General features: G+C 35.0%; 1 protein-coding gene across 1 annotated transcript; it reads right to left on the reverse strand.

Annotated features, from left to right (window-relative positions):
• Positions 1-1,747: 1,747 nt before the first annotated feature.
• On the reverse strand, positions 1,748-50,091 carry LOC126810426 (endothelin-converting enzyme 1). Its single transcript, XM_050535485.2, has 14 exons — positions 49,346-50,091; positions 38,936-39,013; positions 30,211-30,328; positions 26,428-26,535; positions 25,167-25,321; positions 23,118-23,234; positions 22,318-22,440; positions 16,272-17,019; positions 8,980-9,096; positions 7,977-8,107; positions 6,530-6,595; positions 4,807-4,902; positions 4,416-4,501; positions 1,748-3,233 (listed from the first exon to the last, which is right to left on the reverse strand). Exons 1-14 carry the CDS (start codon positions 49,745-49,747, stop codon positions 3,134-3,136), a joined length of 2,445 nt encoding a protein of 814 aa, XP_050391442.1. The 5' UTR covers positions 49,748-50,091; the 3' UTR covers positions 1,748-3,133.
• Between the last annotated feature and the right edge of the window lie 21,998 nt (positions 50,092-72,089).

Here is a 72,089-nt window from a genome sequence, read left to right on the forward strand (position 1 = left end):
TTTCTATCTTTTATTGTTTTACTCATAATCACATATTTTTATTTTGTACAGGCGCCACAGAGCAGCTTTACAAGTTGGATTTTGGCAATATGGCAATATATAAGTCCAATGAGAGAGAGAGGGGAGGGGGGTAACGTATGGTTCAATTTTATTTCAATAATTGGCTTGCGCGTGGGGGTCTTTAGCAGTGGGAGGAAACCGGGGGACCCGGAGAAACTCCAAGACTCATTCACAGACCTTATGATGCAACGTGCACGCGTTAACCATTCGGCCACCCAACCCCGTTAAGTTCAATAAATTATTATTATTATATAATTTTTCCTCCACTCCCTAGAATATTCAGTCTACATTTCTGGTGTACAAATTGCTCATTCTTGATGACCACTAACCTACTGTATAATTATAGCTGATACAAAAATAACTGTCATATAAGGAAGCGATATTTATAAGCAGTTTGCTTGTTATCGTTAACCTTTCGAACTTTGGATCCTATTAGATCATTTGCAATTTCCATGAATAAAATATAGTTTAAAGCACCAATTGCGACATTGGCGCCATTATCAGAGACATAACACAGTCTTAACGAACAACTGATGATAAAGGTTAGTTAAGAGCTGTGGCTATGCCAAGATTATCGAGGTTCCGAATCTGTCATATGTTGGAACGAAAAAAAATAACAACGCGGACGGCTTCACGCCTATATAGGACACATGACACTGTTAAATGTAAGTCTGGTTTTTTTATTTTAAACTTTCTTTTCCACTCTTTTGTATGGTGATATTTGTTGACGTTTTGGTAGAATCGAATTTCTGCAAAGAACATACTTAAGAGGTTGGTTACGTTGAAATATAGGGGCGGGGTTGGGGCGGTGTGGGGTCGTATGTGTATCTCAAGATTTCCATGACGAACCTAATACATTCTTTTGAGCAAGCGGTTGCTATATATTGCTCCATCTGTGGTGGAAAGCAAATTTGATGAAAGTAAGAATTGCCCAAAGAGACGGGAATTAACAATAGAGTCAATTGGAAAATTATTGGTGTACTGTCTGATGGGACAGGGTTTTGACTAATATGCCTTAGTTTTGAAGATATAAAAAGAAACTTGTCAGATATCGTTATGCAAGATATATTGACTATAAAAAAAACTCTAAAAAGTCAAATTGTAAAATAAAATCAGTTGGTAGGAAAAATGCGATTCTACGATTTACCGGATTTACCGGACCGCTTGGGTTAAATCTAAAAAGGGGAATAACTCGTATAGTATCACGAAGCACAGGATTAGTAATGCCCTCGTCATTGACTACAATATTAAATCCATCACATTTCTTGACCTATACAATTTTGTTTTTAACATTCCGATGTTCTCAGTCTTTATGACCACAACGAGCCCAACATGTCACAGTCATCTGATACAAATATTGAAGAATGTTTTGCTAGGCATGATCAGTTCATGGCGATTGCACTAATTTATGCCCATTTGCTTCCTGATCCTTCCGGCTCAAAATTCAAAAATATTCAGTACAACTTGACAGAAAATTGAATTTTTCAAACACCCTTCTTCGATTTTAGACCTTAAAGTCACAAAACAATGGGAATGCAAAATGGGAGAGGGGTGGGGAGAAGAGGGGATTGCTATAGATAATCGCCCTACATGAGATCAGGGGAGAAATATTGAATAGTCTTAATCCAGAACAGTCTTAGATAAATGTACACTACAAACAGACTACACGGAATCTTAAAAACGGATTTTATTTTCAGATAGAAGCTGTACATATACATTTACAAATTATTAAATGTATTGATTTCAAAATAAGAATCTTTGTTCCCTGTTGCTCACAAAAAGGTCTAGTCTATATTTAGATCTAGATTAAAATAATATTTATTATTAATTCTCTATATACACAGAATCTTATCTACATCTTCTAGTATTACCTGTATTTTTATTGCACAGTTTAAGTAATCAACATAAACATACATAGTTCCGGTATACCAACAAAGGAATGAAATTTCTCGGGGATTTTCCACTCTTGCACCCTTTATATATAATCCAGCAATTGAAAGGAGCAATTCAATAACATCTTATATTGTGAGCTGAAAGGGCGTAGAAACACAAGCTAGTAGTAATCCGGTTGTACTCATTAGTTTCTATAGCTACTGAAAGGTTCTCAACTATTTTATTACTTCTTTTGCAAAATACAAGCATTACATAATAGCTTATTCAAAAGCGCACTTTAAAAACCTTTCTTAGATAAATTCTTGGTATTCTCTTTGACTAAAACATTAAATAAATTCCAAATCCCAATGCGTTTATTGATCGATATTAAAATATGAGTACTCAATCAACCAAATATTAAAAAGCATAAAATATATTGTTAGAATAACAGAAATTTCCATACAGAAATATTGGAATTATTTGGAATTGATTTAAAGGTTTCTTTCCATCTACATTTCACGCGACAGCATTGTAGCATTCCGAAAAAGATTAGCATGCTATATTTAGACTAGCTGATATGGCTGTCACAGTATTGATATCCCCCAGCGATTCTATGATGTATTTATACTTCATATATATGCATATACAAGCTAACCTTTTAGTACGTAGAAGAGGTTTATCTTAATAAACGTTCTATTCCAGAATCGCTCAAATCCCTTATTGTTAAGATAACTAAGAAGTTCACCACATATTGATGTGTATTTCTGTAACAACCATATTCAATACTTTTATAAATGTTCTTCTTAATTAATATGCATTATGATGTTATTGAAACCGTGATATATTTTTTTTGGAAAGAGCCTCTTTATTCGTTCATTTCCACGAGGCAGGGCTGAGTGCTTGCTCATCGTTTTTTGCACAATGGCAATCGACTTATTGGCATATATCCATTTGGAGGGCATGTTTGTTATTTTATTGGTTGGTGCTCGACTGCCTGGAAGTGAAACTTAAAATTTCAAGACATTCGGAACTATAAGACTTTATTGTCCCACTTTGGCCCTGTCGCTTGATAATTTCGCCAGTAACAATCACGATGTAGTTGGCGTAATGCGACCGGATTCAGTGAGACTCGGTTCCCCTGGAGCTCTTCTTAATGACGATTAAGTGTTAATCATGTCTGTAAAACTGTTAAGGAGTGTCTTTACACAGTCGGACATTTACGTCGTGGGTTCATAGGGCTGTCAGCTGGGCACTGGAAAGCTCGAGCAAAAGGTGCAAAGTTCATAACTGCACCATTTATTCTGGAAATAGATATAAAAAGAAAATAACAGAGGAAGCATTATATCGTCCAATTGTATTCTTTGGTGTCAGACCACTTTTCTTTTTAAACATTTGTTGTATATTTATTTAACGGGAGCGAGTTCAGAATGTTCATCACTTTTATTTCTAATCTAAACCTTTCCTACAATACAGGTATAGATGGTCGTTGATATATTCTAGTATCTAGCCATTTAATTGTGTTCATTCATTGCGTTATATAGTTTTGTACTCTAAAACATAATTCACACTTTCCTGGTATTGGCCACGGTTTACCCAGGTTCTCCCGGGGCCATTTTGGCGGAAAAGCGGTAGTCCGCGGTTTGATTCTATAGTGCCACTACAGTTTATACTACTGTGTTGCCACCGCAGGTCAGTACTACTATGATTAATACCACAGTTGATCACGGTAGACCACGGTACATCCCTTGTTACGGATCCGCACGGTTGATCCCTGTTTGGTCACCGTTGGTTGTCGAATACCGAGAAAATGCGACTGGGGCTTTATAGATCCAGGCCAGACAGATGGACTTATCCTGTTTTGTAAATGATATTACTCATTTAGGACAAAAATCGAAAAAGCGTCCATGTACAATTCTATTGAAATGTGTAAAAATCAAGTGAATTTTGATTGTTTAAACTCAATATCGCTACGTCAAATGAAAGTGTTTCAATGATTATGCGTTTATATTGGGCAATCCAAATGTTTATTATGATATTAGACGGCTTTGATTCCAAATGCTCGATGTCAACGGAAATGAAATGAAAAGAAATGAAATGGGGTTTAACGTCCTACTGTTCTGTTCCGAACTGGGCTAATGAAGACGGGGATACGCCATACCGTGTGCTATGGGGGAAATTTTGCCCTGATTAGCCACCGTGGGTCCCTCGATGTCAACTGAACCGTGGATACACTATAACTGGTGGACGAATAAACTACCGTCAGAGAATGGGGCAGATTTCGACAGACTGGGGATATCTCCTGCGATTGTATCCAACGGCAATAGCGCCCCGGATATGTTAAGTATTTTAAATCCTGAAATGAAATAGGGTATAAAGTCTTAATGTTTTGCATCGACTGGGCCAAGGATGACGGGCATACGCCATGCAGTGTCCGTCCTTATCTTAAACCCCTTGAGAGTGTATTATCCAATGAATATAGTTACCTGTATTTACTCGGAGGTAAAGGGTTACTAGAATCCTGTATATAATGATCTAATATACCTCTTTTATTGACCTTTTCACACATTGTCTGAAAGTTAAGAAATACATTCAAAGAACGAAAGGATTGTCTATATTTAAACAAAACTGTGACATTTTATCAATATGGTATGCATGTATAATACAGGGGAAGTATAAAAATGCCTCCGTATGTAATATAGGTTTTAGATCTTCCTCATAATAATGTATCAATAAATGACAATTTGAAAGAAAAAATTAAAAATTCATTAAGCATTCGGAATGCCAAAACAGTGTAATTGTAAAATTAGTTTTATTATACTAATGATAATCTGGAAAGAAAGAATGGAACAAAAATATTCTATTCACTATACAAACCTGGGCAAACAAAACAAAAAACAATTGATTTTGATTATATGGTAATCCTGGTATTGTTATCACATCACGCTTTCCATTATTATATCTTAACCACGCCTGAAATATATATATTAAACATACTGATTAAAAAATCATTATTAAAGATGAATTATATAAGGAGCTAAATCTGCCTACTGCAGTCTTTTTTGACTTCAAATATTATATAAATTATTATTTTAGACAATTCAACTTTCTAGAGCATCCCATCGAATGGCCGACATATTGAGTCGTTTCGACAATGTCTGCCATATCTTCGTTAATGGTTAAAATGGAAAATAGAGACGTTGTATATCGTAGCAATGTTACTTGACAATCGAGACTAGATACGCTACTATTATTATTATCATAAATCGAGAGTAGTAGACATAATGGAGTAAGGCTACTAATTAAAACCCAATTGACTTTAATGTTATGTTTCCATAACTGAGCAACTCATTGCAGTCTTTTCGTCACAATGTTGAAGATCGTTGAGAATTTCGATTTCTTTTGCTAGGCGTAGCGAGGTAACATAGGAGTGAAAATGTTATTTTTCATAAGGAATTTCCCGAAATGAAGTGTGTTTACCTCCTGGTGCGGTTGTTCAACGCTCCTTTAACTTATAATGACTCGTTAACATGGTTTTAACTTTAACATGTCGTTAACTTGCCATTATATTTAACGAAGTGTTGGGCTCCGTTATCTCTTTAACAATGGCATTAGTTTGCTGTCAGTCGACGTATACCCTTAGCAAAAAGGTTCTACAGATTACCAGTAAAGTTTTCTATAGAATTCTATAAAACATTCTAAAGAGTTGGTGGTGTGGGGGGCTATCCCATTTTCTATAGGACAAACGACATGTTAGCAAGACAACGATCCGTTAGAGTTTTGAACAACCGGTCCCAGATCTTTTCTCGTCACAATCTTAATTCGTGAAAACCTTACATAAAAATAAAATTTCAAACCCTTTGCATATCAATTGTTGACTAAAAAAAATAAATAACAATGCAAAAAGGGAGGAAATGAAGGATGGAAGGATTTCTCACAAAATAATTAGTGGTGTGAAACGTGATGGAGGCAGACCACCATTAAATTTCACCATCTCGGTACCAACGAATTGTAGTTCGTCTATTTATAGCAATTCTCTCTCTCTCTTTTCTCCCCTTTTGCATGCCCATTTTTGGTCTAGAATGGACGAAGAGGGTTTGAATTAACATTTTCTGCCAGGTTTTGGTAAATATTCATGATTTTGAGGCGGAAGGATAACGGGATTGTCAGGTTGGCTACGGCGATATGTACGACAACTAGTTACATGTTTTTAGTATGCTTCTACAAGTTTGTGTATCTCAAAATTTTGGTGGTCAACCTCATACAAATTTTAGTGCAAAGACATGACCATTTGTTCCTCTGTCTGTAGTGAAAAGCATTCAGCCCAACGAAAATTTGGGGAAAAGTTGGAGGTGGGCAAAGAGGCCAGAATTAACATTGAAGTCAATGGGGAAATTAATGGTGGTCTGCATCCTGATAGGCAAGAAATAAAGATGGTTGTCTCCCCTTTACTTCCGATCTTCGATTTTGTTAAAACGAGAACAGAAGCGCTACTATTAACCTAATGTGACAGCTCATGGCAGCAAGATAAACTTAAACCCAAACCATGTAATTAAAGTAATGTAATGAAGAAAGTAGCCAATGATGTAACTGAACCCACCTCGTATGTTAATTTCAGTGACAGATGATCTTTCCAACTTTCATTCTTGATATGATCTCCCCGTACCTAGAACATTGAAAACAGTTGATTTAAAATCTAGAAATCCAAACCAAACTTCTTATTGTCATGAGGTAATTGATGTACGACTACGACAAATACTTTTTAAGGTTACTATTTTCAACCACTAAGCTGTTTTAAGATGCCAAATGAGCATAATACACCATACTATATATTGCTGGTGCTCAAGATTATAAATACACTAACACGAAACATCTTGAATGTAAATAAAAGAGACCAGATGCCGACGTAGACCTATCAAACACGCTCAAATGTCAAATTTCAGTGTGTACTGCTTGCGTGTTACTAAATGAATGAATAAAATGGAGGTTAATGTCCTATGTTTCTGCACCAGCCGGGCTAATGAATTGCAACCATCAGGGGTTCTTTTACGTGATCTCGGGACGTTCCATCTGAACGAACAAACGCTGCCCTTGCAAGCCCCCCCCCCCCCACACCCACCGTCCTTCTCCACTGACAGGGTAAAACCACGCCGGAAAAAGGTAATGAAAGTGAACATTACTTGCAAACACCTTTATCACAAACTGTTGTGTTTACAGTGGTGTACTGTAAGATGTCTAGTATACAACTCAAGTCCATGGCCGTGCCCTAGCCAGTCGCAATTAAGAATACACTTTGATATGTGGATAGGAGATGGCATTGTGAGATTTCAATGTTGCAATAACAGCTGCCAAATATGAGTAAAGCCAAACATCTGAGTATTCGAGACAATTTTATTGTATTACGGCAGGCATAAACATACCCACGATTATCCAGGCAATATTTATTTTCATACGCTGCTGGTGTAAGCAGTATAACGTTTGATTATTATTTATTTTGCCGATAACTATCGAAAGGGGTAATAAATTAAAACCATATATACGGGATGAAATAATATACACATTTTCTTAAATTATTTTCAACATACTATCTGAAATCAACACTGAAATTCCCAAATGCACCAAATTCGGCAATGGCCCTTGAAGATATAAGGATAAAACAATTTCAAATGCCATCGTCGACAGTCTTATGAAATACCCGTTAATCAATCTCGATATTTTCATTTCTACATAAATATATGTAGTCATGACATTTAACTCCCAAAATATTCATAAAGTAATAGGTATTATCAGAGAAAAATGATGTAACATGAACTCAATTCATGTTCCATTTATTATTGAGTCGACAACAAATTCCATCATAACATGGGCCTAGAGACCTCAGTCTACTATGCAATCAAATGATTACAAATTGAGAACAGCTTTCCCCGAGGCTTAGTAATTCTTGGTTTTTCTTGACAACAACAGAATGGGATAACTGGGTGAGAAGATACGTCGATATAAAAATAGCGTTTAGGTCGAACGACTTGTTAAACAGAAAACCACATTACCTTGTAAGTTTGTGTTCCCTCTGTCAATAACTGGAAGTTACTATAAACACTGGCTAAACACTGAAGTTTTAATGCTAGATTTAAAACAGCGCTATGATCTAATAAATCCTGACCATAATGGTTCAACACAACTTAAACGAAAAATAAAAAGGTTATAAAACCAACAGTGTGGAGGGTTTGGAATGGTGTTTAGTAATGAGTTGATTTATGTTGTATGAAATGAGAAAATAGCAATTTTACTTGCATGTTAGGTTAACAAGGTTTATGCTCCCTCTTCTCTTTAGAAGCTATTAAGTGCATCCATCATTTCAAAGTTCATTTGTTTTTTCTTCTCGAATTAACTACATACTCTGTGCCATTCATGCAAAAAGTTCACGAGATTAGGTCAACTTGATAAACTTATTAACCGAAATGAATAAAAATATTTTTCTATAAAATGTTCATAAAAATTGAAAGTGATTGAATGCAAACAGTTGGTGGTTTTACATTTGAACCAAAAACCAAAAGTTTCGACATCTTTTGTAAATTAACGATGCAAAAGTTATCCAATATCTGAATGTCAATGTACTGAAAAAAGAATTTCATTTCAATTTTTTTCATTTGATCTGCTCAGTTTAAAAAGAATTAACCAGTTGCAAACTCAACCGCTTGAGTCCTAATCTACAACCCGATATTAGCATTAGACCCATGTAAGACATCCCCATGCAAAGTTTAATATACAAATAAATGAACGTTCTCTTTCTAAATTCTACCTAATCTTAAACCCATATTTTCTAGACGCTACTGTTGAATTTATGTACATATGTAATGCCAACTATAAGACGATATCCATCATTGATTTTACAAAATATGGGTCTATTTACAGAAAATGGAAATATTTATAGACAATATGCAACACAATGTCACATCAGATTGAATAAAAAGAACAAATGTGTCGGTTTGTTTTTGCAGATAATAACAATTGAGATCTATTCTTTATTCTATATTAAATAGCTTTACTCACCATCTAAATCTAATTTTTCGGTCATCTGTCGAGCTAAAAAAGATCCCATAGACCCAAAGTGTACATTAATTGGTAAGGACAAGGGATACGATATAGGACCGCTCACACCTCGACCATCTGAAATTATAATTAATAAACATTTGTAGTTTTAAAAAGAAAGGATTTACAAAAAAAAGATCGAAAACTCGAGGAGTTAAGCCAAGAAACGGCTGTTCATCCTGAAAGAAAATATCCGTTAGGAAAGAAATGGCAAGGATGGGGATGGAGTTTAACATCTCCTCAACACAGTAATTATAATTCATAAACATTTGTAGTTTTAAAAAGAGAGGATTTCCCAAAAAAAACTCGAGGAGTTAAATCAACAAACGGCTTTTTCATCCCGAAGGAAAATATCCGTTAGGAAAGAAATGGCCAGGATGGGGATTGAGTTTAACGTCTCCTCAACACAGTAATTCGTTCATTCTGAGACTAAAATATTGTTATTTCTTCTATGGTTAGTTGTGCAATTTTGCCCAGACATTGGAAATTCGAACGACAAGGCAACATTTCCCTTTTCGGGCTATACTCCTGTAAAATCGGAACCGGGACACTCCTACCAGTGTTCTTACCGCTGGAAACTGTGGCCCACGACGCAAACGTCTAAAATAAGTAAATACACCATGTCAGTTAGAACAATAGAACAGATATCGTTTGTGAACTACCATTTTGTTGAACCCATTTCTGTTAAACAGTAAACAAGGGGGTGGGAATAATATAATATACCATATAGGGAAATAAACTCAATAACAATCTGTCGTGCCTCGTTCTAAAACATTAAGTCTATTAAAACCTAATTTTATGGCAAGGTTTTAGGGCTTTTGTGTGATTTTACTTTTACCACAGATTTCCATAAGATATTGGACTTGTAAAGAAAATGACAAAAGTTCGGCTATTGATAAATATTTATGGTCTGTGATGGTTTTTTTACCACAAGAGTTCCACAAGATATTTGATTTTTCAAAAATATCTTCTCAGATATGTGTGGTACTAGGTACTACCTCCTAAAACATGATGACCAAGGGCAGAGGGAGTCAGATAGGTACTACCTCCTAAAACATGATGACCAATGGCAGAGGGTGTCAGAATATGATGAACACCATGGTTTGGTAACATACGAATATTAATGAACATAAATATCATTTAATCAAATAGTCTAAACATTACATACGTAACAAATACGTGTCTAGTTATGATTAAGTTGTAAGTGATTAATGATGGTGGTAAAACTAAATATACCACTCTCGGATTTTAGTAAACATGTTGACGAGAATTTTCCTCCCACCTTCCTGTTTTTGGTTCTGTTTACGGATACATATGAATCAATAGATCATTACTATCAGACTGATTCATTAGTATCACGAGAGTCACGTTTGTATGAAACTCCCCATTAGCTTGCACACCTACAATATTCCTTATATAAAAACTTTGTTTACTGCGTTATTTGTAAATATATAACATCATATTCTGAACAGTTCTTAATAAGTGCGGTCTGCAATAATTGACTATTTCGTGCAGGTTTACTTGTAAATATGCGCCCACCACAAATCATCTAACGTACGCTTGATGTCAATATCATGTTTAAAGAAGATCGGAGATTAACTAGTAACATGGAAACTAAATATTGGGTATCAATGTTCTCGCATGGTTCCTGTCAGCGAACATACAATACAAGAGCTTGATTACCGATAAACATCTCAATTAGAATGGAGTCGTGACCTTCTCCACAACTGTCTCGTTTAACTTTATATAATATGTCCAATTTAAAAGTTCTGATAATATGTCCAAATCAAAAATTCAAATAATATATCTATTTAAAAGTTCAGTCAATATGTCTAATTTAAAAATTCAAATATTTCTAATTGAAAAGATATTTTCAAATTTTACAATTCTTATTTTATGTCTCAAACTAAATGAAATGGGGCTTAACGTCCCACTTTTCTGCAACGACTCGGCTAATGAAGTTGGATGTCCCCCATACAGTGAGATATGAGGGAAATTTGTCCCGGCTAAACACGCTAGGGCCTACTCTTATTTTCGATTATCTCGGTCTTTTATACGTGCACTACAACATGTACACAGGACCCCGATTTCTCGACCCACCCGAACGACCAGACGCTGTACCTGGCCAGGTCCTCCGTTCTGCACCACTGACAATGTGCCGTCTCGGTCAACACTGGTTAGTAAGCCAGAGCCTTACTTAACGTGTCACTGTATTGTTTGAGGGTATAAAAAAAACCATTTAATTGATTCCAGATCCGGATGGATGTGTAATACAATTGAATTGGTGGGGAGTTCATTTCTAAATGGTATTTTCTCCCCAGGAAGTCAGATAATCTGACATTTGATAAAGTAAACAAAATAATTTTTCAATTAGCAAAGTTCTAACGATTTAATTCATTGGTGGCAAACAACATTTATAATTGCTTCTCTTCGTTCTTGAATTTCAATTAAAATTCATTCCTTTTTCTAGGTTTACATTCCTAAGCCAGACATTATGAAGTTGTAAAGGAACAAATATTCCACCCATATCCTATACAATCAAGTTTAATCATAGTTATATTTTTTGTAATTATTCATTAAGACGTCAAATTAAAGCGAGAGAGTAACAGCCGTTTCCCTGCAGATATAAGCAAATACTTAGATTCAATTTGAACCTCCAGAGGCAATCTGTAAATATGTGTTTTAGAGATGATTTATTTAGCTACAAATTGTTCTTTAGAAAATAATGATGAAAATAAGAAAATGAGAGAATGTAAATATTTACATTGACCAGTAAATAGATAGGCCTCAACGCCATATTGATTTCATGCTTAATTCAATAAAAGGGGACGGAAGACGATATATAGGAAAGGAACCCGTTATAAACAACTCAACAAATTGAGTTAGCAATACACCCTATAAAACGACATTTTTCATTCCATCTGATTGCTAACTTGTCATCTTTATGAAAACCATACACAAAAGCCAGACAGTCATTTTGTAAGTTGAAAGACGGTGGATATCTCATAGGAGAGATTTACACGGAAATCATATCTGGTAATGGCGGATAGGGAAATGAATAACGTGCTGTATAGAGTTGGTAACTATAAGACATTTACTCGATTAGACCAACTAATAAAACCAAGCAACTAGAATTGTTTCCCCCCCTTTCCGACTGGGTAAACCTAGTTCGGACATGATCTAGTTCTAAATCAATACGCCATATCAAACTACAGTCAGAATCGGTTTGAACCCAGTGTCAATAAGTAAGTGTAGAATCAGTGTAGTGTGAGAGTTGTCGTTTCCTGGGATGGCGCTCTCACGTCTCCAAATCTGATCCGGGGTAACCAACGTCCTGATCCGACTGTTACGACCCTGTTGGCGATTGTAGCAGACAAATTGGTTTTAATGAAACAGAAAACAGGGTCATATTAACTGTCGGTTAATGGAAATCTAAAGTCTAATGGTATATCGACGATTTACAGCTTTCTTGAAGACATTGATTGTTTACTCGCCGAATATCTTCTGACGGCTATAAGAGTTTTAATGTTTGTTTTACTAAAGTTTCCAAATTTGTGTTGATTTGATTAGCTTTTCTGGTAACCTACTCATATCTCAGATCAATTTAATTACACGAACATAGAAGGCCAGGATAATAACAAGATGTTTATGGTGTCCTTAATAGAAGTCTATATAAGGACGTGAAGAAGACTGGGTCAATGGTTTAATTCTAGTTGTAGAACCTGAATCATTCAAACTTCAAACAGAATGAGATTAGGAAGTTAGCATCAATCTAAATTATTGACAACTTTTATTATTATGTTAATATTTTACAATAATTGACCTAAATGTAGTATATTATTATTTTATCAAAGAGAAATCGATCTACATTCCGAACGAAAGAAGTACACAAATGTCTGATTAGATACTGTTTAGATATATTTTACGATACTTGATAAGTTCTATAACTGAGCAACATGACATAAGATCAAAATAAAATCTGATGTAATTAAAAATGAAGTGAAATGGAGCTGAACGGCTAACATTTCTGTACTCACGGGGCTAAATGAAAACGGGGCATACGCCTTAGAGTGTGCTATAAGCAAATTTTTGCCCCATTTGCAACTGTCCGTAGATCGTTAACGCTCTGCCATTGGTTATAAAGAGTTTCAAGTATTCCTCTCATCTGAACGTCTAGGTCTAGGCAATTTTCCCTCGTCAGACAGGGGATCACGTGGCTAGGTGGGTAAGACGCTGGCTCGCTAGCCTGGAGGTCGGGTGTTCGATCCCTGCATTGGCCGAGAAAGTTGATCCAGATTTTCCGGCGTGGTTTCCCCTTGTCAGTGATGCAGGACGGAGGGCCTGACAAGAACAGCTGTCTAGTCGTTCGGATGATACGAAAGACCGGAGTCCCGGGTACATATTGGCGTGCACGTAAAAGATCCCTAGGCAGTTGGAATTTGATATAAGAGTAGGCCGTAGCGCCGCTGCCCGGGCAAAATTTCCCTCATAGCACACTGTATGGTGTATGCCCGTCTTCATTAGCCCAGTTTAGGAACAGAACAGTAGGACGTTAAACCCCATTTTATTTCATTTCATTTCCCTTGTCAGACTATCCTCTCCGCACCGCTGGAAAGGGAGACACCAGACAGCAAATTCCCGGGGAACTTCCCCAACGAGCTACTGTGGCTCCCAGTATAGGTACGTTTTCATCGAAATATCAAGAAGTTAATCATTGACGTTGTGTGGCTTGTACATAATGTATATGCTGAAGACATGAAAATGAAATCAAATGTTTTTTGATGACCTATCTAATGGAAATGGACATACGCCACGTAGCGTGCTAGGGTGGATATTTTGCCCGGGCAGCGGCCAGTGCCTTATTCACTTGGCTATCGAGGCTCCCCAGATAAATAGTGACTTGACAGAAAATCTGCGTCAACAAAAACGATCTATTGTGTATGATCTCAATATTATCTAGGAGATGAGGTGATCTCAGCAGTTTAAGTGTTCTCCGAACTTCCGCAACTGGTCAACAGAAATTAGATTTATATGAATGCGTATTGGGTTATATACAACATCGCGTAGGCTATATACTACACCAATGTGTATGTGAAAATCACAGTCAGAACGACATTTTCAGAATATAAATGAATCAAAGATAGAGGGAACAACGTGAAGGTCAGTCGCAATGACAGTCGGTACGAGAACGTGGATCAGTGAGTATAAATAACTAACTCAATAACCAGGAGGTTCCGGGTTCGATCCAAGTTGAAGACGAGCAAGTTAATCAGGATTTTCCAGTCATGTTTCTTCTTGTTGGTGGTGCAAGAAAGTGTCTAGCCCTTTAGATGTGACAAAAACACGAGGTCCACTCATATACTCGTTGGACACGTACAAGAAACCTTGACAACTGTATCGATAAAGCATAGGCGTAAATGCCGCTGACCGGGTAAAATTGCCCTCTTAGTTCACTGCAATCGTAATGAGCATAACCACGGGCATTAAGAGAAGTACAAATACATCATGGCGCTGGTATGCTTGAATAGCAATATCAGGTAATGAGTGTATAGTTATTGATATTATGTAACAAATAGTCATTGTATTACAATTTTGTTTTATTTCTCAAGCCGTCTTATTAATTTTATTCTATTTCACTATCTTAATTAGTATTGATGCCCTTGATTTGTTTGTTCTATATAATACTACTATTTCTCATTAACCCCGTTTCGATATCATCTAAATACTAAAATGGTTTATTCTTATTCACACACACGGCTTCCTGTTATCTTTCAATACTGTATCAATTGCTTGGTACTATATAAACTCATTTAAACAGCAAATTGACGAATTTCATTATACTTGTTAATCGAATGTTTGCTGATGACATTTTCCAAGATGATGAATAACCCAATAGTTTCGCGGTTTGTACGAGATGGTCGGAATAAGACACAACAATTTATTCTGTTCGACGTTCGAGTTTTGGAGAAACATTTTGTTTTAGGGGCCATTTTCTATGAAACAAGTGAGATATTGATATTTTAATCTGTTATAAATAAGAGAGATAGTGAAGTCATATTCAAAGGGAAATAGTTGTTGGTATAAGTCTTAATTAATGTTATGTTTTGATTGTTAAATTGTTTTACTCATGGGTGTACTATAAATGTAAGGTTGTTATTCATTATTGATCATTGCTTGATAAAGATACCTGTAAGAGTACTGAAACGTTGCATGTAATAAACCAAGAAGTAGTAAATCCATAAAGTTGTTTTATTATGAATAGGATAAGTAGTTTTAATGTTAACTTCTTTTACAGATTTTAAGCCTTTCGTGTAAAGATTTTAAGCCTTTCTTTTAAATATTTCAAACCTATATTACTTTATATAACTCTCTTTTATTTTAGTTTGTGATTTATTTTTAATGATTTGTGATTCTTGCTTTTGTTTTTATACATATTTGTTTTAAAACGCTCCCGATCACTTTAGTTAATACGTGCACCATATTAAAGATGTTAATAAACCCGCACATTAGCCTATCTTAAAGATGGGTTCCCAGAAAAGTATTTATCGGGTGGTAATTTCCAATAAAACTATGGCAATTTTGGTATATATGGAAAGTAGAGATATCCAATCTTACTAGAAAAATACTGGATTCCCCGAAAAACACTCATGGAGCGTATACAGGACAAAAACGTATGGGTTCCCCTAATCAACAGCCCGACGATTAAAAACTTCCAAGAGAGGTAAGTCACGTGACGTAAACATGACCTGGTTTGATCGAATTTTAATAGCAGGGCATTCCTTCGCAATTACAATGTTTGAGAAGGATTTGGAGCATAATTATGACAAATTAATTAGTTTGAATATGTTTTTGGTCCATATATGCCATTAAATCACCCAGTTTGTACGCGGGAACCCATCTTTAAGATACAGCAGTGGTGGCTAAAATTATGGCCAACATTGTATCGCTCTAGTTTCATACAAAGCTGTTCTAGCAATGCGTGAAATTTGGAAGCGTTCTGTTTTTTAATCCACCAAGGATGCTAATCGAACAGTTATAAAAGTATAATTTAAGAGAGAGTGGTAAAAAATGGTAATTTGGCATGCCAGTGAAATCGCCTTAGAATGAGTGATATTTTCCTACGAATTATTCTTCACCTCAAACCTACAATTCATCTAAAATAAATCAAGCGTTCAAATATTGGAAATCTGGTTACATTAAAATGACATTCATCAAAGCTTCAATCAATTATTCATTTATTTAAAGATACTTACACAAACATCCCACGAATTGGGCGACGGATGCCACATTGAGGGGATTAACGCTGGGTTTCTTGTGACCGTGTAAATATTGGATATTTTGGTGTGTAATCAGATTGATAATATTGATGGTGAATGATTGATCGGTGAAGAAACCACTTGGTATCGATGAGTCTTGGTTGACTGTTTGGTTCCAGATCTGGCCGACGTCTTCACTGCACCTGTTGATGATGGGTTGCGAGTCTTTGATATCGATATCAAACAGTTTGACGATCTGATCTGATAATGTCGCTCGTATTGTGTCAAAAACTGAAGAGAACTTTCTCCCTCCTTCATATCTCTTCGTGTTATTGATTGTACAATGCAACGATCCGGGAATAAACTTAAAGACATAGCCGACACACTGTCTTTCTAGTTGATGATCAAATCCTTCTATCAATAAATTATGTTCTTGTTTCGGGGTAAGCTGTTTAAGTATGGACGGGAATAACACTAATAAATCCGTATTAAACACAGTATGAAGTATAGTGTATCTCTTTAAAACGTGTTTAGGGGTGTTTTGTAATAAGGTTTGAACAGCGGTATTAAGCTGTACATTACACAATGTCATGTGTTCACCTTGAAACACATTATTAAAGAAAACTGTCCAATTAAGTTGGTAACCGCTAAATTGTAAATCCATTTTCGACAATATATCAGTTCTTCTTTGTGAGCAGTCCCAGAAGTCTTCATTGAGATAAGCGCTTTCATCGTCATAGAGGATCTGAAATGATAGAACCGGAAAATATGTTTGGTTTGGTAAATCTAGGATTTATATAGGCTTGATGAAAGTACTTCAGAAAACTTCAAACTTATCATAAATTGATTGTTGATGATGTCTATCTGCCCCTACGCGAGCGATAAAAACCGAATTTTATAGCAAAGAGAAGGATTGGGTGTTAGTTTATTTATTAGAATTTAACACATCACGATTAACCATCGAATAAATGGACGCAAGTAACAACTCATTCTTGCGTGTTGACATCAATGCCAAACCGTTTGAACTGTGAAATTTGGTGCATTTCAAACTGATGACCTAAGATTCTATATCGACCTTTTTTAGAACAGTCATCGGGTTACTTGTATCTGAAGAGCGTGCTTGGTTTTGATTAGATGGCTTTATATTTTGGCACTGAGCAAACACTTTAATGTGAGTTTATAGGTTTTTGATACGATTGGAAACAGAAACTGTTGTTTTAGTCTGCTGGTGATACTTTGATCACTATCTGTCAATCATGGGTCACAAATATTAAAACCCCAGAAGCTAAGACACTAGATTTTTTGCCCAGTCGACTATTATTTATACTCACCCTTCGATTAAATGACAAAGTATTTATATTATATTTGTATGTGTATCAAAAGCATACTGAAGTCTCGACAGAGAGTGAAACAACGTCTATTAAAATATTTGTTCCATATAGGATAAAATCAAACACAATCGATCATAAGAAATATCAAAATCCCCCCAAAAATTAATAAATAATGGATTTGCTAAAATTGTGTAATAGCAGTAATAGCAAGTGGTCTTGTTTTGTTTCTGAAAGCTGTAGGGGTGACAGGAGCGTGTCTGTTGACTGATTCACTGGTTTCGCAAATCTATATACATGTATTTGACGAATACCCTAAAGCTACTATCTTGGGGATCTCTCTATACATATTCCGAAATTATATATTCAATGTCTTTTCTAATGCAGCATAAATCTATGGCCAGTCACTTCAGCGTCAATTTTGGCACAAATATTGGAAGGTTTATTATTAAACTATTTAATGTGAGATCTAAAAAAATCCATTTGCAAAATCTTGTTAGACTGCAGTCGTTCATAAGCTAGACTTATAAACTGACGCTTAGTGCGAAACTATAAAATACATTTGCAATGCAAATGAACGTTAACTCAAAGACCCAAAGACATATAATAATGCACAAAATTCAAATGTAAAAGTGAGCCAAAAACTGTTATTTGCGTTAAATTGGGTCTGGTAATAAGTGTTCCCGAAAGTATAAGGATGTCCTACTTCGTGCATGACACCCATTACAATTTGTAGCTAATTGCGCCGAAAATAACCAAAGTTTACGGGGGGGGGGCAACATTTAAGTCAATAATATCACCACTTGCATGGCAAAATTATATTAAGTAACAAAACCGTTCGCTATCAAAAAGACATGATCCTTTTTTGTCGAAAAATTCCTGTGCTATTTTTTAATAAAAACAAAAGATCAAAATGACAACATGTCTTATTAATTATGTATCTATTCGTCAAATTCTTGTAACACAATAAAACACATGCATTACATGGACTACGTCTTCTAATCATAAGTGATCCAAAAATATCGATTAAATACTTAGATAAGTATTAGAAGGCGGCGGCATTAACGTCATTGTAAATTTGTCTTGGATGTTCTTTATGACAGTATGATGTTTTATATGTAAAAATAGGAGCAGGATTACTTATACAGACATAATACATCATACTATCGATGGAATATTAATCATTTTTGGGTAACTTGATTCAACCTGGGAATTCGTTTGGCATCGCTCGTTCAATAACTGGCATGTTGTTAGGAGGCAAATAGGAAATTATAGCTACATGACGTGGACCAAAAAGTGGTTTTGGTTTCCATTTTGATAAAGTCATTTCAGATTATAAAAAAACCCACAATCTCCAGCAAACATTGTTATATAATGGAAATGTTTTACAATTGTTTTTGGCATGAAGACCATGCTTTAAAAAAACAAGATTCGAGAACCAATTCCTAAATGAGTTGATTGAATAGAACAAATTTGGCAAATCGAACATTATCATTAAATGAACACTAGTAAAAAAACTCATGGCTATTAAGTGAATAACTCAAACATCATACGTGTTTTAATGAGGTACATTAAAGGTGGGTGTACATATGTATGTAATACAGAGATTTTTTTTTTTTTTTTTTTTGCGTTTTAGGTTCTATACCTATACAAAAGGCAATAGTTTGTCGATACGTTTACTATATTGGACGGAATTTTAGGTCCTATCTGATAACCACCCGTGATTCAAAATAGCTGTACGATCACCACTAAATGAAATAGTCTAGCAGATTGATTACAGGAAAGCGGATCTTCGGTGCCTGGTATTTCAAGACATAAACTGTTGTTGGTATATTCACAGTCTACTTGGAAAAGTCGACTGATTGTTTCTATTAATTAACTATTCTAAGAGACAGGAATAGTTGACGTCTGTAAATTCCCCCGCCATTGGGCAGCAACTATAAGTGTGTGTTTCTCGTCCAATCAGGCATGACTTTCGGGTCTAATCACAGAAATCAACTGTAGTAGTGAAATAATCTATGAACATATAGTAGATGTATGTGGAACATTTGCCGATGATGGCCAATGGAACTGCAGCAAGTGTAAAACTATATTTTCAATGTATTATCGGGTGGCTACCTTTAATTTTGTTCCCTAATCATAGTAACCTACATACTAAAAATAGACTTTCATTCTTAATGAACAACATTGCACCGACCTGTCAAAATCATGAACAATTTAAATGTGGTAATATTGTTTGGCATATTTTGCACAACGATGAAGGAACTCATAATACAAGTTGATTAGCCTGGTTGACTATTAAATGAATTATAGAGTATTATATTGTATAAGTGAAGTATGGACTTAAAACGACGTAACACAGCAACGATCAGTTGATTGATATAATGTGTGCCGTAAGTGAGAGTGGATAAGAACATCTAATATAGCACACCCAGACAAAAAAAAATAAAAAAAAACGCTCTTTATTCTTAACCAATAATAAAACAAGATTGAATAAATATACGTTTAAAGCTGAATTGATTAAATCTTTTATCATTTGTTGTGTTGAACAAACAGTTTTCTCCTTGAAGAGGCTTAAAACCTGCAAAATCCTTTACAGGACATTGATCAATAGAACAATATGACTAGTTTATATTTATCTTGTGTACTCTTGCCTAACAATAATGATTAAATACCAGATTGCTAATTTCACAATCAAAAGAAATATTTAGTTTCCTACCTCCCAGAATTGTATAGAAAAGAGGAAAAAAATAATCTGCAATATTCACGTACATGTAATGTTTACTTTAGTCTCTTAATAAAAATAAATCTCGTGTGCAGCTGGGTTTTAAATTCCATTCTTCTTTTCATGTACACGAGTGTATTCTATTTTGGGCACCTTATTGTTGTGAGCACACTCCAATAGTTTTAGTCAGTTCTAGTTTCAGAAGAATATTACTTAAAGGTAAATCACATCCAAAGGTATAATAATCCCAATGAAATGGGGTTTAACGTACTACTTTTCGCAACCATCCGGCCTACTGAAGATGTGTAATAATATTGCTAGAATTTTTGCTCTTGAAATAAGATGCCTTTATATTTATTTAATTAATATCTTTGGCAAGTTAGTAATTTCAAACATATTCACATATATAGTGTGCACTAAATCAACTTAGTCTGTAATTGTCATATTGTTATATAAAAAAAGAGCTCTTTAACCAAAATATGTCAATCATTTACCACCAGAATTACACGTGAGTGGAATTATTTTAATTGCATCATTTGATTTAAAGTAACCAATCATTTTGTTAATTACACAAGTTCAGGGCCATGATCACGCTTTATGGTGCATGATATTTGTATACCTTTAAAAGAAACCGTGGAACCCTGTAAGTCAGACTTCTATTAGGTTCCAGAGGGCTTACATCTGAGTTCCTAGACAGCCGCGAGGCTGGCTAGGGTAGAGAAATGGTTTTAGCTAGTATTGTTATCTATTATGCTTGTATACCTGTATTCAGTTATATGCTATATAAAATGTAGAAGCGAACTATGCATTACTATTCCTGGTAAGACAAACGTCTTAAGAAAACCATTAAGAAGTAAATACACAACGTGAAGCAGAAGTAAAGACAGCTAGAGACAAATTCTAGACGATCACAAGGCTACAGAAATATGTAGTAAGAAAAGATGCATGGGTCGTACGTAAGATGTGGCGACCGGTTTCCGCGTCCGCTCTCCACGTCAGACAGAAAGACTCATGGTGCTACAGATGGGCATACAGTGTGCTATGAGAGAACTTTTGCCTGAATGCAATTGAATTCCGACTGTCAAGGAACCCTTTAAGTGCACACCAATGTTTACACGGATCATCGGTTTTCTGTCCCATCCGAACGACTTGATGCTGTTTCTTACCAGGCTCTCCGTCCCGCACCACTGACAAGGAGAAACCTCGCTGGATAATCTCGAGAAAACTCCCTCGACCAACACCAGGATCAGATCCCGGAGCTCCTGGTAAGTGATCCAGCGCCTTACCCATTGAGCCACTGTGACCCCCCCCCCCTCAACGCTACCCCCAAAAAGATTGAACATTGTTGAAAGAACGGTTTTAACCATGGCCGTTAACTGTTATCGCAGATGAAAGACACAGATTGGAGGAAAGATTCCTTACAGGTTGTATCAATAAATCCAAAATACTGACAACACATCCAATAGTCTTCTTATCGGGCTATTAGAAGAATTGCCGAATTTAGAAATTTGTGATTTGTGTGTTGTTCTGGGCAGATTTTGACAAAATATACATGTATACGTTATTTAAAAATAATTGAGTCGATAATAAAGAAGGGCAATTAAATACAAAAATAGGATGTATGAAAAATCTATAAAATATTGAGACAATAGAAGGCAGGATTCATCTTGGGGTATATTAGAAAGAGGCTGTAAGCGAAACCTTTTTTTGTCTATTTCATACACGCTTTAACATGTATCTATATATGTGTGTTTTATAAATGGATCGGGACGCCACGTCTGGTAAAACGGAAGCAAATAATTAACTGTATCTATCAGTCTTAAACATAACCCTTCTTAAATACTTAATACCTTCCCCACCACAATACAATCATCACTCTTTCTGGCGTTTTGATTTAACTCTGAAGAAACCACATTTCTTTTATTGTACCTATGTCTGTATTCATCAATTGATGCTTTCAAATATACGTGTATAAATAAAAGATTGTTACCATATGAAGTTCATCTTCAAAGCTGAAAACTTCATCTAAAACTTTGTCGATGGAGGAAGACGCTGACTGGGGAACTTCGGCAACAAGACGTCGAAGCAGATTAATTTTCTGTGTTTGTAACGTCTGTAAGTAAGAAAGTGAAAGGAAAAATATTTTTTTTAAATTCTAGCCCCTATGGAAAACATACAAATTCAAAAAGGTATAATATTTGCCAAGTAAAGATTTGCCGACACCTAAACCCGCTTTAACAATACTTTTTTCACAGACTTAAAATGGACTAGTTTTGGTTGAATAATATACAAAATTCATACTCTAGATCTTCAGTTTTTCTTTCAATATCCTTCAGCAGTAGAAGAATTAAATGTTATCGTTATCGGTATTTAAACCAACTTCAGCAAAACTACAACCAGAATTTGTGATATAAAATAATTACCAAGCCATTGAATTTTTAATAGCCTTATATGTGCGTGTGAAGGAAGGTTTTATTTTCATGTTCAAGCAAAAATTTTAATGTCAGCTTTTTGAGAAAATACAAGATAAATTACTTTACGAATAAAGGATCATATGAAACTTGTGTGACTGAATAAATGTCATCCGTTTTATAAATGAGTTGAGACCGAAATGGTAACCAATATCACTTAATGACATTCAACATGCTTCCATGAACTTAACTTCTCCAAAAAGGAAAATCTAAACGGATCTGAAATGAGGATTGAAGGCTCTATTGGTCATTGAATTTAGTCTAATATGGAGTCGCGATCGAGCTGAAAACCCTCTTTAGACATCAATGGATGACATACCTCAACTTTTTCTGTTCTATAGTAATATTCACTAGGCAACAGGAACCGGAAATTAGGGATATCGTCGGAGCTATCCCGCAGCAAATTGACCAGCCTATCAGAAAATCGATTCACCACCTAAAACATAATTTGATACTTTAAAACTAGCTTAGAATTTTTTGTCACCTTTGAAAAGAGAGGTGGTTATTTGTCAATCAGCGGTTTCATTTTTTATTAAGGGGAAATGTATCGCTACAAGGTTTAATATTAACAATTGCCCGTACCATAACTATAATATCATTTTCTATGAAGACAATGTCAACATTAATCCACAGCAATGCCCAGATTTCGAATGGTAATGTTACCATTTTAACCATAATGAATCATGAATGGCCACTACCCGTATGGTCGATTTCAATTCACAATAATGATACTTGAGCAAGCCACAAAAATATTGAATGCAAATGTGAATGATGGTTAGGGTACGTTTGTTATTGAATATTATTTGCATGGAAATCGGAAATCGTATCAACGAGGTTTTTTTAGCTACTTGTGTTTGGCCTATTTTTTTAATATCGATGTAGTGGGTTTAGTCGTTAGTAGAACTATAAGTTGTAGCTCAACATTTTATCATTATACACTGCTAATCAATGTTAAAACTATTATTAACTACAAAGGTCAAAATGATTAAGGTATATTCTTTATTCGTTAATATTTTCCTGTACCAATGTTGACCTCTGCTCTGAAATAGGGTTCCTTCGAGACCTATGAATGCATAACATATTTCACAAGATAAGTTAGAATCACTATTTTAAGAACAAATATTTCTGAAAATAGCATTTATCTATTTAATTTGTAATATTTTAGTGAACGAAGCTATCAAGTGACCCGTCTTGGAGAAAATGATTTATTAATTCTGTGTTATTTCACTGACATAGATAACGCTGACAAAAAACCCAGACTTCTATTAAAATATTTACGTAGATTGCCTTTAGGGTCTAATTTGATCTGCACCAATCTTATGGAGCATAGATTCGAATTGAGCTGCGTATAAATCAAGTATGTCCCACCACACATAAAATGTATTCCTCAACCTAGTTAAGGAGATACGAAATGCTTCGTCTTCTACAAAATCTTTGATAAAAAAAAATCTGAAACAAAATTGAATTGCATTGAAGAAATATAGTTACGTATATTGATTTAATAACACGTATTATGCATTTCTGCTTAAATGTCTGTATCTACGCGTGTCTGATTTGAAACCAACACACGACGAGACGGGGTGCGATAAAGATTAGCCGTGTGACCGTCCCAATATTGATAGATGACATTTCATGTACCCCCTTCCTAAAATCCTGATAAACACCATCTGTAATGGGAACCAAAGATGGAACCTATACTTCGGAAGAGAATATCTATGTAAGTATTATCCCAGTAATATCAGGGTCGATGGTACAAGATCTTGTTTTATCGTACCGTACTTTAATTTTTGTTTTAGTCCAATATTCTTCCAATATTCTTCTCATTCAAGAGGGAAAACGAATTGATCAGTACAACGTATCAGGCGATTTGCCCTTCACATTAGAAAACTAATCACTCACAAACTGACCAACTAATAATTAGAACTGGACAAACACTAATTTAATTGTTGACTGTTTATCGGACATTATCGGTCAGTGTGGACATTTACCTATATGTACAATCTTCTCGGTGCTATTGTGTGACCCATGGATGACCACCAGTAGATTTGCCACATGTACCAATAACTACAATTGATTAGCGACATGGAGCAATATGTCTACTAGCCAACTAGTACTGTAAATTAACTTCGACCAATTTAGTTCTACGTCCTTTCTGAACGCCGCCAGAATATAATTTGTGTCGTCCACTATCCCGTCAATTTGTTTCTATGCCCCGTTTGAACGTTACTGGAATATCAGTTGAATCCACAACAAGAAATAGCAATTCACACACCTTTCCCCTTTTGTTCATTTACACTAGAATAAATGTACCCATTCTAGTAGAGTCTAATTGAACCGATTTCTTAAGACATATGTGAAAACAGATTACCGAAAATTTCCCTCCTCCATGGATAATAATCTTAAAGAAAGGTGATGCACCATATAATCTGGTAACGTTGGCTAGTAATGTTGTTAAATCAAAATCTGTATCTTTCTGTATTGAGGAGAGAAAAACACCACCTAAATCATCAACTATATCTAAAACTGAAACAAATTAATAATTTAAATAAAATTTATAATAATTTCAATAAAATTTATAATAATTTCAATAAAATTCATAATAATTTCAATAAAATTCATGATAATTCCAATAAAATTCATGATAATTTCAATCTAATTCAAAATAATTCCATTCAAATTCATTAAAATGGCAAATTCATAATGATTTCAAACAAATTCATAATATTCTTTATAATATAAATCAGATTAATAATAATTTTAATCAGATTAATAATAATTTTAATCAGATTAATAATAATTTTAATCAGGTTAATAATAATTTTAATCAGGTTAATAATAATTTTAATCAGATTAATAATAATTTTAATCAGGTTAATAATAATTTTAATCAGGTTTATAATAATTTTAATCAGATTAATAATAATTTCAATCTGAGTAATACTAATTTCAATCAAATTAATCAGAATTTAATCATACATTCAAATCAAATTATTCATAATTTTAATCAAATTCACTTCAATGAGTTACAACATAAATCAAATTAATAATAAAATCAGTCACATTAATAATAACACCAATCACATTCATAATAACATCAATCGCATTAATAATAATTCTAAACCAATTATTAATAACTTCAATCACATTATTCGGATCCAAATGTGAGGCGCGTTTACAAAATGAAGCTAGAAGTTAATCCTTGACTGGCATTTAGCGATTGAGGACATTAAAAAACACAACAGAATATATATGGAAAACAATCACTGGTTTATACACAGTTGTCCATATAAATTTTGTTGTGTGTTTGAAGCTAGAAGTTAATGTTTATTTTCAATAGATTCCAAAGTATAAATTCTCTGAAATGTGAATGGAAATATCAGAAGTATTTGTCAATCCAGAGAAATTAATTATATGTTATTTAAGGTTTGCAAAAATCTATTCGTGTGGATAAAACGTATACAAATCATATGAGATGATATTAGGTCATGCTTTTAGTGCACATTAAATGTCATTTGTTTAGCTTCCAAATCGACTTCCTTCTGAGAAAAATAACAAATATGTTTCATTAGCTGACACTTGTTCTTCTTAAGATATATAAATGTCATAGTGTATAATCTAGATATACTTACAGGCCTTTCTTGTTCCTAGTTCCGTATCTAGAAGACATGATCTAAATAAAGTTTTAAAGTTACTGGTTATGAGATTATCTGTAGGTAGGTAGGATTCCGATAACACATCTGTAATAGTAAATAATACGAAAACCATTTACGAACGATTTGTTTTAAATATTAACATTGTCGCAAGCTAGGGTACAAGAGTGTTGATTTAAACCATAATTATACATCCCTTTGTAGAAGTCAAGGGCGCCCACAGCACCAAGCGAGAGCACTAGATAAATTATTAAATAACCTGCGTTCTGGATGATGTGGGGTTCGGTCGTTAGTTCCTGGAGTTTTACGTCCACTTCCACAAAGGGTGATATCGTAAACATGTGTTTCCTAAGGAACGTGCCAGAAGAGGCCATAATGTGAAATTCATCCAAAGGAGAAGCCCCGGGTATAAGAAATGAATGCTATAAATGCTAGGGTCTTAATTAATAAGGTAGGTAGATTTAGGTTTGGCTAAGGAACGTACCAAAAGAAGCCACATCGGGAAATTCATCCAAAGGAGAAGCCCCAGGTATTAGAAATGAATGCTATAAATGCTGGAGTCTTAATTAATAAGGTAGGTAGATTTAGGTTTGGCTGTCAGCCGGACACGAGTCCCCACCACCTATCCGACCTAGAATCAGGGAATGCAAGCAATGTTCTCCGGTCTAATCGTTGATTAGCAAATCAATTTAATGGTCTGTTGAGTCGAGTGCACGGAACTTTTGGTATTTCCGAATAGCAAATAGGAACACCGACGCTGATTGGTTAAATGAATTATGGTATTAAAGGGTCAAAAGTCGTATGACCCCCTGACGCGACCTTCCATTACAACCGGCCAGACCTTCATGTTGTGGAGGTCTTCGAAAGTATACAAAAAAGAAACGAAATATGGATCTGTATTATAATCAGACTGCTGACCGTCCTTTCATTTCGAATCTTCACGTACCTACGTTTATTTGCCACTTCGAAGGGTAGTTTCGTTTGCTGAGAGCCACGTGGTTTAATTCCAATTATCGGATTAATCATTTTAGAACGTGGTAGGAAGCAATGAGACATACTGTGGGCTGGGATTAGTCAAGAGAATTGACAAATCTAGAGTGTCCTCAAAGTTTGCTCAACGAAGTATTGACAGTACTCTTTCCGGGGTGGATGCTATACGCTTGAGTTTTCGATTTAAAAAAAACCGCCTAGATTCTAGGGTTATTTGGAACATGATACTATCTAACGTTTTATATTTATTTTCTTATGGAAACTTATAATGCCATATTGGTTATTCGATGATACACATTGGCCAAAACGATTGCGGCTATTGCCATCAATGAAAAGCAATGGAGGAGACGTATTTTGATACGAATCGTTTAAGGACTTTGTATTTGTTGTACGACCTGGTGGAACTCGAATACGCCGTGTTCAGTGCCCAGCTGTCGGGTCATTGACCAAGGCCCACACAAGTACGCGCCGAAGGCGCGACACGAGCGCGCTAAAGGTTCGCGAGCGCACTATGAGGTTCCTCCCCCCCCCCCCCCTGAAAATTTTGAAAATTGACAACCGCAAACCCATTTTCCAAGCATTTCAGACCAAAGCAGAAGAAGGCAAATTTTTGATTTCATAATACAATTAGATAACAGAATGACCTAGGAGCACTATCATAAGATGAATTTGAGAATTCTCTTCAGTGTCAAAAACAAAAACCTTTTCCTGTCCTCTCCTTCCTTCTTTTCTCCCCCCCCCCTTTCTTTCTCTTTTCTTTTTTTCTTTTTTCTTTATCTTTTTTTTCTGGTTGGTTGTTTTGTGTGCACGCTTTTGAATACCATTTATTGTAATTGCTTCAATACTTCAGACTCCATCAAAGTAGTTGTTGTTGGTTGTCCCTCCCTCCCATCTAATGTTTTGTTCACCGCATGACAGGCCATGTTGGTGAGCTAATATACTTTTTATGGGCCCAGTCTTTGCATCCGCACTAAGCAATGTGAAACCCGCTCAAAAAAGTTCAGGTGTTTGCTTATCACATAATAACTTCCTAATACAGTTTTTGTCATAATATAAACATTGTCTATATTGTACCCATGAGTTTGAAGGTGCCAAACTAATTTGTAATAAACCAGTAGCCACAACATAAATAAGTCCCTAAGAAGCTTAAGTGACAAAGGCATGTCTGTCCGCCATGTTGGGGAGCCACGGTGACTAAGTGGGTAAGACGCTGGCTCGCTAGCCTGGAGGTCGCGTGTTCGAGCCCTGCATTGGACGAGAAAGTTCATCGGGATTTCCAGGCGTGGTTTCCTCTAGTCAGTGGTGCAAGATGGAGGGTCTGACAAGGATAGCTGTCTAGTCGTTTGAATGTGACGAAAAACCGAGGATATTGACGTGCACGTAAAAGATCCCTTGGCAGTAGGAATTCGATATAAGAGTAGACCATGGTGCCGCTGCCCGGGAAAAATTTCCCTCATAGCTCACTGTATGGCAGTAGGACGTTAAACCCCATTTTCTTTGTACGCTATGTTTATAACTTGCTCATGATAGCCAAGATGGCGATTTCACGTTGTTTATCGGTCAGTGACCAAGCTTGTCATAAATATAATTGATTGATGGATAGTGGAGAAACATATGACTCAAAATCAAGAATCCAGTGCGAAAACACTATTCTACTATTATTTCAAAATTAATGACAGTGTTTTACCGTGAAATTATGAATAAATAATCTGTGTACTACCCTGCGTGTTAAAATATATTCACAATGGAAATATAAATGTATAAGATACATCAATTAGCAATCTCCAAGGCAGCGGCCCAGAATTCGACTCTGTCCTTAGCCCACGCACTTATTTATTCACATCGGATCTACGCGATTTTTAAACCTTAGACGCGAACACATACATTGTATTTTATCAAAGGTATATTTTAAATATTTCAAATTTGCCCCAGTTAGCTTTCTTAAAGATACATTAACGAGTTGGCAGTTCTCACTATAATAGTTAAAAACTAGATAATGTAAAGGCAATTTGCTGAAAATTTCATTCAAATTGATCCACTATGAACCGAGAACTAAGCGATTGAAATTTCCGCCTAGCCTCGGTCATCAATACTAAATTCAGTACGATAAACAGCATAGTCTCGATTATCCATTTAATCGTTAAATCGTGAAGGAGAATTATGCAGTAAATCGGCTCATAATCCACTAAAGATCCAGGCTAGCGATGTCATCTAGAGTTGATTATGGCATGGACAGGTTAAGTAATGTCTAAGTAGTAATTTAGATAACATTTCAGGCCTAAAGAAAGACCTACAATAGACAGATTTAGCTCTTGCATAATGTATGTTTAAGGATTGCTGTCATATTTTAATTGTGTTAATTATAGACTGCATTAATTATAAAGCTGCCTTTATAAAGGCAAGCAGCATCACGTGGAAGTAACCATGTGTGTCAAATTTAGAATGGTGACATGCGCAGTCCCAAATTTCTCCTGTATTGGTTTAGCATCAACATGACATCCCTTTTGTTAACAGTATTTCGAGCCTCGTGTCTCTTATAAACTAGAATACTGTCTTGGAACCGATGTATTTTAATATTTCGATTTATTTATAGGTGTTTAAGCAGGTTTTCCTCCACCTCTTCCAATAAAATGTAATTCCCATCTCCAAATATCAATGATATATAATAATAAAATTTTCCCTTCTTGGCCACACCCCTGTGTGTCAATGGAGACAATAATTGAAACAATTGGGCTCACCTATAAGACAATAACTAAAATAAATTGTACTCACCTATAAGATAAGAAGCATACGAATCCAGTATTTGTTCAGGGTTCTCTTTTAAACGAGTTCGATGCCAGGATAATGAAGCTTTAGTAGCGAAACCACCGCACGCAAAACGATTAAAATCCTGAAAAAGGAATATTTATATAAATTATAAAATAAGTAAATCAGGAAGAAGGACTGTACCGTCTCGTAAACATGTCATTTTGAGACTACCATATTATATTTACTATGCTCATTAAAGATGCATAATGTAAGATTTAGATAAAGAGTTGGCCATCGTTGCTATAATAGTTCAAATTTAGACAATGAAAAATAAATATATCGAAACTTTCATTCAAATTACTTTATTCTGGGGGAGGTTATGACAGGTGTAGCGTACATAGTTTAATATCGTAGCAACGGTTCTTGACAACTGAGACTAAGTATCGATTATCCAGTTTATCGTTACATTTTTAAAACTCGTGGGTCTTTAAATCCATCTATATCGCAGCCTACCGATAGTCTAGATAGTTGATTATAGGCTTGGCATGTGAATAAATCTCTAAAAATATCTTAAGATATGTAAGATTTAAAACCAGAAAAATAAAACGCAATACGCAGATTTAGCTCTTACATAATGCATCTTTAAAGTTAGGGAGACACAACTTGCCCTGACATTTGTGTTTCTGTCTACTATTAGTACAATTCTTACTTTCACTGGTACAGGCCACGCACGATTAAATCAGTGAACCTCGACGTTTCATACTGTCCGTCAAATTAGGCACTAGCCCATTTCTAGCAAGCACCATATGACATATACCGTTGACAAGAAAGAGCCAAGCTTAAATTGAAAACTTTCGGCGTTTCATCGCCACCCTTACAGGCATACACCTCGGAACTCCCCATCGAAGGTCGAGATGCCTTACCTCTCGATGACACCGGTCCCCTTAATTAAAGAATGCTGGCTGGATATTTACTTTACTGATAGCGTGAAGCATGATTAGAATTTACTTTATTTGCCGATACAGTTATCCAACAGATACAAACTATCAGGAATAAATCAAGCAAAAACATAGAATATCAATTAAACAATATAAACAAATTTTCCAGAACAATTAGTATTGCAATTATGTGGTATGTGATTCACATAATGTCTTTGATTCTAAATAAACCACCAACAAAACCAACACCGGAAATCAAAAAGTAGGTGTGTAATTGAATTGTGCTGGAACACGCAACTCATCCATCTATAGCAAGACAGAGGGAGAAATAGGGTTTAACGTACACTCGACACAAGCTAAGTCATTTCGGGACTAAAATTGTTCAATAATTCGCTTGCGCGCAGGGGTCTTTAGCAGAGGGAGGAAACCGGAGGAATCGGAGAAAACCCACGAGGCGAGCCTACTCCTTAGCACCTACAATCGAGAAATCGAAACCACACCACTTGACTCAATGACAGACCTTATAGTCCAACGCGCATGCGTTAACCATTCGGCCATCCAAACCACCTTCCATCCATAATAGTGCAAATATACAAATGCATACATGGGTATAAACGGTTTAAGATAGTGAATTTTGCTATGTCAAAAATACTTATATGTGGTCGTACACAAACAATTAAGGCCTAGCGATGCTTTATTCTACTGCATCGTTCATTATTGATATTAATAAAAAGAAAAGAAATCTATTCGCTTACAAATTAATGGCAGGGGCGAAAGATGTTATTCCTCGAGCCTTGACACGAGTTCTTCCTTAATGTCTATATGAAAACCCCACCGTGCATGAAGAAGAATTGTGTGCGGATGTGACGAAAATAGTCTGCCCTGAGGCATGATCTTATTTGTAAAAGTTATAATTTTTAAATCAAATATAAAATAAAGGTCTCTGTAGGTAATAGTTTTAAAAGTGTTAACAATGCTCTTCTACGAAATTGAACTTATCACATTAAAAGTCTGGCTTCCAAATACTTTCAAGTGACCTTTAAATATTGTATACGTTTTGCAGAAATTTCATTTTAGAAACGCGTTAGTACATTTAAAAGTTGACATTTAAAGTTTTTGGGGACAATAGAGATTGTACAATGGCTGTATTCTAGTATGACACAAATATACAGCTGCGTTCCCGTCAGACGTAAACAAATATAACAGTTCTTTCCGTTCTTTCAATACCGCCACATTATTTTTCTGTAAGATTGTTGGATATTTAAATTTTATCCACGAACAACGCACATCAATTGGTATCTATATCTACATGTTTTGTTTTACTGGTTTATACTATTATCTAAAGATGCCTTTTGTGTCCAGACTTTCATTAAGTCTAATTATAAGAAACAGGGTCGCATTGAGGCTTCGACCTCTTGTTAACACAATTTAGACTTTGGTCGTTTTGGAACACAGACACTTGAAGGGATTAAAATAAACTTCTTACTACTGCTTGACTATCTATAATACATAGTCAAGCAGTAGTAAGAAGTTTATTTTAATCCCTTCAAGTGCCTGTGTTTTGGAACTACACAGATGTTGAATTCAGTTATTTTACGATCATGTGCAATGCTCGGGACACGTGCAAAATGTACACATATGGATTTCCGCGTTTCATCCCATCATACAGTTTGATAAGCCCCTTTAATTGAGAAACGGCTTTGAAAAATAGCAATGATCTCCCACGCTAAGACCAAAATTTTAAATGTCAAAGTAAATTAAGTTATAAGATTATGATACACTCTAATGAACCCTCCGAACACCCATCATACAATTACATTTACATTTATATCGCCTCGTATCAGGCTAGTTGATCAAACGCCAACATGCTCTGTCGTTCGCCAATTATTTCTGTTCCCATAGCTGAAGTAAAAGTGAATAACCCCGTAAATTGACGCCTAAAATAAGCCTGTATTTTATATAACAAAGAAAATGATTAAGTGAACAGACCAATGATGAATACAGTCTGGTCGCTTCAAATATTACCATAACCATGATGGCGTTTATGATGTCTTGAATGGATAACAAGCTCATGTTGCATTCCGTGGTTCGGAGTTTTTATGATGTCGTTCCCCTATCCATTGTGGGTATTTTATATAGTTAATCTCATAATCCACAAGAATTATTGTATGGTTCTTAAACCTCGTCTATGACCCAATCGACTGTTGAAAATAGGAATCTCTGATCGTCTGGGTTGTCGTCGCATTAATCCCGGTTATTTACGAGAAGAAAAACACATTTACCGAGATTACCATTCCATTACGACTGGCTTTGACGCATCGGATTTAATGGTTGTCGTTCTGGCTATGCGTAAGACATATTTTCTCAACGCAAGAGAAGAGCGAGCTCTGGGTTATTGAATAAGCCAGGTTGTCGTGTCAAGATCTCGTGTGATAATGTATTTAGTCGTTAATTAAGCGGGAAACAAATCTAACAAGGTAAAGAGAAGAACCGATAATCAACCAGCATTGATCAGGCTAGCCACGATTTCTTTCACCTTTCAATCAGTCGCCTTTTGTATGCAGCAAATTATTTTGGTCAGTCTCGTTTACGAAACTTTAAGGGTCAGCTAATCTGATATGGAAAGATAACGGTAAATCTCTTTCTTCAGAAACTAATCAAGCGGGCCGACTTTCCTCGTCTGTGCTTGTAACGACAGACCTTCTGTCCTTTATAATTGTGTTATTTGGCAAATGTTCTATACCTTCAGCAGTCAAGTATACCTTAATATGTCAAATTGACGAATGAAGAGCCCTTAATTGATGAAGCAATCAGTTGTGGATTTCGCGTGAATGGACGACCTCACTTGAGAGGAAGCTACCAAGTTTGACTTTTAGCTATCCGGAAATGTGCTTCTTTGTATAGAAGAATGATACTATGCCGATGATCTGTATGGCAACTAATTAACGTTTGTTAGCATTTACTGACTAGGTATGGAAATTAAATAATTGATGAGTAAAAACGAAAGTCATCCGGGGGTAAAAAGTCCACTGATAAAGAGTTCTATTATACTTTAAAGATAGGTTGCCGGGCAACGAAACATACGCCCACAGCAGCTAAATCGTCCGGGGTCGACAAGGGTTGTCGCATATTTATTCTTTTGTGGGTAATTAGGGGCATTTACAAGAACATCTCTTACAGATAAGATTATAATCTTTGTCGCTTGACAAAGATTTAAATAATGAATATAAATTTCATACAGAACGGTTAATCACTTTCATCAATCGAGCATTAACAAGGTTGAACAAAGTGAAACGAGATCCATAACTCTAGACGTAATTAATGTAAATTGCTGAACTTTACTAATCTAAATGATGCATTTAAATTTCATGATAACTTTTGGCGTTAGAGCTTTCACAATGTTCAACAAGGTTCAACAAAGTGTAACAAGGGCCATAACTCTAGACGTTATACACGGAAATTGCTGAAATTCAATAGGATTCTTCATTTTACTAATTTAAATGACGCATATAAATTTCATACAGATCGGCAGATAACCTTTGATGTTAGAGCGTTCACAAGGTGCAACAAAGTGAAACAAGGGCCATAAATCTAGAAGCAATTAACAGAAATTATTGAAATTAAATAGGCTTCACTATCATTTTTAGGGGGGTTGGATGCCCGAATGGTTAGCACGTGCGCGCTGTATCATAAGTCATTGAGTCAACTGGCGTGGTTTCGAATCCCCGGTTGTACATGACAAGGAGTAGGTCGCCTGTCCAACCTCGTGGGTTTTCTCCGGGTCCTCCCACTGCTAAAGACCCCTACGCGCAAGCGAATTATTTAATTAAATTTAAACCAAATGTTAGTCCCGAAATGACCTAGTTTGTGTCGAGACGACGTTAAACCCCATTTTTCTCTCTCTCTCTCTGTCTTTGTCTCCCCCTCTCTCTCTATCAATTTTAAAACAATCTGATGATAACTTTTGGCGAGGACGGACGGGCGGGGCGACGGCAATATACGTCCACATTTCAATGTGGGCGTATAAAAACTAGTAATATCATGCTTTAAAAAAAATGAGAGATCCGGAAAGTAACGGTATACGCCTTCTGTTGAAGTTTTTACTTCCTAATATGAATTCGACATTTGGAATATCTATCGCTTATAGCGTAATACTATAAAACCCTTCACACTTTTTTACGTTTTTGTTCCCACTATTTTTCAACGTATAAGCTGATAATGACTAAATTATCGAACGGTAGGTTCTGAATCTGCAACAATAATTAATAGCGAACGTCTCAGTCATATAATGTTTTGCTAGAGTTATTACTGATGAGAAATAAAAAACAAACACGCGTCTACATTATTTTAAGATGCTCAATAGGACAAAAACGACAGTTCTTTAATTAACATGTAGAACTAACTTTTTTCGTAGACGAGTACCCAGCACATTAGATAACTTGATATTTTAACTATACCTTTCTGCCAACCGATAAAATTCTTAAACAAAAACAGGATTCGTATTATGTAGCGTTACAGTTCCTTGACGAAAATGGTATTGCGAAACAATAAAATAGCGATTTGCGAAATTGATTCAGTAACTACAAAGTCCATGAATGTTCAGAGAAGATGTTTAACACCTCAAATTATAGTTAACATTTCGATCAACGTATTTCAGCCAAACTGTAAAAATACACTGTCCGTGTTGCATCGATTAAGATATTGTTATCGGATGAATCTGTTGTTTCAGAGAATGGCACAATTGAGTTGCAAGAATTCTGACTTCCAGTTTATGCTGTTTATATGGCCTCATATCACAGTACATGAAGTGATAAAAACTTCTGATATACTTTATATACGGCGTTCTGAATTAAATGTCGTTCCTGGGGGTATTGTAAATTAGATTTAGGTTGATATACAGAGGAAGACATACAATAAACTTTCTTTTGGTCAGAATGAGATATATGGAGAAGGAAAGAATGGCTGCTATAAATCAATATGATATATGGCAAGAAGATGGTCATTCTAGTTGATTCTATTACTGATAATTAATATTTCCAAGATGATAATTTTAACTGCTAATCCCTTAATCAAAGTGACAATCCGTTTAAATTCATTTCATCTGGAATAATTCCCTTGTGGTTTTCTTCTAACCAGATTTTCGACATATTGTTGTAGTGTATAAACGTAATTTATTTATTTTCACTAATTCCTTCTGAGAATGGAATCCCCTATGCTTCCTCTATAAGCCTGTTAATTGTCTTGACACCAGCTTTGACTTAGAATTATCAGAATTAAACGGAAAGATCGATTAAAGTGAAATTGTTCATGCTGTTGAAAGAATTTGAAGAACAATGGTCAAATTTATGCTATTATGACTGGATACTTTCCAACATGTGTTTTATTTTCTGAGGTAACGTTCAATGGCCAATATGTGACGTCACTAGAACAAACATAAATCGCTAGCCGCTTGAACTTCCCAAATAAATAAGAAGTGGTATCTTTATTGTACAGAGACTAAGCATATCCTCCCAAAGTCACGACACCTTTTACTAAATTTAGATTCTGAAGTCAAAGCGACATGGTAGAAGCTAATCAGTTGTTTTGAGAACCACGGTTACGCAGAATTTAGACATGGTGGTTCTATAAAGGACGTTTGTGACAAATTTTAACAGTGAATAAAGCTATTACATACTTTGTGTGGAAGTATATAGTAATTAAAGAAAAGGTAATCCAATACTATATAGGATCAATTCGCTTAAATTAGCAGTGTACCTGTTTCCTCAGAATACGCTGTAGTTTGTTTAACTTATGCCTCAACCAGGACCGTATATTCTCTCCATAGCTTAGGGCAATAATAATTTTTTTTTTACCGTATTCCGTGAAATCAATAAACCTGAAAACAATTGTTGTATCACCCACCATCCTTAACCTAAAGGTGCTAAGTACAAATTGGTATTTCAGATATCCATCTTTTATAAATCATCCAAGCAACGACGGTTAAATTATAATTTCTGACGTTGGCGATAAAATATTAGAACGTTAAAACATCGGAATACAAATCGTCGCTGAGCGGATTTTATATTCATGGGAAAAAGATGACTGAATGCAAGAGAAAATGTAGAAAGCAGTATCTCGATGGGTAGGTTCGAAAAACTGGAGGAATAGCAAACAAGGCGTGCGTGTGTACTATGATGATAAAATAGAGAATATTATATTAGTTAAATATGGTTATCTACAATGGTAATGTGTGTTCCAGGCGCCATCTTGAGAACATACATGAACATTTAATCAGGTTTTACGATCTTACAAGTCAATACAGCGATATCAAATACGTCGTTACAAGCTAAAGTGAGTCTTCAAGCCTCACTGCACGGTCAATATTAACATTATGTAATGATATATTGCACGTCCATGTTAGCTATAGAAAAGGGACAATGTAATATTTACATACGAATACGTATATCATGGCTGTATTTAGCAGTAAGATGTAATAATAGTAATGCAGATGCCTTGTGTTCAATAATGACACCAATACATCACACAATTTACAGCAGACCGGGAAAGAAATGGCGCGAGACATGATTTCATTAGACAGTTTGCTGCCGTTGAAAAATTAATATTTTTTTCTCAGTTAAGGATGTAGGAGATTGAGAATTGAAGGAACCGTGCTCTGTTTATGGGTGTATATATTTGAAGAGTGCTATCCGGTATATAGACAGACAGATGCCAAAGTTAGATGTTGATTGGTTATACTCCATCGATACAAGTTTTCAGACGCATCATCGCCGTCGCCTCGTTGTGTAGCATTTTCTTAATTTAGAGTTAGTTCCAAACCAAAAAGAAATAATGAAATCTTAAAATTGGTTGGAATCTCATTTGGTCAATTCTTTAATATGTTCTTAATATCAGACTGAACAAATGTTTGAATTTTTGTCTGTCAAGATTCTAGACTTAATGGTAGAAATTTCATGAATCACCACCCAGACAAGAGATTTCTTGATTCGGCTATTATTTAAACTGAAATACCAATTACTATGCAAAAATAGGCCTAATCAAGTCTGACGAACGGAGAACTCCAAATACGTTTACAATTATTTTATATTTGTACTTTTGTTCGATAGTACATTTGGGGTTGATCAAAATGAAGTGCATAAATAAATGAACTACGTGGTACATAATACATAAAGGTTATGAATGTTAATTTGAAGGTAGATCAATTCCATATTAACTGATAACTAACACATGGCCGGTGCGATTAATCGAAAAAATTCTAACATCAACTACTTTCTTATTATGTAGATAAAACAAAGTGAAGCAAAATCGATTCTTACAAATCATCCAAATACTCAGTGACGGGTATGAGGTAAAAATAAATATGCGATAATTTCCATAATCGAAAATTGTACCAGGTTTACTGAAAAGGGTAGGTTTGTCCGGGGGCGCTTATCTGCATTGGCGCTACAGATACTTGCCCTTTACGACGCAAGCTAATAAAAACACAAGGGTCGAATCAAGGGTAAATAGTTTATCTCAAAACCTATTCTCAGGCGGCGATGAATGGTGGTTTTTCCTAACATTTGATTTGGGAAAATATATCACCATTGGTATTGTTTGTGGGTAGTCGTATTAAGGGTTTATCGGAAATCAAATCAACAGTTAGGGAAATCGAACAATCATCCATGGCGACACTAGAACAAGATTTGGGGGATTACTATTAATTATCTTTAGGACGTGCAAAGTCTTGTAACCTTGAACCATTCCTAATTTTTATCGACACATATTCATGTTTAATAGTAAAAAGATAGACATGTAGACGTATAAAGACTTACCTGGCAGGGATCAGCGTTTGGTACCATACGACCTAATATACTGGCCGCTGTTTCTATACATTCTGGAGTTTTACATACCTTCAATAGAAAAGAAGATAAATGTTTTAAATAAGAATAGTTTGAATCTACTTGAACTGCAGATGCCGAGAAGAATTGTTGCCGCAATTACTGAAATGTTAGAGTAGCTTCAAGACTAATTATATACGTATTATTTTAAATGTCATTATACGTGTTTAGGATTTAACGGGCCTTATACATATTTTAATACAGAGAAATTAAAAATTTAACTTTTTTGAGAGATAACTTCTTAGTCAAACTTCTGCATGGCTATAAGCCTTCAATTACGTATGCGACTTCCCCATTATAGAAAGTGTAGGTTAACGGATAAGAAATTGGAAAAAACATTTTTGCATAGGAGGAAATATGATTAATGGGATTCTTTAATACTAATGTATGCCTTTATTCACGCTTGATCAGTCGTGTATCTATACTTTAATTAATATCTTTATGATTCACAGACCTTATTCATGAACAGATCATAAAAAATGACAAGTAACTATTACGAGGTTACGGCATCTTAAACATGTGAAATTCTAGTAATTATTGATTAATTTCTATTGAATTGTAACTGATCTTACTAGACCAAAGAAAAAAATCCTATTGCATGTTCGCTGAATCACTTAGAACTTGGCCGAAACCGGAGACGAAGCAGAAAATACCAGTTAATTAGCTAGAAGACGGATTAATCGGAAACTTGTAAATTGTGCGGATGGCCAGATGATCATAATGTCAACAGATATTAGCATCAGGTCACTTCAGTCAATACTTTGATACAGATTCATCTTTTTTTCTACAGATCTTGCATTTAATTAGCACGACTTAGTGAGCTTTCATACCTCGATCATCAAGAGTAATGGCTATCAAGCTGTAGGCTATACTAGTAGTAATATTACTTTGATAATGTGTCAAGCTTAAATTTATGCGGTACTCAGAGAAAGTAGCCACATTTGTTTAAAACTGATTCACGGGAAAGGTGATTGAATGTCAGAAGAATTATAGATTCATCATACCTAGGTATTCCAATATTGAATAAGACACCCACGATTTACACAAATATATCTCTTAAATATTTGGAATATTAATTAGTTCACAGTTTCCTAACCTGGAGTTCGTGAAATCCGAACAAATATGATAGGCCAACGACGGACAGACGTTTAAACAAAATTGTGGACGTGGAAAAATCAAACAGCATGCAAACAATAATTGACAATTTTAATACTTTATAATCGTTCAGTCGAATGAAAATATATACGGGTATAGGTAGACAGTTAAATCTGAAAGCTTTAAATAAGAAATCTTAACAGGAAAACAAATGGTATATTTATAGCTGTGGACACAGACAAGAAAAATTAACCCCGAATCATCTGAGGATTCGAGCGAAAATTGGGTTGAAATGATCAGTTGATTGAAATTGCGAAAGCGAACGAAAACACATTAGACTTTACGTCACAATAGACGTCTTGGGCCATAAAAAAAGTCTCTCAAAGGGTTAGAAACATCTACTAACTTGTTGATACCCTTAGTCTACATCTACGTATCTTCTACAACATATGTCAAAATAATATACAGCTTTTGTTATCTATTATATGCAGTTGACACGGGTAAATTACTTTGTTTGGCTGGCATGGGGTTTTACTAACGTTTCAATTTATTAGAATGTGAACTTGCCAGAATGCGCTGATTGATATTTTATCGAGAGCGAGGTCCCCCGGCATCTCATCCCAAACCAACTTCATCTCTGTCAAATGAAAATAAACACGAAGCCTTCAGCTGGCCAAATGTGAAGCCAATGATATTCATAGAAGCAACAATTACATTCAGTATTAGAATATGACATTATTTGACAGTATGTCAAGTTGTGGGTACAAATCAAACTATCATTGTATAATGAAAATAAGACATATTATAGATTGGGTCAAAGATGACCAAATGTGGAATCGTTTATTGATGTCATAGATTTTACAGATTATTCGATCAATTTGATTGTTAGTTCGCTTAGTACTAACGAAGAACTGATTTAAAATCAGCATGGATAAAGCATTTTTGTTCAAATAAAACAAATAATCTAAAACAAATAATAATAGAAAAATAAATGTGAAGGAATTCTAAATATAAACATTGATAGCTTGTGTATAATAACATAATTGCTAGTCGCCAACATCATCAAATATATTTTATTACATAAATAGGTTATATATTCGACATAAAAGTAATTTGTATTCCAGACCGAAAATACAACGTCTGTAATGATAAGGACACGCTGCACCCACCCATGTTAAGTTTATTAGCACAGAGCGTTCACCAAAGTGGGGGGGGGGGCGCTCACATAAATCTGGTCAGCCCCCACCCCCAATAGTTTTAAAAAAAATATTTGTGATATGTTTCGATAATCAATACCTTCTACGGTGATTAAATCCCACATTCCCACTCGGTCATAAACTTGCATGATGTAGAGTCTGAGTGATTTCTTAGCGAACCCATCCTGTTGTAAAACTAGGATAAACAATAACACTTGAACCACTTAAGAAGTGCTTTTTACGATCCTCAAAGTTTTGAGGTGTAGGATCAACGCGGCGAGAATATTCATTCACTTTGATTTACTCACTCTGTCGGCTCGACGACCAGTGTCTGAAATACTGCCAAGCTGCATTTCTGGCAGTCTATTTCTCAAAATATCGTTGCGAAAATATTCATTCACTTTGATTTACTCACTCCGTTCGTTTGACACTTTCCTCTCTGGTCGGATAAACTAGTGATTTGACGACAGTCGGTATCTGGTAAACTCTATTTATTTCGATGATCTGTGCCTGAAATACTGTCAGGCTGCATTTCCGGCAGTCAATTTTTCAAATTTTCGGAAGCTTCGTTTAGGTTCGTAAGTCCGTCGTTCGTTTGACACTTTCCTCTCTGGTCGGATAAACGAGTGCTCAGGTGACTGGCGGTATCGGGTCAATTCTTTTTTTTTTCGACAATCGATGTTTGAATACTGTCTGGGGACAAAATGCTCTGGTAACTTCGTTAAGGTTAATAAGACCAAACCTTTCGTAAGGGATTTACTTCATGAGTGGGCTTCGTCAAGGTTCGAATGTCACTTTCCAGTCTGGTCAAATAAACTAGTGGTCAGGCAACAGGCGGTATCTGGTCATACTGCCAGACTGCATGTACGGCGGTCTGTTTTTTAAAAGTAACAGCTTCGCTTGAGTAACAGTTTCAAACTATCTTACGATATATTCACAAATACGTTTGTACTGCAATAGACGTGTATTTTTAGCATCACTTGCTCTCCAGTGGCTCTTTCACAAATTTGGTATTTATTTAAATATGAAAAAAAAGAAAAACTGAACAAAGGAAAAATATTTTCAAAAGTGGTTCAGCAAGGGATAATAAATTTAAACTAGTGATACATTCTAAAAGCCATAAAATGCAGACTGTAAATCATTGGTATTTTAAACAGCTAAACTGCTTTGAATTATTAAGCCTTGGGGGTGTGTGCGATGTATCATTATATTCGATGTTCTTATTCTGTCGATATTAATGGGTTTTAACGAGAATTTCCCTATGGATTATGCAATGTTCTTCCTTGGTTAGTATTCAGTGATGTCGGACGGGTTTAGTTGAGAATAAATGCAATTCAGAAGCTTTGTGGATAACGTGTTGACAACATCAGAACAAAATATATCACGGTTGTGTGGATTTTTATGTCTTTTCTGTCACCTCTGTTGTTGACTACTACATGGATCAGAAAAAAAGCCTATAAAAAATGTGGAATTTAATAAGTCAATAAGAGACCGTCTTAGACGAATTTCAATGAAAGTCACGAGATGGATATAAAAAAAAGTAGACATGAAAAGTCAAAGTCACCATTACACCTCAGATCGACATAGTTCTTCTATTCATATCTGGTAGAGGCGGCATATAATGCTCGTATCAGCCATTCGTAACGACCAGTTTTAATGTAGGCGAAAGTCAATCAAATTCTCATTATATAAAGCAGAAAGAAATTAATAAATATAATCAGACGTTATAAATTAGGTGTATGTTAAAGTTTATCAGTGTTCCTATCTCAAATGAAGAATGACTGACTAACTATCGTATTGAACAAGGCGTTGAAGAAATTGCTGATACATAAAATTGATTTAAAGTAATGAAGGGTATTAGGCAGTTATCTTAAATCTTACATCGTCTGTAGCTGGAGGCGGTGGTAATCGACGGATAGTTTAGTAGAATCAGTTAATGCATTATATAATGTCACTATTGATTCAATATATCAATTAATATTCACGTGTTATTAACTACAAGTGACAAATTTACTACCTATAAACTTAATTCCTTTAGTTACAGTTATTGTATTTTAGTGCCATTACAGTCCACTTTTAGACTATATTTAACATAGTTTTATGACGTTATCATTTCATTCCACTAGTTTTTGCAGAATTTTAATGAGAAATAACTCATTTTAAATACCAGAGATTACGTGCAAGTGACCAGTTTCACATCTAATTAATGAGATATGTCGTCCATACTTCTATTAACCTTCATTGAACTGTTGTAGTAATATTGATGGCGAGATGTGTGCGAAACAACACATAAGTATAATAATATTATGGCCTTGACTAATTATTGTTTACAGATTCATAGACATCCCGCGAAACAACGGAAATCAGTGATAATATATTTGATATACGAATTGAACTATAGGTTAATAAACACATTTGTCATATGCCATCTACATGGTCAATGTACTAATAGTAATGGAATGTGTGACCAAATCAGGTAATATTCCATGTTGGTATGCAAGGTATGGGGCATGTCCATTCCATATTTGGCTAATTCGTGACGTCAGTGGGCATGAGTGACCAATCCCATACTTGATTTCAGAGGTCTAGGCATATAAAACGCTAGATCTATGCGCTTCATTTGTCTGCGATATCACCTCTGTGGAAGCGGACGTTAAATAAAGCTTTTTCACACACACGCGTCATTTCAGACACGGCAGATTCTTTAGGAAAAAGATGTAGCAATTTCTATCAGCAGACTCACTGTGGCGTGTTTGGATGGGAGTGAGATTGAAAGAATAACTTTATTATAATCTATGCTTGTAACCTATGTATCCAGTGCTTGGCATAAAAATGTAGAAACGAACTGTGGTAACCATAACCTATAACCATAAACTGAATAAGCTAGGAATAAATTCACAAGATTTAAAGTGGAGTCCTAAGTAAACGTAACCAGAGACAATACTAGACGATCACAAGGTTATCTCCTGTAATGGGTTACTTGATATTGAAAGATTATCATGTTTTAAAATATATCCAAAGTTATAAATGTCAAGTTATTGTTAAAGAAAATGAATTTTCTTTTGAACACAAATGCGGCACAATGCGTTTTAAGTGCCTTAATTTTTACCCATGAATTTACAATTTTGGGGTTATGGTGTGATTTAAGTATTATTTACAATAAATATCTTTAATATGATACATAACATGATAGATTTAACGTATATGTACAGGGTATTTACATTTATGGGGTTATGGTGTGGTTTAAGTTTTATTTACAAAAAATATCTTTAATATGATATATAACATGCAGTGCTGGACTGAGCCCACCTATCCACCTGTCCGTGACAGGTGGGCCTAAGCTCATAACAAAAAAGGGGGCCTAAGCCTTTAAAGTAAAAAGAAAAAAAAAGAAAAGAGAAAGAAAGGAGAGGGAGAGGAAAGAAAAGAAAGAAGGAAGGAGAGGACAGGACACAGGGCGTGAGAAAGAAAAGATAGGAAAAAAATGACTGACAAACAACACAAAAAAAAGAAGTGTACTACAAGAAAAGAACTTGATGAGTTTGACCTCATTATACCGAGAACCGTATAATTCATCATTTCTTTTTGACACTGAAGAGAATTCTCAGATTCATCTATAGATAGTACTCTTAGGTCATTCTGTTATCTAATTGTATTAGGAAATCAAAAATTTGCCTTCTTCTGCTTTGGTCTGAAATGCTTGGAAAATGGGTTTGCTGTTCTCAATTTTCAAAATTTTCATTGGGGGAGAAACGATGGTTAAGACAGTGATTGATAATCTGTTTAAAAACGACAAGGAAGACTATTGAGGAAATAACTTTTTTTTTGTTTCATTTTCTTTAACAATAACTTGACATTTATAACTTTGGATATATTTTAAAACATGATAATCTTTCAATATCAAGTAACCCATTACAGGAAATAACCTTGTGATCGTCTAGTATTGTCTCTGGTTACGTTTACTTAGGACTCCACTTTAAATCTTGTGAATTTATTATAGCTTATTCAGTTTATGGTTATAGTTTATGGTTAACATATTTACAATTATGGGGTTATGGGGTTATGGTGTAATTTAAAAAGTATTTACAATAAATTAAAGATAGTGCGCGCTTCTTACGAGGTCTTGCATGTTTTTTTAGCATTATAAACCCACCAATAGGCTTATAGGTCTTATTGAAACGGTTATTATTGGATTGAAAGAATGATACACTCGAAAACTTGTAATTTTCATTTGAAATTTTTCGTTGCCCGAACCCAAGGTGTCGAAATGATTGTGCTGTGTTTTGGTTGTAACATTTGCTTGTCAAAATCTCTGTTAAAGTTAAACCACCGCCGCAACAGCTTCACTGGGTTCGTCCAACACGTTACGAAATCCATGCTGTTTTGCACCGAGTCGAAAATACAAGTAAATACGTCAATTTTTTCAAGAGATAACTTTTTTGTACAATAATTGTACATTTAATTGTACAATAGATTTTATTTAACGGGGGGGGGGGGTGATTTCACACAACCAGCTAAGTTTATAATAACCAAAGTTAAGTAGTATGTTCATAATCGAAGAAATGCGTTTAAAAGTTAAGAAAGTTCAGACAGTAACAGTTCTTCGTGTGCTCTAAATAGAACATGTTCCACACTATGCTGTAAATGCAGTGAAATGCGACTTTTATTTTTTAGGAAGCAAAAGACTAGCAGACCAGTTGCTACAATTCCTGGTCTAATTCCCCTGGAGAACCTAAATTAACCTCCTAGATATATTAAGTTTTCGGAAAGTTCATCGTTATTACTCGGCGAGTTCTTACTTAGATTAATCCAATAAATTTCATGTTGGCAAAGAATCCCCAAAGAGCACTTAGCCTCTCTCTATAGCGTTGGCATTTTTGTTTACTTTAAAACACAATATAGGTATTAATGGATCGTAGTGGTTCAATAAGCTATAGTTTAGTGTAGCTAATGTTGTTAGAAATGTATCAATATTAGATAATGATACTCAGCGTAAAATGATCAAATGCTAATTCATCAATTATCTCCTACTGACATTTATTGACAGCTTGTCAAGCGACCAGTGCTTAGCAAATAGAACGGTTAACTCTTTCATGACGTCATCGATGTTTAAAAACACATTCTGTTACTGCTAATATAAGTAAGAAAATATATAAGTATTCCTCGCGTTCAGTTTTGTAAAACACGATATACAGATGTATATAAACATATTTTCCTCACAGTAATAGCAGAGACCTTTTAGAATATTACTAATGAAAATGGGCATACACCATGGAGTTATTTTGCCCGGACCGCAATTGAATTCCAATTGTCAAGGATTATTTTACGTGCACGCGACCTCCACTTTTTCGTCCCATACGAACGACTAGATTATGTTCCTTGCCAGGGCCTCCGTCCTGCGCCATTGATACCGGGATCTAACCGGGTAGTCGCTGATTAGCGAACCAGCGCCATACACTCTGAGCCAGTGCGGCCCTTTACTAAAGAACACACGGGTTACTATCTATTAGTTTCTAATACACGCTGCACAACTAACTGCCCATCAATAACGCAGAACAACACAGAAAATTCAAACATAATGATCAAGTCCTTTACAGTGCCAAAATTAAATCGAATAACAAGATAAAAATGACAAGTGTATATAATGGTCAAATACAAAATGTTGGCGCACATACTGTTAGACATATCGAAATTCTTACGTAAACTTTCACAGGTGCATTAATACAAAAGTATAACAAAATCCGTTAGTTCTGTGCGCTCGTCAAATGAAAAATGCTATCAGCTTTTCAAAAAAAAAAGTAAGCATACCCTGTAGCGAGGACGACATCTGCCACTAGCGGTAGCCAACTTGCTCATGGACCATGATTTTATAAGGCTATCAGTTACTTATGCGATTTTCGCAAGTGAGCAGTATCAGGTATTTTGAAAAATGCAGGCATGCCCAATCTCGTGAATGATACTCGTCACTACTGATAGCTAACAAAAGAACCTTGTATTACATTTGGTTTAAAAAGGGCTTTGTGGGGACAGAGATCGGGAGAAGGGCATCGTTCTCGAACTCATCTACCAATGACATAATAATTGGATAACACCCGTACAATGTGTTATTCATGATAAATTTATCATGTGGAAAGGATTTTGAAAAATGTAATCTAGAACGAAGACTTATAGTAGACTACGCACAAAAGTAAGCTAAGTGGATTTGTATGGTGCGTAAGTTTCTTTGTGAAAACGGATCCATGTCGGGAAAATATACTATTAGTGAACTGAGTAATTATCAGCTGCACAAATTAAGACTAAACAGCTAATTTAATTTATAAAGATGCTAATGGATTGGAAATGTGTTATATTGTGTAAAACCATTTAACTATTAATGAAGACTAATTACCCTTGTGTCCACTCTGTACTTAACAGGACATCATCATATTGTCATGGATAACACAGAAGATAAAGCCTTCTTTGACTCGCCTGAAGACAGCCATTTGTGGTAATATTGTTGAATTGTCAGGTTTCCATAGAAAAACAGATGATATATTAGAATTACCAATATACGCGTCATGATGTCTATCGACCTGATGTCTATATTGTATGTGCTATATTAGTTTAAAGTGTACCTTATAAGAGCACCAGGTGAAATCATAAAGAGCTATTATCAAGGTAAATGGTACCAGAGGAAAAATAAGATATAGGTTTATTTCATGATTTCACGCCTATCTGACTTATAGTTATTACTAGTAACAAATTAATCTACTTATTATCTATACCAAATGAATTATAAATCGCAATTTCGCTTGTACTCGAAAAATATAATTGGGAGGATCTTAATTTATTAAGAATTATATTTATGTCCAAGTCCCATAATATGCAAGTTGTGTATCCATAGACTATGTTTCCTCTTGTGATTTTCTTTCTCATTTTCTGGGTAAATTTGCACGATCGCTTAGCTCGAAGAGGTAACCTTATATACCCGTGTTTCCTTTTCAAATATTAGAATACGGAAGAAATTGAGACCCACAGCTCATATGGTAGAGGCAGTGAGAGCACACAGAATAATCAGATTTGTAATGAAAGAAATATAAAAAGATCTGTTGCATTTAATTCTTGTGCTAACAAGTTTCGGGTTTTAAAATGTGATTTCTATTTCTACAAAGTTGATAAGCCCATTCCTCGAATAGTCACAAACCATATCTAGCAACAATTATTTGATACTGTAAAAAGAGAAATTTGGAAAAATTTAATTACAGCATTCATCATTCGTATAGGCCATTTATTGTATTAAATACTAAACACGTTATAAACTGATAAAAGCTAGAAGGATCATATTAGCAAAGGCCATATTTTTTATGCAATTTTCATTCTATCTATTTCTGGAACTGAGTTTGTCGAATAAGTCATTTACTACTGATTTATTTGATGAGTTTAATTGAACTTGTTGTTTTTTTCATCTCGATTATCTTCAGCGACATCGCAATGTCGTTACTTTTTTTAGAAACTTGTCTTATTTCTATTAGAGGAAAACGTGAACTGTCTTCTAATTTTATACTAAAACAATTTGAACAAACGTAAAAAAAACATTGATAATGATTACATCTTAGATTGAATTACCAGAAATTATTAGCAATACAATATTAAAAACAGTTCAAAGTTCTAACTGAAATTTCATTTTGTTAAAAAAAAACTATTCACCCTTGAAATGAAGAAAAACACAGAAAACGATATACATAATCAAAATTGCCTAAAAATTAAACTTTATTAGGTATTTAAATAAATTTAGTAATTTAGAAATCCCAAATCCTATAAACTTAGAATAATATTGACTGTCCGTATTCAATAATCTGATGAACGTAAGAAACTGGCTACTTTAGGGGGATAAGTTCCTCGTATCTTTGGAAGAAGTAAACAGTATGCCCTTTTTTTTATTGTGCCCATGCACTTCATTTACCGAAAAGACAGCCTTGCAGTTAAGGAACTACTTTGGGAATACATGTACTGAACACTTTGAGATAATAACTTTTATATCCTGTTTAACAAATATTTTAAAAAGTAGATTTACCTGTAATTTTCTATCTGAGCTGTAAATATCTGTACCATTAGGATAAATAGAATGAGCTGTTGTGATTCTACTTGCTGTTGCATTACGATATGAGGTAAAGTGCACGACACCTGTATAAACTAAACCTAACAAAGTTGCCAATCCAGTTGTAGATAAAAACAATATCCATATAATACAACACATACATTTCACACGACTATCATTATGTCCTTTTAGTCGGGGTCTATCAAACTCCCCATCATCTAACCACCCAACTTGTTGGGGAAGAGACACTGGTGATTCCTTGCCTGAAGTTCCTTCATGATCGTCCTCGTGGGTCAAGCACCCATCCGTCAATTCAGGGTACGAATCCATAGATAACGAATACACGGCACTGTACTTGCCACCCGACAACTTTGCCATTTCTGTGAGTCGTGGCCGGAGCCGATCCGCCCATACTTGAGATAGCTTCAGTTGGAGAATCTGGTGTGACTATCGCTCTATTTGATTATAGTGTGGGTATAATCAACTAGTCGATGAAGAATTGGATATTGAGAAGCAAGTTGAAATATTTTACAACCCAGGAATTATCCGGCAAACATTGTAAACTGAATCAATTCTAGTCACGCGCCAACATATTTAGAAGTGGCTGAGGGAAGAAAGTTGATGAATTCGCCTCCCCCTCTATATCAAGTTATACTTTTCCTCAAGCTGGAAAACAGTGAAGCGTACGACACCCTCTTACAAACTAACTACTTCAACTCGACTGACTTTTCTTATTTTATACAGCCTAACACATTACACACATAATTTGATCGGTGCGCTAGGAACATGAAATGAAAGTCTGCAACATCGACTAAAAGAGTTAGCCCCAATGACACGATGTTGAATATAAAGTATTAAGACCTATGATGCGATTGTATTGATTGTAAAGGTACGGCCAATAACCAGGCTATAGATTTATAGGGACGGTACGAGACGTTGTAAGTCTTACTTTGTGTCCTGTTCACACACCGCTTCGTCCGTCGTGATTCCGCAACTAGATAGCAGTTGATTTTGACGGCTTAATGGTCAGAATAAAATAGATCTTTTGAATTATCTAATCAATTTGTCTCACAATGACCCGTCCTACAGCAGTTATCATTGAAAACAACCGTCTTAAATAACCCTAACTCCACGTCGACCATCACTTCAAAATTCTCATTACCGCTTTCATAAGCGATAGATTATGTTATGAGAAAAAACTTTGGAGGGGCTGTCTGTAACTGGACGGAATCCTGCGATAATTACTCCCTCTTCTGTGATCTTTCAATTCATCAATGACAATAGAAGAGCGGCTGGTGTCTTGAATTAATGGCCAAAATTTTGCGGATGCCAGACTTGCTGTAATCTGTATTAAATGTAATGCTAGTTAACTGTAGCCATTCCAAATGAAATGTTTTCAAGTAAATTCTAGAAGTAAAATCTCAGACTTAAACCGTATGTTGGGGCAATTTGTCACGTTGTATCAATAAAAGCTTCCAACTGTTATAATCTCTTCAAAAATACTTATGTGGGGTTTCAGTAAATTTAATTGTTCTGACCTTTATAGACAGTTTTCGTTTTGCTAAGTTAGTTTTGGGTATATATATATATAACCTTGGGTATCATAACATAGTCGCGCCTAAATGTTCATCAAATACTCAAAACAATCTGAATACCAGGAAGCGAAAATAACATGAAATAAACCCGAACAATGAAGTTCCATCATTTCCCTCCCAAAACTATTGTTCCTAAGTTCCATTTTTTCCTGTCTAAACAATTACTCCAGTTATTTTTAAGCATTGTTAGGTCCTTACTTTGCTCTAAAATGTGATGCTCCTTCCCAATCGCCAAATTCACATAGCTTACAACTTTTACAACGGCATAATTTTCATAAAAATTGTCATTTCAAATGCAAATTCTTCTTATGTATTCATTGCTGCTTTGTATCTTGCTTAAACCATTTACAAATATAGGAGATCGTGTTTTAAAACTTACAAGTGAAATTATATTGATAATATAAGTACAGTTTACGGTGAATAACCCTGCGTTGAAGTAAAGATCTGATGGAAGCAGATAAAAGAAATAATCTATATTATACCTCCTGTTTTCTTACAAATTGCCATATCAAATATAAATTTCGCACATTCTCTTGTAACGTTGTACGTTCTGGCGAAAGTTGGTGGTATATAGTTATATGCAGACACCAAGTTGGGGTAGGCGATGACGTTACTTGGTTTGAAAGGGTCATTTAGAAGGTCATATAAAAACCAACGTTTTAAGAGAGAGAGATGGGGTTTAACGTCCACTCGACACAAACTAGGTCATTTCGGGACTACCATATGGTTTAATTTTATTTCAATAATTCGCTTGTGCGTAGGGGTCTTTATCAGTGGGAGGAAACCGGAGGACCCGGAGAAAACCCACGAGGTTGGACAGGCGACCCTACTCCTTGTCACGTACAACCGGGGATTCGAAACCACGCCAGTTGACTCAATGACAGGCTTTATGATACAGCGCGCACGTGCTAACCATTCGGCCATCCAACCCCCAACGTTTTAAGCCCTGCGAGTGTAGCATTCACACGGACATGCAGGATTCACTGCTGTAGTTGATTACGAACAGGTATATACTTTCAATCGACTATTTCGTCATCGGATGATGAGATGCGCATGTCCTAAGTTAAATGAACCTATCAATGCTAATCTGATCCATTCAGAGTGTCAGCTTCACCAATAAACCTTTCTAGAAGACATTTATGGAGTTGACGGGGGAGGGGGGTCTTCAATTGTTTTAGCTGCGTTCAGATGACAAAGTTAACGATCGACGGGTATTTTAAATGAAAGATGAACGGAAGTGTTGGATAACACCGTGTAGAGAAATCCGCTACAGGGTCGTATTAAAGCAAGGAAATTACAAGACGATCGCCTTTTTTTACATAGGTTGAGCGCTCAATAAGGATCAGCCATGGGTATTACCGTTTGATATATATATACAACAATAAGGTCTAGACATCCACCTTAAAACTCTTCCATTAAACCAGCTATGTTAAAATATAGACTGACATCTTGTTTAGACTTTGATTATTTATGTCCTTAACATGATTTCACCAACTGATCAAGACATAAAAAAGTACTTTCTATTCCCAAAGGCGCCAACTTAACTCTAATCTCAACGCCGGCTAATGATGCAATGTTTTCCTATCCAGATCTCATAAGTATTCCATGTCCATCCTTTTCACATAAAAGTGGTTTGGGGCAACATGTTTATAAGTTAAAGCGTATTCTCCAATAAACATGATGACAATACCACAGTGATTTGGGTGAACTTGTTAACATTTCAAGGGAGTAGTCGAAGAGAAAATATCAGACCAATTCGTTGCGTAATCAGCAACGGGTCAATACTTCAATTACTTGTTATTCAATTACAATGTGTTTGCAAACCATCGAAGCAAGTCCTGCATGTCAAAACTTGACTTGGGTTCCTCTAGCTAGAATGGAATCAAGTTCGGGTCTTTCAACAAAACTACTCTTCAAAGATTGAAATCATCCTTAAAGAACACATTCCATATATACTTGTCAGATTTGGTGGCGTAATTTCCTGTAATGACTATTTGTGAACGTTTTGAAGCCTGTTCTTATTATTTAGAAACAAAATCTGGTTAATATTTCATGTGCCACAGTTTATGGCTTTCATATGAGAAAATTAACAGTGGCTGGGACACCAACTCTCTCGATGCAGGGCCATCTTTATTCTGTTTATTTATCTCTTATAACAGTTATTTCCATACCCGATGGATAAGGGGTCATTCAGGTTCAGACAACCCCTACTCCCACACAGATTCGTTCTATTTAGGCTTTAAGACTTATATTTAAACAACATTTCGTCTATTTTCAACGGTATTAAATTTAGATTTGCATGAAAGTATTAAAGTTTAGAACTTTGGATAACCTTTATCAGAGGCATATGTTAAGCCCTGAAGACGGCATTATTGAACATAACCCTAACCCTTGTTTATTATACATAGTGTCCCAATAAAAAAAGTTACCCTAACACTAAACACTGTGGTTACGAATAACTTCTTTAACCAGTAATATCTAAAGGGGTTTCTATTTATTGTACTATTTTTTGCCACCACTTTAAAAACCTTGTGTATTTGAAACCTCTTAATATATATTAGATGATTGAATTACCAAATTAAACAATGGTGGAAAAACTATCAAATTTAACTCATTTGTAATATTATAAGATAGTTTGCACCAATATCCTCTTGTATTAGCTGTTAAATTCATTTACGTGCACGTCTTCTCTGTTCTAAATTGATGGAGGTCATGTTGGTTCTTTATTTATATATGTTAATAGTATGAACGAGATAACAACTGAACTTTTTGTCTATTTTTTGCCAATTAAAGAAGTTGCAGGCACGAGTTCTGTTTCTACTGAGATAATTTATATTAAACTTAAAGTTGAAATTTCATAGTTTTAAGTTATATTTTTAAAATTTATTAAAATAAAGCCTTAAAATAGATGGTTTCTATAAACAGTCCTACCTTGTTAAAGAATAATCCTATTAATCCTATAATTCACTATTGGCAGTTGAGAAATTGGCAAAAATATCATTTTCCTCTTCAAATTCAAACGTTTGAAAAAAGCTACTCCATGGTGGAGAATGGAAAACAAGGGAGGTAATTGAGAGGTAATTGTGTTATTAATTATTTCCGGTGTAAATGAGTTTTAAGTGTGAGAATGACATCTATGATCGTAAAATAGTGAGTTGACAACCTATTGAGCAAAAGACATAGAAATAATTAAGTTTTGACTTTCTTAGAAAATATGAAATTGTAACTTTAAGTTATATAACCTTGTACTATGTTATTATTTTTGCTTTTGATTGATCAAGTCCGTAAACACTTATCTCGTTCATTTAATAAATGGCGTTCATGTCATGACATCTAAAATTTCTTTATCATTCAAATTTTAAATTGAGAGTATTTGCATTTACTGAACTTGGAAGCAACATGTTTATTTTATTGATAACCCATCTACGGGTTTTATTATCTGGGCATAGGTGCGTTTGTCGGCAGGCTACAACAAATATGATACACAAAGAGAACCTGACCATCAAAGAAAATAAATATAATTATGAATATTATATAATTATAATTTATCCTTATACGAGATAATAAAAGGGTTTTCTTGTTTCCATGTATCCCTGATACTAACTCAGATTCAAATAGAGACAAATTAAGATAAAATCAATAGTAATTGTTTGGTATTGGAAACTTCACTCGTGGAAATCACAGTATAAAGGTTATAATGAAATAAACGTTGGATGGTTTCGACTTCCCCTGTCATAAATATAATGATCATATGTCTTGGGCAACCAGAGACGATAGTACACTTATTAAAAAATCAACGGTAGTTTTTCTGTAATTGCTTTAGACTATATCTAACAGTCTGGTCACGGGTCGATGATATGAAGGATGGATTCTCAGTTTAGGTCGAATTTGACAAAACCCATAAAAATCACGATTTTTAACTTTTTGTTCTAAACTGCCATATTTGTTAAATTGATTACTAAAGTAACTTATAAATATATGGCGATAGATCGTGTCACATGTGATTAAGCTTTAAGTGACAATTTGATGTATTATATCTTTATTATCCACGTTAATTGTGGTGTTAAATATTTGATATATTATATCTTTATTATCCACGTTAATTGTGGTGTTAAATATTTGATATATTATATCTTTATTATCCACGTTAATTGTGGTGTTAAATATTTGATATATTATATCTTTATTATCCACGTTAATTGTGGTGTTAAATATTGCCCCCCCCCCCCCAACACACACAGGCATCACTAAAAAGAATGTCGCAGTCAAGCCAGCTGTTGTCTTTGACAGCTGTTAAAAGTGTCGGTGCCACTCGGTGGGGTCGACGTATGTGTGATTTTGAACACGCTTTGCTGTTTTACAGTTCTATCCCTAGTTTTAAGTAGGATCATCCTTTCGGGGTCTAGGGAGCCAAGCCTCCGAGAACACCCGGGCTTTGGTGCAGTAAGGCAAGCGATGCGTGTGTTAATATCGATTATTGGTTTTATTATGTTTTAATATTTGTTGCATTATTTGTAAAGTGATTAATAGGTCATAGACAAGTCATATTTTTATTTCATTTATTGAAAATCTTGGAATTAGACCAGTTTGATGATGATGGAATGGCCACACAATATCCATTGTGAGACAGGCATTGAAATTTAGGTCACTTGCACTGATTACTTATATAATTTTGATGTTTCAGATGCGTGGTTCAATATTTCCAATGGTTGAAATAATATTATTCATTGTGAATCACATACAATTAAGATTTCATGAAGATTGGCTGCAATAAAGTATTTAAGTGTAACATTGTTTCCGACTAGGAAGACACTCTACTAGTGCCAAACAGAATCTACTAAATTTCCATTTTGGGCTACGATTTAATATACCTGCATAAATTTTATTTGATAAAAAATATGACTTGTAGAGTGTACACAAACAAATGTGATCGAGTGTCGACATATTACGTCTACATGAAAATGTGGCTGTATAAATAAAAGAAACGATCAATAGTATGAACTAGCGGATGATCCGGAAGCGGTAGTCCAACGGCACCTAGCCCGTGTTAGTCCCCTGTTCGAGCTATACACCAAATTTCAGCGTCTGGACAGCGTTAGTGTAGCCGCCAACCCTGAACATACAGACACACGACAGTCACAAATATTATTATATTAATATAGACGAGGAAAAACTGCAAAAAATTCCCACCCATCTCTTTTTTGTTAATTACACAATTTTAAACACAACGACAGGCTAAAATATCTTAAAACTTAAGGTCTTATTTTCCTCTGACCTATTGATCATAAATTGTATCATTCTGGAAAGGCAACCTACATGTTATCCTTCATATTTTATGTATCTAATATACTGTCATCAAATTAGCTTGTATTTGATTTAAGAGACATTAAATTACCTACGGGTCAGTCAATGATATAATTAACGGTGTATTAGTAAACACGATAAACCTAAGCAGTGCAAATGAACACCAAGGATAAATTAACCTTGACATGGTTAACAACAGGCAACGCACATCCAAATTATTTTAAATAATGACATTTTAATTAGGGGGCAGTGTATTTTAAAAACAGATATTTTTTTACATAGTTTGTGTTAACATACTATGTTAAAAATATGTGGGTTTTTTTAAAATCCCTACTTTTTGTTATCTGAAGGAAATTATTCGTATTATCACAGAAATATCTGTGATTTGAGATAAATAACTTGTATTTTTACCATACAATCTGTTGTTTTAGTTGTATTGCTGTATTTGGACAGAAACGCCTGTATTGTTACATGCTTATCAGTATATAATAAGCTGATAGAAACTGTTTATTAACAATATAAATCGTATCATTAATCAAAAACCTGTAATATTCCAGAATAACATGTATATTAACGGCACTGTTCTGTTAAAGATGGGTTCCCAGAAAAGTATTTATCGGGTGGTTCTTTCCAATAAAAGTATGGTAATTTTGGTATATATGGAAAGTAGAGATATCCAATCTTACTAGAAAAATACTGGATTATCCGAAAAACACCCATGGAGCGTATACAGGACAAAAATGTAAGGGTTCCCCTAATCAACAGCCCGACGATTAGGAATTTCTGCACGCGTGATGTCAAAGGTCACACGCGAACATTGAGCCCTTGATGTACAAGTTGATAAACTTTATGAAGAGTTAGACGTACAACACTTTCTGAGATAAAAATGACGGAAAAAGACGCGGGTAGTGGATAACCCGAGAATTTAATTAGGATTCGATATTTGTAATAAACAGTAAGCGATGAAAGACAACATCGTCTTATGTATGCAATGGATTCTCCCCTGGCTTCCAAGAGATGTAAGTCACGTGACGTAAACATGACCTGGTTTGATCGAATTTTTATAGCAGGACATTCCTTCGCAATTACAATGTTTGAGAAGGATTTGAAGCACAGTTATGACAAATTAATTAGTTTGAATATGTTTTTAGTCCATATATACCATTAAATCACCCAGTTTGTACGCGGGAACCCATCTTTAATTCACATAGTTATATAATCATTCCTAATAATCATCATGTTATAGTATTCATTTCAATTTATTAACCATAATATGAAGAATCATATTTTGTAACGTTTGGTATATTAATTGACATCTGCCAGAACAGTGTACGATTCTCCAGGATGGCAAAGGACAACCACCTATAAAACGACATTGACCTTAAAAGACTGCTCACGCAAGAAGAATTGGGTGTGATGAAGTATGGGGATAGGCTAGTTAAAGAATACATGTGCAGTATTTATGGAAATATTTATAATTTTATGTACATCAAATAAATGTAAATACGACATTGAACATCGGGTTAATGCTAGGGCTGAAGATATTAGAAAAGCCCTCCAACATCCCGAACTTAAAAATAGAAGTGGAGCTGTTATTAAATCAAACGAATATAAGCAATATAATCCTGGGTCAAAATAGAAAATTTAGACCACAATTTCGCAATAAAGTTGACCAATATGGAAATTGTTATATCACGATATTTAAAGAGGTTAAGTTAATGAACTTAATTCCTTTATTTCCTAAGATGTTAATAATCCTACTGTGTTCGTGTTAATTATTATAGATTATTTGGTCTAAACTACCACAGATATCCATCCACATGTATTATGTTTTATAGTTTAGCACAAGTTTGTTTATTCAATCATTCATTTTTATACAGAGTGTATTTCAATGTAAGCTCCTTTTCAAACTCTACAGACTACATTTATCATCCGATCTTTTTACAAGTTGTATATGTTGTTTACAATAGTGCGACGAAGAAGTCTCTTGAATTTCCACAATTCCCTAATTATTTCAGAGATAAGGCTCTTGTTTCAAGTTGTCGAATAGTCTCAACAAGTTATAATCCGATCTGTATGACATTTAGATGAATTATTTAAATTCTAGAATCAAGACTATTTAATTCTTAACAATTTCCGTTAATTACTTCTCGAGTTAAGGCGCCTTATTTCACTTTGTGGAACATTGTGGACGCTCTAATGACAAACGTATATCATCGGACCTGCGCAGGTTTTATTGTCTGGCAACCTGTCTTTGTAATAAATGCTAAATACATGATTTATGTATGTATACAAGTACACTGTATTATATACTGCCAATGGGGGTGAAACATAAGAAAACTATACTTTGGGACCACTTACCAAATAAGTACCATGATAAGCTACCCAAACTTAGGTTACGCAAGTTTGAGGTTGATCGCTACCCAGCTTCCGAACTAGTCGGGACTAAATTTTAAGTTAATACTATGGTACAGACTTGTTTTCTTTTTCAATATAAGGCTTTTTCCCTTGGAAGTATTTAAAAGAAGAACAAAACTGTTGTTGAACATCCTTTACTCGCTAAGTGGAGAAATAATTATTTTGAAATGCCAAGGTTGTTGTTAATTGATACAAAGTGACCTATGACAAGGTCTCGCTGGGTTAATGCATTATTTTGTACTTGGTGCGTTTGAATAGACACCAGTCCTGCACTTTATATAGAAATTTACTAGTTTCAGCCTATATAAATGAAAACATAGAAATAAAAAAAAGGATATAACATTTTGTTTTTATTTGTAGTAGTAATATAGCCCATAACTCTAGACCTTCTAATCTTTTGATTTTTTCCCATATAAACAGATATATGTTGAAAGTATCTATTAAATAATGATTCGTATGGATTATTCATGTATTTATATATGAATATATATGTATACGGAGATGAGACTTAATTGGTAGATATAAAAGAAAATATTTTTTGGCATACAATTTCTACAGATTTCCTTACAAAAATACAGTTGAAGTAGAAATATTATTTCGCATGTATTTAATTATACGCATTAACCTTTGCATGCTATAGCTGATGCATTAACGGAAATATAGAACGTTTCAAGAAAATGTTTCCAAGATGCTCATAAAACACATCTATGATCGAAAAACTACCCCTTGGCCATTGTTGAACATAACCTTTACCGCCAATGGTCAATAAAATAAAAAAAACACATTTAAATGAAAATAATCGTATTGAAAAGGTCCAAAGTACTTAAAGTAAATGTATTCTAGGACACTGCCCTATTACGAGTTCAAAAGGATAGCCACCGGTAAACAAAACTGTGTATAATATCTTTTTACAGATTTTACATTTTTATCTAACACAAAGCTGTCATCTAGCTCTTAATTATGTTGTCCTAGCATAATCATGTTTTTATGCGGTGTTCAACAAGACAGTGTTCTGGACCCTACATAATAGGTAGAAAATGTGGCATAAATGTTCACCTTTATGACAAGGACACACAATTGTACATAACTTTTAAATGTCCTGTAGCCAGTGTTTATATATCTAATTCTAAATCGAAATGGGTATGAATTCAATAAAAGAACTGATGTTCGTAATTTTTATGTTAAATAAAACATTCATTGTCTAAAATTAATTTGCTATGTGTATTGCTTCACATGTATGTATTGTTCCTCGGTAAAGGTAAAGTTGTCATCTTCGAAATACCAGTAAAATCAAGACATAATTTAACTGATGCCACAAATATACTTGTAAATGTCTTTGTAACTTCATGCCTAGATAACTGCAATTATTTGAATATTTGCTGATTAAATCTAAAGTAACATATTTCAAGTCAATTATCTTGTTACCTCAACGTTTTACTTCCAACATTAGTGCCTTTTACATTTGCCTTTTACTAGATAAATGCGCCTTTACTTGTTAAGTTATACTTCAATTCATTTTTCAGTCAATCATTTTGTGTAACCCAATCCACTTTGGACATAACAATATATGTATGTCGATTGATGAATACGAAATTAGAAAATCACAAAGGAATGTCAAATCAAAGTTCAGTATATTTAATATTTTGATGAATTTTTATTTGTTTTTTATGGTTTAAATTTCTTTGAAATCACTACGATATATGCCTAATTAAATCGCCGTTTCACTCACAATATAGCGTCCCCTTATATTTTATTCACGACTCTCATTATGTGTGTGATGTCCTTGAGATTTCACAAAATTAAATATGATTTTACACGGTCAATGAAGGATTTTTGATCATGAAAAAGCTGTCGATTCATCGACAATTTAATTATAACTGGCATATCCTTTTTACATGATACAATCTAATAGACAGTTTCATCTCCACAGCCTCTTCTGTTTTTTTTTTCTTTTAATTAATAGGTAAAGCGATACATGAACTTTCATTACAGTTAATCGATGGTGGTGAAGAAACGTAGGGAGTAATTAGGAGAAAAGAATCGAAACACTTAATTTAAACCCTGGAGTAGCGGGAAATGTTTTAATAGTTTACAGGCATCACTAAATAATAAGTTCGTCCCGGAGATCCATCACAAATCTAGCCCTAGGCTTTCTTCATTCAGCTTTGATAAATTCTCTGAAACATTAAGCTGACATAATCTTCTTGTGTTCCTTTCACATTGATGACCTTAGACACGAATATTGTTTTTGCTTACCAAGATCCATCTTTTTTTTTAATAAATAAAAAATCCTATCACTCGACAATACAACTTTGACAAATCTGAGTGTGTTCTCAAAACATAAGATGGTGATCGGATATTAACGTCTGTTCAGGGCCTGTTGCCATATGTCTAATTATTGTCATGTGCAGCCTATCTACTTAACTGTAAATTCTTTGAAAGAATATGCTTTACACCAAAACTGAAAGAAATCTGTTAAAACTCGTAGCAACGCCAAATTTGAAAAAAATGTCTAGTCGTGGAGGAACGTTTATTTAAGTTTCAAAAACATTCGAAAGGGACAGAACTTGAAAAATATTAATTCAGTGTTGTCGAAAAGAAAAGGGATCCACGTCTTATTATAATACAAGTTTCCGGAGAGTTACAGATACATTTTATAGCAACTCTGGCCTCTATTGTGCTGACAAGCAGTATGGATAGGTTTCGACAGAAAGGGACATAAATCTAAAAATAAAATAAAGTGAACTAATTTGACGAAAGGACAATACAAACTTCCTAAAAGTTTCAAAAAAATCTGATCAAAACTCTGGCCCCCATTATGCTGACAAGCAATGTGGACAGGTTTCGACAAAGAAAGGGCACAACCCTAAAATAATAATTAATCCGATTTTGACTTAAAACAGAAGTAGACATCGTAGTTTAGCATGATACCAGGCTCCTGAAGTTTCAGAGAAATTTAATAAAAATCCTGGACTTTATCGTTCTGACAAGCATTGCAAACTGTGTGGATAGGGGGGTGCTCGATTGAACGTTCCGGAACTAAATTCCGTCAATCATGAAAGTACAGGCTATCGAGTGAAAAGGGTGATTTCGGGCTACAACACAGCCAACGAGATAATATCTCAATCAAACATGACAGCTGAAACATAATATTTGTCGGGACTGGCAGAACTGTGACAGTACTAAATTCGGCGTCACTCGATTGTAATTCGGTCAATTCGGGACGTTCCGGACTGACAATCGAACATCCCATAGGTTTTGGCAAACAGACATAGGTGTCCTCGTCTTACCATATTAAAACTTTCAGAAAATCTGATAAAACCTGTTAGCCTCTATCGCACTGGCAAGAAGTGTGGACACTATGGAAAAAGGGGGCATTACTCTAAACATAACTCGTTTTGCCGAAAAGAAATAGGCTTCCACTACGGCAAAGTAGGGACTCTCGTCAAAATACAAGTTTTCTGACAGAAAATCGAATACAAATGTAGCCTCTAGAGCTGACAAAAAGATGGAACACAATACAATAATTGTTTATGTTAAATAGGTGGATTTTATGAATGTGGCTAAATTCGTGTGTTTCTGTATTTAACATTCAGAAGCATTTGTAACACACGTTTATTTAGTTTCAGCTTTACCTATCTTATCCAGGAACAGCATAGCACCATCTTACATCCAGTCGAATCAATAATGAAATCTGTGGGTAGGCATATGCAGAGTAAACGTGACGATATCAAGGTATACTCATATTTGTGACTACTGTGAGTGTGACAAATTTTATTAATTGAAAAAGTTTTAATATTCGTCTCTCACAAATAGAGTAATTAATAAGTAAGCTTACAGAAAATACATTTGTGACAACCTCGTTATTGCACAATACTTATTGTCCTATAATTTCATACACCTATAAACAGAAAACAGAAAAAGATAATACTTCAAGAAGGCTGGGTAAAAATAAGGGAAAAACTCTACTTGAAGACCTTTCGCCAATGTCTGTTTTGTTGGTCATGTGGCTCCATGGCTACATAATGAAGTGTTCTATCTGTGACCAAGTATACTTGTTATATGAAATGTAAGTATGATACTTGTGTTTAAATTATATAAATACAATATAAAGTATAGCAGTACCATATTCATTAAAAATAAATGAATATTGAATCTATGCACCGGATTCACTAATGTATTAACCTATTATTAGTTTCGGGTCTTTTGTATTTCAGAACCCCTATCTGATGTCTACAGGCGCTAATTTACTGCATTAAAGAGATCAACTCGGATCTAAGCACACAACACAATGGTAATTGTTTTAAAATGGCAATCTAAATTTAAAGTCCGTGTTGAAGACTATGATGTTAATCCTAAACACTTGGTGAGTAGTTAATTATAATTCTATTTCAATATTCACTTCAATTTTGGATAAGAGTAAAAAGCAGTAAACATGTGAGACGTCAATAAAATTATTCATGTGGATGAAAGGATGTACTTGAATGGATAAGACTCAAATTTCCTATTAATAACACCCACACTGGCCACGTCCGTATGTCATGCCATTCTGGAATCTACTTTTAATTATAAAAGTACAAGTAAATCATACCTGTAACATTTCTACAGTACAATATGATCTATTATGTAAAGGTCGTCGAAAACGCAAAATATGTGTTAATTAAAATGGGAAATAGTATTTAATCAATTATTAAAGCAACGAGGGCCCATGGTGGTTCAGCGAGTAAGGCATTGACCTATTGACACCGAGTTCAGGGTTTCGAACCAGGTATTGGCTGAAACAGCTCCGCGGGTTGTTTCCACTTAAGGGTCAGTGCTGGGGCGTCGTTAGAAATAATGACTGTGGTATTCCACCCAGTTATGCACCCGGTATCGTTGGACCTATATATTATGAATATTATATAATTATCTTTATCTGAGATAATATTAATGTATTCGTATTTCTATAGGGTAACAGCAAATTTAAATAGAATAATTGAGAGAAAATCAATAGTAACTGTTGAGTAATGGAAACATCATCCATTAAAATAAACCCCCGACTTTCCCTGCCATAAATACAATAATCATACCTTCGTCAACCAATGAAGATTGTAGATCTATTAGCAAATCAACGGTCATTTACAAGTGGCATTTCACAAAGCAATTGGCATAATGTTGTATTTTTTTAATTTGGTGTGAAGACAAACCCTATCGACATTCAGCATTCGGGGACCTTCCGCTCCTAATTTATGCCCGATTTCACGAAAACCTTACGAGCTACAATTTTAAAGGATTGTGACAAAGTACTCTAGAACTTATTGGCCCCAGCTAGTTTTTGATAATATATGACATTGACTTTTCAACTCTATATAAATATACTTCTGTTCAGTCACGTTCTAATTAAACATGTAATTAATCCCATATGTCATTTACAAATTACATATGATCTGTGTTCAAGCTCCGCATAACTTCAAAGGAATACGCACTGGTCAGTAATCATACCATGACGTGATAAGTAGACAAATCCATATATGATCATGAGTCTTATCTACTTTCACTAATTTTGGACGCTATATAACCAGAAGTTTGCTCACAGTTAGAAGACCGGCGTATGGACTCACCCGAGTTCAGCCGCTGCCGTGGCAGGAGGACAGAATGGTTGTCTTAATGTACCATGTTAATGTTATTGTTTATATCCCCGATGTAGTTTAGTCCCTGTTGTATTAATGTAGCTTGATATAAACCCTATATGTACGAAACTGATCTACAGGATGTGTTTGATATTTGATGTGAATCACTGGGATCATTAGAGAACGAACCCTATCGCTACCTTCCGTTCCTGGGTCACACCTCCCCCTTTTTGAAAAACCCAGTGAACATGATAGAGGCTACATGTTTTAACGGATTTCTATCCTATAAAATTTGGTCAACATCCAAGTTTTCGAATCTCCTTTAATTGCTTTAGTAGTCTGTTCACGAGTCAATCGAATGACGGATATGTCTTCAGCCATGTCGAATCTGATAACATTCCACAAAATCAGGATTTATAACTTCTCTTACGTTGACTTGTTCTTAGCTACTATATTTGCTTATACAATGTTTCAATATCTTTAATACTATATAAATGTGATACAGTAGAAGTCACAACTGGATAAAATAAATTTAAAAAAACCAGTTTTGGTGGTTTGGACAGAAACTGTTTTGTTTGTACTTACTTGAACTATGAAGTAAGTTGGTAATACGTATATAAAATAAAATATACAAATTGAATATACGTTCAGATGAAACAGAATAATCTAACATCACACATCTTGTTTTTATCACTATTAGTAATATAGAACATATCTCTCCTATCTAGACTTACTGTCTAACTTCTATAAGGATGTTATCTTGTTCAATAGATATATAACTGATGTCAGATGTTACTGTCTGATATATAGGTGTTGAAAATCTCTATTAAATAATTCTTCTTATTGATTATTCATGTATTTATATCTAGGGCTATAATAGATCAGGCTAACGTTACAAATATCAAAGGATACATTACTTGTTTTCTATCACTGTTATACAAATTCGATTATATTATAAAAAGCAATTTGTCTGTATTAGTTACTCTGCATTACTACATATACTGAAATTATTATTTCTTGTTAGCACATTTACCTGCATGGTATACATATACAAGATATGTTTATACACGGGGTACTAGTTGTGATTTGGCTCAATTTGAGAAATGTATTGTGACGGATTTACTTTGCTGGTAGTTTTACATTTAACGTGACATTCAGGCTAAATGTAAAAGGATTTCCCGTTCAGCTTTTGGATCTATAGTGTTTGCTCTATGTCTTTCTGTGAAGTTGGCCTATAGTGTCCATTATATTATCCATCTTTTGGGTGTTTTACATGATTTGGGAAACTATGGTGAAACGGAAGTAAATAATTTCCCATATCTATCATTCTTAAACATAATACGGAATACCTTCCCCACCAGAGTACATCCATCAGTCTTCCTGGTGTGGACATAATGAAAATCCGTCACTTAAAATAGAAATTAGCTTAAACTAATACAATGGTGGACGTATTTACAGGAGATCCACAATGCTACATTGCAATTTAAGTAAACCTTTAAATTAAAGATGCATTATTTAAGATTTAGATAAAAAAAAAAACCCTGGACGTTCTTGCTATAATAGTTCAAAATTAGACAATGAAAATTGAGAATATTGAAAGTTTCATTTAAATTACTTTATTTTGGGCGAAGCTAAGGCTTTTTGAAGAAGAAGCGTAGATCTTTTATTATCGTAGCAACCGTACTTGACAACCGAGACTGTCTCGATTATCAATTTAATCGTAAAATTTTAAAATCTCGCGGGTGTTCAAATACATTAAAACTTCTCCCTCCCATGGTCTAGATAGTTAATTATAGGTTTATCATGTAAACATATGCCTAAATAATAATGTATAAAACAAAGAAAAACCTGCAATAGGCAGCGTTAGCCCTATAATGCCTCTTTGACCGTGCATTGCGTTTGAATTAGAGTATTCAACAAGAAAGTTATACAATGCCTTTGAATTTTGCGTTAAGAAATCTTCAACACAAGGTTAATCGGAATTTTAAAGCATAAACTACACATAAGTTGTGATAGATGAAACTACAGTCTGGGTATGTACATGTATACGCATAGTTAACTGGTGATTATAGAACATTTGCTGTACTATATTATCATATAGTATTTTCCTTCAATCCATCTCTTATAAGAAATATCAATAACTATATATTTCAAAAGGTGAAATTTATTAGTCATCAATATTTATTTACATAATTAAATATAAAATAACAACTTGTTTGAAACAAAATCCGAATCCTGACAAAGCATATTTTACTATCATCAGTAGAGCTATAATTAGAATTTGTGTATTTTGTAGGAGGTGTCTAAAGACTAGATCACGTATCATCATCACATTACCTGTATTCTTATATTGATTTATATTGGTATTGTTATAAACATTACAAATTTACACCTGCTTATAATTGTAATGTTTGAAAAATAACATATTTATAACTGCTTATTTGATATTTTACTTCATAAGTAATTACTACAAACTTCATATTACCTTTATTTTTATATTGATTTATTCTTATAGTGTGAGAAACATAACGCGTGTATACCTACCTGGATCTGTGAACCTTAAAATTACTTAAGATAAACTCCATATTACCTGTATTCGTATATTGATTTATACCCACTTGTTTGATATGTAAACCTTATATTAATATAACAAGCACTTCGATCATCTCTTATTTACGTGCACTCAGTTAAAACCTGCAGCTGTTTTTGGCTGTCACATATACGATTTCTTCTGCATCGGAACCAAACAACGGTAGACATAAGAAATTCTCTAGATCTAGTGATTGATATCGATCTCGTAGTTAATTACTAAAACAAAAGACTCCTCGATCTGCATAAAGAAAATATTGAATAATCGTGGATTAATAGAAGAGAAATTGTAGAATAATATTGATGTAATATATTAATTGATATAATGCGGATATAGTAAGAACATGTAATGATTTCATTAATCGATAGTACAAAATGATACAGAACATACTAAAATGATCTTCTTATCAGGGGGGTTGGATGGCCGAATGGTTAACGCGTGCGCGCTGTATCATAAAGTCTGACATTGAGTCAGCTGGCGTGGTTTCGATTCCTCGGTTGTACGTGACATGGAGTAGGGTCGCCTGTCTAACCTCGTGAGTTTTCTCCGAGTCCCCCGGTTTCCTCCCACTGCTAAAGACCCCTACGCGCAAACGAATTATTGAAATCAAATTGAACCATGTTAGTCCCGAAATGACCTAATAATTTCTAAGAGAGTCAAAACATAATTATTTCTATGTATTTTGCTCAATAGGTTGTCAAATCACTATTATACGATCATAGGTTATCTTTCTCACACTTAAAAATCTTCACACCGGAAATAATAACACAATTACCTCCCAATTACCTCCCTTGTTTTCCTATTTCCCACCATGGAATAGCTATCTTCAAACGTTTGAATTTGAAGTTAAAAATAATTATTTGCCAATTTCTCAACTGGCAATAGTGAATTATAGGATTAATAGGATTATTCGTTAACAAGGTAGGGCTGTTTATAGATACCATCAATTTTAGGGCTTTATTTTAATACATTTTAAAAATATAACTTAAAAATATGAAATTGTAACTTTAAACCCGATTTCCATTTCTCTCTCTTCTTATCAACGTCCATGTCTATTTAAAGGAGCCAAGTCTTTAACTCAATATCATCTACAGTCTTCGACATTAGTCAATTTAAATCAACATTGATATTGTTATCTTACCGTGAAAAGTTTGGCTTCTGATATCCAATACGAAAATTTTAATTTCGATCGCCAGTATGAAGTGACTCGATGGATGAGGCTAATCATACCCCATGTAGGAGAGTACTATGGGTGTAGACTGGAATAACCAGATGGGAGGCAAACTAGATGGGAATGCATATTTCGACTAGGATCTACTAGTTGCTAGTCAAAAACCTGAAGAAAATTTTGATCAGAAGAAGGCAATATGTTCGATTTTTCTGGCTGTGAACCTGAAAGGTTTTCATATGTTCAGAGGATTTAACGGACTATGTTAAGCGGACTGTCCCCAAAAATAGTTAACGGAGGAACTGTTGGGCTATAAATAACTTCAAGACTTGGAGTGTGTGGAGAAATAATTCTACAAGTGGGCGAAGAGAAAATTGTGAAAGATATATTAGACATGGATAATCGAAGTGTTGAGGGTAAGTTGAAAGTTTCCTTCAGGTACTTTTATAAGCCTATAGTTATTTTGTACATATCGAATTATCGAGGGTAAGTTTTTCTTCTGATATTTTTGATAAACTTTTGTAACCTATAATCACTGTGTGCATATTTTTCAGGTGTCAGAGTGTGTACAAGAACAAAAGTGATTTGCTACATGAAAGAGGGTTTAGTTCCAGCAATGCAACTGATGCAAAAAATACGAAATTAGGAGCCAGATCGAAATAAACCGATAAGTACATATGTTTCGGTACTTAACTAACCGTACCACAATCATCTGAAATTGTCAAGAGAATAAAAAAAAGTGATACCTGTGTTCTTTTTGTAATATTTGATCAACGTCATCAGAGGTTGATATGAAGAGGTTGGTATGAATCGAATATATCAACCTATGATGACGTCATGACAAGTTGATATGCACATCAAAGAAAAGATTACAACCAGTTGTGTATATATATTCATATTACATTATTAGATGCATCCTTGCTACCCATTTGTGCCCATTTCTAGGTGCCAAAGAATAGTGGTTTAGCTCCTTTACTATAATGTAGTGTGTGATTTACCCCTATAATGTTTATAGTGCAATTTTTAAAAAGCGGCTTACAGTGTTATTGTTTACGTTTTCATTCAGTAATGATCAAAGTCTAATTATACCCATATCTAAAGAGGAATTTTTGGAAGTCTTCACCAGAGGGTAAACAATTATATAAGAATGGATCGTGAACGTTCAAATAATATTACATTGGTTTTCAAAGTTGTTATTGAACGTATAATTACTTTTAGTAGACCAGTTCTTGAATTTTCATAAATAAAGAGATGCAACGTTCTACTGGAATCGGGCCAATGATGACGAGCATACGCCATGCAATTTTCTGTGGTTAATCGTCCAATCCGAACGACAGGGCGCCGTTCCTTGCCCGGCCCATTATTTTTGCCCCCCCCCCCCCAAATGACAAGGGGTAATAAGGTTAGAAAACGTTGTTCACGATCCGTATTATGCAACGTATTTAAGATAAACCATATCAAAACTTAGTACATCTCGACTGATTCTATTTATTACAAGATAATTATGTAACTTTTAATAGATAAAACAGTTGTACTGCTTATCATATATTGCCTAAAAAACTGGAGTAACATTATTAAAGGTCGTATGGCTCTATTCTTTGGAACCTTAAATTGGTCTAAAAGCATATACTAATGTAATATATGAATGTATATAAAGTGATTTATACTATTCAAAAAAAGTAGGGGATATTTGATTTTGGGGGCATAATACTAAAATATGCAAATGACTACGAAAAAAGTCACTATAGAACCTAACAGAAGAAACATTTCCAGTTACATGTGACGCCCAAACGCACCAATAGCTACCGCATGGAATGCAGGTGATGCTTGGGATCATCATGGGGGTCCAACCCAAGATTTGCACGACTCTGACTTTGAATGTTACAGTCATTGTGGCATTGAATTCCAGGGTGGAAACATCAGTTTAATTGTTTTAGTGACCAGAAAACAAATTTTGATATGCGTCGGCTTACCCAAAATGAAAGGTTACGTGCCCTTAGCATGCTACAGATCGGCACAACACAGGCGGTTGTGGCGCGGACGATGAATGTTTCTCAGTCTGTCATAAGCAGGCTATGGTCCAGATACCGTGATACACAATCTGTACAGGACAGACCACGCTCAGGTCGACCAAGGGCGACAACTCAAGCCCAGGATCGATTTATCCGTACCTTGGCCTTGAGAAATCGTGTTATCACAGCAAATCAGATCAGCGCTCGTCTTCAAACAGACACTGGTGTGAGAGTGAGTGGCCAGACGATTCGGAATCGACTGCATAGGGGTCACCTTCGCGCCCGACGTCCTCGCGTGATCCCTTGTTTGAGAGATCATCACATTCAGGCAAGACGTCGTTGGTGTAGGGATCGTCAACACTGGGATAATCGACGCTGGAGCAATGTGATGTTTTCAGATGAGTCAAGGTTCACTGTTGATTTTTTGGACAGACGTAGGAGGGTGTGGCGTCGTCGAAACGAGCGCTTCCAAGACGTTAACGTCATCAGACATGATCGATTTGGGGGTGGTTCTGTTATGGTGTGGGGAGGCATCACTGTTGCTGGAAGAACGGCTTTACATGTTGTTGCAGGGCGTGTTACAGGCCAGTACTACCGGGACAACATCTTGGCAGTCCATGTTGTGCCGTTCGCACGACGTCATGGCCGCCGTTTCATCTTCCAGGATGACAACGCAAGATGTCACAGGGCCAGGATCGTTACAGGTTACCTCCAACAACAGAACATCACCACATTACCTTGGCCAGCACTGAGTCCCGACCTCTCCCCCATCGAGCATGTCTGGGACATGCTTGGACAGAGGTTACGTCAACGTCAACAACGTCCTGCCAATGTCCAAGAACTTGCTGCTGCGTTGCAACAGGAATGGGACAATCTGGACCAAAATGACCTTAGACGTCTCATTAGGAGTATGCCACGTCGGATCAATGCTTGTTTGGCAAACAGAGGAGGATTTACCCGTTACTGACTTGGTTGTGATGCTGTGGTAACTTTGCTGTTTGACCCCGGGTATCATTTTACCCTTATAATGGTCAGTCTGTGCCTTACTTAGTCTAACGATCATTTGGAATAAATCGATGAATGTGAACTTCATTTCATTTTGTCATTTGTTTCTTCGTCAGTTTCATTAGGTGACTTTAATAACACTTAAAAATCAAATATCCCCTACTTTTTTTGAATAGTATATATTCAATTTCTGAAATATTGTAATTTCTAATCAATAAGGTTCATTGAAATACGTGAACAGTCCAAATTGAACGACAGTCGTTTACGCCTGCTTTATATAGTTCATTCTACACGGGTTTTTTATTATTATTATTTCGTTGTTTGTTAATCAGCCGTTACTAATTATTTCCATATTATCTTGTAGGATATGTTTTCTTTATTTATTACAAATGGCGCTCGAAACCACAGAGTACACGACTCGTGTACTGATTTTAAGATATTCATTGTGTCTTAAATATTGGATATTAAGATCCCATATTGTCACAGGGGGGTGACAACATCAATTTTGATTGAAATGGACCATTATTGAATTCTAATTCGTGTTTTCTTTTCGAATATTATGGAAAATATTGAGTTAGAGGTTTGGCTCCTTTAAAGACAATTATCTAATAGCCCGTTCAGACGCTTAAATTGAATTGGTTTTAAAAAAACGGGGATCGTTAAAAACCAGTTTAACTTTGTCGTCTGAACGCAAATGTGGGGCAAATAAACCAGTTAAAAAAAACCCAGCTCGCGACCTGTCTTCGAGGAGGCTTTTTATTTTAAACTGGTTCATCTTGGCCGCCTTAACGGGTTGTCTTAAAAAAACCGGCTCCAGCTCGTTTTGAGCCTACGCAGTAAGTTACATTCCTGGGAAAATGTCGGGGTCAGGCAGTGCCAGTGTTATCGAAAGCGTGCGAGAACAGAATAAAGAATGTGAAGCAACCTATACGTAGTTACTCTAACGTCCGACCGAAGAGGTCAGAATAGTTAAGCTAGTTTGGCTTATAGTACGTGTGAACGCAACACGACCCTGTCTT

This window comes from Patella vulgata, chromosome 2 (genome assembly GCF_932274485.2).
Source record: "Patella vulgata chromosome 2, xgPatVulg1.2, whole genome shotgun sequence".
Lineage (NCBI taxonomy): Eukaryota > Metazoa > Mollusca > Gastropoda > Patellidae > Patella > Patella vulgata.

Coding starts and splice junctions, on each gene's coding strand:
- LOC126810426 (XM_050535485.2), bottom strand. CDS start 49,747: ATGGCAAAGTTGTCGGGTGGCAAGTACAGTGCCGTGTATTCGTTATCT. Junction 22,441..23,117: donor ATAGAACAGAAAAAGTTGAG/GTATGTCATCCA, acceptor TCTTACTTACAG/ACGTTACAAACACAGAAAAT. Junction 17,020..22,317: donor TTGAAGATGAACTTCATATG/GTAACAATCTTT, acceptor CTATCATTTCAG/ATCCTCTATGACGATGAAAG.